Below are 70,671 nucleotides of genomic sequence, written 5' to 3'. Positions count from 1 at the left end.
TCCTAAATATTGATTAGACACCCAATGCTGAAATTGAAATGTTCACTCCCTTTTGATAAACAGTGATTTTTTCAGTTCTTACCTGCCCATATTTGTATCAGAAAACATGGGCACAGCCACCCAACGCTAGATGCACCAAAGATTTTGGTGAACAGCAAACTACCCTATGAGGCAGCTGCTCTGGTCAGACCTCCTTTCTCTCAGCTCCAGGGCCTCCTCCATCATCCATCTCCTGGAGACTGCTCACAGGCCCACAAAGCCCAGCTAGGAAGAGCTGTGAGTATTCTTGTCTGTGGTGCTCAATCTGTATGAGAGACCTGGCTTTAAACCTCTCCTCTATCTGAGGAGGGCATCCCCTGAAGATCTGTGGGCTGCTTGAAAGAAGCCGTGAACCTAAAAAACATGCCTGCTATCAGACTGATAATGGGATCTTGGGATGGGGCCTTCAGCTCTACTGGAAAAATTGTAGGGATCCACAGACCAGCAGGAAAAGCAGTTTAGAAGGACTGCTGTTGCTCTGGTGGGGTGAAAGACATCCCACAGCCCCACACCCTAAATCAGGTGGGAAAAACTGCCTTCTGGAGTTGCCCCTTTCCACATACACAGAAGATGTCTGACTGATGAATCGTGCATCTCTAGGGTGGCTAAAGGAGATGTGAATCCTCCAAATTTTTTTTGGCAACTTTAAAGTTAAAGGGAAGGACAGGAGAATAGAGAATCTTAATTTTAGGTACTGAACCGAAGTCTAATGCCAATATTCCCCTGCGGGCCTATTCCTTAGGGCTGTTTAAAAGATAGTCTTTAAGCTGTGCTTTTCTCCTCAGCTTTACCCACTGGCTAGTTTTGGTAGTCCCTGCTGAGCACATCGGATTCATGTTATGAACTCATTGTGCGCCAGTTCTTCCAGAGTATGGTGTAGGCATCCAGGCCCCAGATCCCAAAGTGAGAAGAAGAATCCCACTCGACAACACTGTATTTGAGACAACTAAATTGGTCACTGTGGTCACTTTATTCATCAAACTTTGCCCTTACTGCCTGTGAATTTTCCCTAAAATGATGATCAATGTTTCTTTTAGAACCACGTTATCTGACGTGGTATTCCGTGTCTGTCTTCTGTGTGCTTTCATGGATTATTCACAGCATCTCAGTCCTTAAACAGCCGACCTTTTTTTGGGCTGGCCACCAAAGTCTCCGGATGGTACGAGCAGCACTCCCCTTTCTCCCTGACCTTCATTAGCACTTACTGGTTCCTGGTTCACCTCTCCTGAAATGCAGTTGGCAGTTTGTAGCTAATATAGGTGGGCTCTGCCTATTTTCTTACATTTGATATGAATGATAAAACATCCTGACAGACCTCCACTGGTCACCTGGCAAGCACTAGTGTTAACCAAAAGCACTTCAGTATATCCTCAGACAAAGGTTCTCTAGTCTAATTTGTCTGAATGTCATTAATTATATGATAAAAATAAATAAAATAAAAAATAAGATGAATTTATGAGATGTAAAGCAGTCCTTTTTTTTTTTTTTTTTAACATGCATATTAATACACCCATAAATCCATGTTAAAAGAAGCCAAGAAGCATTATTTGGGTAGCATCACATTTTTTTCAATTGCCTTTTTATTAGTGCTCCGTAAGTATTCAGAAAGTGCTTTAGACATCTCCTGACCAACACCAAGTGTCATCTTCTTTAGCTTTAATGATATTGCTCTGGGCAAGGTCAACTATTTCATATCTTTCTGTCAAGAAAAGAAAACACATAAGCAATAAGATATGAAAGATTTCAGCCCTGTAAGAATCCTCCCTGTAAGGATCACTACAGCTGAATGTCTCAACAGGAAAAACAACAAAAATGCATGTCAAGAAGAACAAGGTCTTACAGCATATTATTGTATTTTTAAAAATTATTTTCAAGTCCTTTGGACTCAGAGAAATGCTTTTACAATTTCTACTGAGTCCTTTAGAGGGCTCCTCCTCAGCACTTGAAAATGTAGCATATTCTTTAGCTTTACAAGTCCCTTATTTGTGACATAGATCCAAATGTACAACTAGGTAGTTGATATCCAGAAAACAACAAAACAAAATTTTCTTCAGGAAGGAAACTATGTTTTACCAAAAAAAAAAAAAGAAAAAAAAAAAGAAAAAAAATCTCTGTACAGTGAGCCATGATTTCTGTATTTTTGGGGTTTCTGTGCGAGTTAGTTGCCCTGTTCCTTTCAAAGACAGAGATGATCTCTTCTAAATCTTGTAAAATCTACAGAAACTTTGCCAAGGTGTATCATAGTAGTCTTTAACTGGTATCTTCTGCTGGAAGATGCCAGATGTAAACACACATATCTTATAAACTGGTGGAAAACAGATGTTTTACAACAATTAGTCCTGAATCTCTTTTTTTTTTTTCCCCTACTTCTCCCACACTTCTTAGCTATAGTACTGGCTGCATAAGTCACCCTTGCCAGCCACAGTGAAGAGCTGAGAATACATTAAATGCCAAAGAGTAAAGCTGAACAGTCCTTGTCACAGTACATTATGATATGATGATAGTGCTTTTTCTGAATTGTTCCATTAGAAAAGCTATTCTAAGGGGAGAAAAGATGGTTAGCAGTCAAAATATTAGGAAGAATTCTTAGTAAATGCTGCCTTTAGAAGTCTACCAGAATAGCTATTGAGATTGCACTTATATATAATAATAATAATAAAAAATAATAGCTTTATTCTGGTATCTCTCTTTAGCTGGGTTTAACTGAAAAATTCAACCCATATTAGTAATTTATAGATCAACAGAGCAAAAAGGAAAAAAGGTATATTTTTAGAAGTATTCATGGTTTTGGCCAGTAATAAACAATTGCATTAAAAGAAACTACCAAAATGTATCCATAACTCAGGACACCCACACACACTGAGAAATATAAATGGGAGTTGGCCTGAAGAATGAGAAGCTGTGGGAATACTACCCCTACTTCAGCCACAGAGGTACAACCGCATGGTGTGGAGGCAGGGCTTTGGACCGCAAAAAAATTTTAAGCCTAAAGGATCCAGCTCAGGTGAGAAATGAGCAGAGCTGTTTTTAGGAACTCACATGGTGTCAGACCCACAAGTTATTCGGGTTATGGCAGCTGCTGTTACAGAGGCACAAATCTGTATGCTCCATGATGACAGCACTCAGTGCAGAGAACTGACATCCTACCATCAGTTGTCTTTGGAAGTATGTTATTTCAAGTGATGGGAAATCAATCAGCGTTATGGTTCATAACTTAGATTCTGAGTATTTCCCCCATTTCACAAATCATATGCCCCCAAATCTGTCAGTTTAATGCAAGAGCAGAAAGTGGGCTGTAACTCCGGGGTCCTACCTTTCAATCTTCACCTTACCCTACAGCACCCTCCCTCAGAGCCTCCGTTCAAGTCTCCACAGTTGACTTTGCAAAGCCTGCTGGTTTCTGCCTACTCTTCTCCCTGACTTGCAGAGCATCATTTATGTCATTAATTCATAATCATGTATAATACCTGCAGAAGTGCCCTCCTTTATCTACCTATATTCAATCACCAGTGGTTTACTGTTTCCCTGGCCCACTCTATTCAGCACAAGGACTGTCCCATATATTGTTTCTGAGAACAATTTTTGGCGCTGAATTTTGGTTGAATGTGTTGACTTTCCATGGGGACTCTCTGTCCGGGCCTTGCTGGCTCCTTTCTGAAATTCCTGTTAAAAACAGCAGGCTGACATTAGATTTTGGCAATTATTACGGACAAATGCTTGAAATGTTAATGTTATAATTGCATCACTGTTGCAGCGGAGAAATAGCACACCTCAAAGAAACCAGGCCAGCTGGGCTGGGGAAAGCAAGGCTGCCCTTTCTCTTCAGAAGCGGAGTCTGGGCTGTGTGCTCGCTGCCAGCCCAGTTTAGTTCAGCAGAGGCCAAGAGCCATCTCCTGTGACCCTTCCCCAACGAGGTCTCTACTGCAGATGCACAGACAGCTGATGGAGCCTGAGGGCCACTTCCACAGTGCTCTTCTGGGAAAAAGTGAGTTTGTCTGTATGCACACATGCATACATGCACATGAAATTTGTAAAGGTATTCACACCTGAGCTGGGTTGTTCCTTTCAGATTTTGAATCAAACAATTTAAAAACCACCACTTTGAGTCGTTGAGATTGGCTTAAATAGGCACTGTACATTTCATCAATACATGTACGACACGTACATATGGTACATAACTTCGTATATATATCTATAAATCTACATATACACCTACATAACTAATTGTGATGTCTGATTTCTACAGGCCTATGAAATAGGCATCACGTGTTCATCTCAGTATTATAACAAAGTTCTTCCAGATTTTAGGATGGGAGGGGCGGGGAGAAGAAAGTGAAGGAAGAGAGAAACTGCATGTGAACATTTTTGTCGGTGGAGATTGGAGGCATTTAAGGAACCTTTACAAAAACCACACTTAAGAGACCTCTTGTTCGTCTTGCGAACAGTACAACAACAGCTTGCAGGAAACGATGATTATCTCCTACTACCACTTGCTGGTATCCTATAAAATATTCTTTTAAAACATCTAGTGTGTTGAGGTGTGTCAAGTAGCTTTTTCACCACTCGACGTGCGATAAACAGGATATCTCTCGTAATCAGAAAATCTAAAGCGTAGGGAATGTAAAGATTAAAAGAGCAGTGTTTTTCTTTAAATGAATGTAATCAATGCGCTTATTAGTTTGCTGCGGCAGAAGGAGAGAGTGGGTGGGTGTTTCAGAGTTGGCACATGTCTATTTGGCAACAGTGAATAGCCTGAGTGTTTATAGAGAGAGCTCTGTGGAATCCCTAGATTCTGCAGATTTCCTTACCAATTTTGTCTCAGATAATTAAGGATTTTAAATAATAAAAGAAAAAGTTAAAGAGGAAGTACAAGCTCCAGCTGGATCAAATAAAAAATAAATAAATAAATAAAAAAGGAGGGTTTTTAAATTCTCAATATTGCCTTAAAACTAAAAATCAGCACTCAAGCACAATTTGGCTCTTAAAAGTATCTATGGAAAACTGGCACCTGCTTCCTCAACAGATCTACTCACTGGATGTATCCAGAGCTATATCTTCTTAAACTGGTGATTAAAAAAATTTCTACAGCTGTTGGACCTGCAACCCATAATGTGGAACAGGATTGAGCTGGAGTCTTTCTGGTCCATACCTGGCTGAAGTGACCCGAGTCCCCAGAAGGATAAGACTGTGACCAGCCATGGTGACCCCAGTGCCTCCAGGTTCACCCTCATCTTCAAGGAAGGCCAGAGTGTTAGGGCAGCCCTCCTCATCTGAAGCGAAAAACGTAGGCAGGTTTGCACAGACGCTGTCTGGTCACTCTTCAGCTGTGCTGAGATGTAACTGCGGCACCCATCCGGCTCAGGCAGAGCTTCAGCTTACGCGGAGCAAGTGCATTGCCCGTGGGAGCACACTGCTGGAGGCAGTGAACTGGCCATAGCTCTTACTTGGACTCTCTACAGGAAACTTAGATGCTGTCAGAAAGACCAAGAGCTAAACAGACATCCAGTGCAACTCCATTCACACTCCTTGAGTATTACTGAACTCCTGCAGCTCGTGGTCAGGCTGTAAGCCATTTCTCTGCAGTCACATACAAGCTCTGTAAGGGAGCAGGACTCAACTATTTTTTATGTCCTAGCGCAGCGCAGCACTGTAAGAACTTCAACTATCAATCATATTGCTTGTTCTAATGCATATAATATATTCATAAAATACCTATGTGCCTATATATGTGTATGTAATATATTGATCGCTTACAACTTTACCATTTAATGATAATGTTTGATTGTTCCCAATCTATTTCCTACTCTTACCATGACTAAAAGAGGTCAGTACTCTTGGGCAATGTGTTATTTTGTCAGTTATGTGAAATTAAAAGCTAAGTAAGACCAGCAGCAATTCAAAGCGATAACTCTGGGGAAAAAAATCTATATATTACAGAGACGTTGTGTCTGTTTTTTTTCCCAGTCACTGGCTTACAGATTTAGATGAAATAATATTCAGAAAAATATATCATTTTTAAATGCGTATCTATTAGGTACACATTGCCCTATTTATTTTAAAAAAATGTAATAATCAGAATGTTACACTGAGCCACTAAAGCCTGTAACAATAACATGCGTTAGGTGCAGTCGTGATTTGTGTACTGCAGCTGCGTCATACCTCCAGTAAGGAAGCTCTTCCTTTCCTTTGAAGCCAGCTCCAACCTCAAACACTGCAAACCTCTTTCCACCTCCTCACCCACTCCCCTCCACCCCCAAAAAAATTTGAGCCACTTGTATCAGACCTAACCACCAATGCCAGTTTGAAGTAATCTTTGCTTTAAGGCCATTGCACTGAGCTCTATCCTCATGTAGAAGTGTCCTACCACCCAAGGAAATGCTGATAGGTATCTAAACAGGGGACTTTCTATAGGCATGGCAAAGCTGGCGGCTCTCTCAAGGAGGTAGGTTTTTAATGCTGCACTGAAGGGGAAGTCAGAGTTCGTTATGAGTTTATGAGCCCCACCAGACCAACCTCAGAGAGTGGAGGAGCCTCTTGACTCAGGACATCTCTGTCTCACGGGAGGGAGGTGGGGAAGGGGTGAACCTCAACTCCGTTCACTCTTCCCTGGACTGGCAAATCTGAAGTAGCCACGGAGGGATGGCAACCTACAAACTGAGATGTGCTATACTATTAGATCTAACAGAGGATAAGAGTCCATAAAGGTTCACAAAGTCAATAAAATTTCCATTGACTTCTGATGAGATCCTGAGTGTATCACATGGCTGCATATTATACTTGGGCAAGACCAAAAGAAACGTAATCTGGAAGAATCAGGCTCAGGAAAGAGGTTTTTGCTCCTTCTGAGCTGTGAGATACAGTCCAAGCCCCATTCTGCATCCTTTTTCAGTACGCATATTGTCTGGCTGGAACGCTTTACATCATACCCTTCAAAGCACTTCCCCAACTCTTCAGATTTGGCAGTCACCATTTTCTCATGCTGCATTTATTACTCCTACGGTTTCCATGACCATCTATTACAAACGACGGCCACAGACAGCACTGTGTAGGTGAAGCACATTAATGTCGATACCGCCCTGCAATTGGGGTGCGCTAAGCTGCTTTGATGGGAAGATCCTCCCCCTTCCTATTTTGATTTTTTTTGCTGCTATACTTGATGACTAGCAATAAAAATGGGTAAACAGAGATCCAAGGGAAATGAAACTACATCTGCTGAACATTCAGAGCCAAAATACACAAGGTGGATAATTTGCATGCTCTATGTAAAAAGTAGTTACGCAGCTTTCTTCCTACTCTTTACATCTCCATAAAACATAATAATGGATTTCTAATTATACACCCAAATAATAGGCAAGCTGCAAGATGCTGGGAGAAAATTGGAAAGGGGGAAAGAAACTAACCAAAGGTACAGATGTAAAGAGGGTAGTGACTTTTCAATAAAGATGCTGTAATGGCTGCTAAGTAGTCATTTTGAAACAGAAATTTTTAAGTGTCCTAAAAGAGTTTTCATTTTCTGACAATTTGCTACACAGTTGAGTGATGTCAGACAACAATCTGCAATCTACTACAATGACCAAAGAGAAACTGTCTTCATGCCCATTAAAATATATAATTGATTCCTAAATTGGCTTTCTACAAAAGAAACCAATCAGATTGATGCCAAATTCAGGCAGCAGATAAAGTCTTGACAGTTGAGATTAAACATATGATAGATTTGATGCTGAAGTGAAGCATATTTATAAATGATAAGCTCCTTGAGGTAAAACCAAATTTATAGCGGATTATGAAACACCATCATCCTTGTTTTGTTGCTGGATGATAGCATTCGAATCGGCTGCGTTGCTGCCAGGAAGGGGCTCATTGCTGGTGCAAAGCACGAGAGCCCCTCTCTCCTGGCTGCCCTGCCTCCTGCTCCCCTCTGGAGGGTGTCTCTGCAGTGGGGTACGGGATGAATGAGGGTAGATGTCCCAAAGGGTTGAGGTGCTAGAAACCAGCACCCATCTCTTCCTCAGCTGGTGCCTCACTGAGTGGTGATAGTGTGTGTCATCCCCCCGCCCCAGCACCTCCCCACCTCCCCAGCCTTCAGCAGCCAGGAGGTCCTAGCACCTTTGCTGCCCTTGCTCCAAACTGCTCTTATTTTGCCTCCTGCCTATTTTTTTAAATTGTTGTTTTCTACCTTGGGATATTCTTATGAGGCAGCCTTTTTGCAAGTTTCTGGTCTGAGGCATCCTATGAATCTTCCAGAGGGCCACGTGCATGCTTTGCATGCTTGCCCCATCAGTATCAACTCCATCAGCACACCTGATGCAATCGGCTCACCCAGAGATTACCTGGCAGAGATTTCCTGGTAATCTTTCTGCTACAGCAACAAAGAAGCAAAATTTTTCTGATGAAATTTTTTAAATGTTGTTTTCCTTTCTCATTTTGCTTCAGTCAAATAAAATCATTAAGTGTCCTTTGTAACTGGAGTACAACTTTGTACAGCTTTGGAAGAATGTACTTTGGGGGGGGGGGAACACCTGCACGATTGCTTAATATTTGAAATTTAATGGAGTTTCAAGGTAATGTTGGGGAGGATTTAGAATGAGCCTCAAAGTGACTTTTCTACAGGGTAAGAAAATCTATGAGGGAGCTGACGATTATAGCCAATACATCTCATCTGTCCTCCTAGCAGAAGCATTAGCTACCAGAGAGCTGTCTTAGGTGAGATACAAGAGGAACCCTTGGCACAAAAACGTCCCTGACAATGGATGTCAGCGCTTGTGTCAAGGTCTCACTAGCGAACAAGCTTTTAATTTCTGAGGAATTTAACTGGAGCTGACTAAAAGGTTTTGCAATTGTCACTGCCTATATGTGATCCAGCATCCAAAATACAAGATACATAAGGTTATAGTTCAAAAGGTACTACCAAAAGGTACTTACCTAAATCCTGAAGGGCCGTTCTGGGACCTGAAATAAGGCCTGTACAAAACAGGCTTGAGTTTTTTGAATCAATTCTGTCCTGGTACTACTGGTGTAATCACCTTTGTCTTGGCATCATCGTGCCTCATCTTGCCTTATGAGAAAGAGCAGTTACTAAGGGGAAGTGCAACTAGGCAGGCAGGCACTGGGCACTACTCCTGGCACAGCGGAGATTTTGCTTTTGTTGTTCTCACAGGACAAATGGCACTTTCAGAAGAAAGTGTTGGTGTATTACCTTCTTAGCTTGCAATTGCTTCCAGGATGCACTCACTTGTTCGGGACCCAGGGTAATGAAACACAGCACACCATTTAATTTACATCAATTATCAGATGAGTATTGTCAGCATCTAAATATGGCATTCATTGAAATGGTGCAGAAACAGTCAGTGCACAGCCCGAATGCCTTCAAGATTTAGCACGTGGAACTACAGACTTCCTCTGTAGAGGAACAGAGCTGTTGAGGGTTGATGCTAAATAACACGAAGCCTAAACCTATTATCACATATTTGTTTCCATGTTTTGTTCTTCTCTCGCACCATACCTCTGTCCTCCTTATGCAGGCAGGTACATGGGCAGTGATTTGTATCCAGATGCTTGCAGGATGCTCAGCAGGCTAAACTGATATCTGTTGGTTGCTAGCAGTGCCTCATTAACACATTGGCTTCCAACTCCAGCCCATGAGTTCCTATCTACAGAAACTATCACAGTACTGTAAAAATTAATTTCTATGTATGCAAGAACTTTGTAAAACTAACTGTACAGATGAAACACAGATTTCGTCACCAATTCCCTTTCTCCTTAGCCAAAGCTGGCAATCTCATACTAGTCACATACGTAACTAATAAATATTAGTTAAATTTCCAGAAATCAGTATGCACCTTTACGTGAATTGAATTGTCTAAAGTCATACTGCTTTTTAGTTCTGCTAGCTCAAAAATGTTGTTAATTGCTTTAAAAGATCCAAATATCCAGGAAAAACAACAGTAGAGATAAATCAGAAGAGATTGAATTAATCCATCGTGATATCTGTAACATTCACAAAGAAAACTGCCTTTTCATGTTTTTCAATCTAGGCTGATCTCTTCTGACACTGAACCATGAAAAAAAAATACACACACAAAAAACAAACAGATTTTCCCTTGCTGATGACTGACAACGGTATGTGTATAGGACATTGTGCATCATCATCCAATACTTCCCAAAGAAGAGAAACATTAAATGAAGTGAGATAAAACGGTTACTTAGCTTAACTTTTCAACCACTGCCTATTTTTCACATTATTGGGGCATCCTCTGAACTTTGACATTCAGTAGGACACCAAATGCTAGGACAGGGCATCCACATTAATCATTTGAAACAGTTTGGGTATGATTACCGTGACTGGGAGACTGAAGTGTAGTGTCACTTTCAAGTGCTGCATTTGAAACTGTGATAAATATTCCACCCCACTAATTTAATTAACACTAATTTAATGCACATCTCCCATTTTTTGCTACAGCAAATTTCATCACCATCATTAGCTTGTGTTCACTGTTTTCAACCAGGAATCTACAGAGCAAATAATAAAACTATTCCCTGTTTTTATATTGCTTATGGCCTTTACAGAAGAGACAGGACAATGACTTAAACATAAACTTTTAGGAAAAATTCTTTAAATGAATTTTTTTTTTTAAAGAACAAATTCTCTCAATGTTCATGTGATGTTAGCTATATTGTAAAATCCCTCTGTCCACATTAAACAGATTCCAAAATGCATCAGGATTATCACTATGCAATACCAAAGTAAGATCAGATCTCCACAGTTTTCAGAGATCACACATCAACTGGCATTTCTTAGCATATCATCTGAAATACTCATTTGAAGGTATTACTTATTCTCTGAAACTAGATTGCTGAAAACTAGCATTCTCTCATTTATTTCTCACTAAAATTTGATTCTCTTGCCAGAAGAAAAAAAATTGGAAGAAAATCTGAATCTACCCTTTAGAAATCCAATACACTTATATTAATCTGTTGTTACAAAAATCAGTATTTATAGGGAAAATCCATTATTTCTTTCCAAAGCACATACCACTTTTGAAGACAGCTAGTTTCATTAGATTGCAAACTGCTCCATCTTGTGGTAAAATAGCAGCACTAATACAACACAGACACAGCTTTATACCTTTTTATTGTTGGAACCACCAGCCAGAAGGTAATGTGAGAATTACCAGAAATCAGTTCCATTGATATATTTCTTTTGTCTTGCAGCCAATTTCTGTATCTTACCTCAAAGCAAATCATCAGTATGATGGAGGGGAAAAAAAGTCCATATAAATCACAACACACATGGACCAGAAAGCACAGACGGTTTGTTTCTTCCTTACGCCTGCATTCAGAAAACATTTTAATGTTTTAAGTATAAGCATCTGTCACATTCGGGATACTTTTTCTGAATTCTTATTGGCAAGAAAAGTTGCTCTACAGTGCAAGCAGTTCAAAGGTGAAACATGATCAGCCTGGTATGGATGCAGTCAGGCAGACAGGCAGGTATTCAAAAGCACTGCTCTCACTAACCTTCGCAATGATTTGGACTTCTCAGTGTGAATCTGATGGCAAGGGACACATCGGGAAGCGCCACCAGCCCCCGCTGTTGAGTGACTGCAAGATGGGGACCAAGCTTACCACGCTGGTACAAGAAACTTATTCACGTCTGTGGAACTGCAGCCTGCCTTTAATGACTAGTTTTTAAGTGCTAGTTCCGTAAGTACAGCTTTTCTCCAAGTGGAGGGATGTGACACCATTCACCGAAAGGTCCCCGAAAACTGGTTCATACTTTCCCCCATATAGTACATCCCACAGGATATCATTTGGACGTCTTCCCAAGGAATTCTAAGCTTCAACCTCCACTCAAGGAGATCTGGTGCCACACTTAAATCAGGAAAACTGCTTGGACAAAACGTCTGGAGGCACAGGGAGACAAGTAAGAGGTTTGGCACACACGCGTTGGGTAGCCTGAAACACATGAGACTGCAAAGGGATGAGAGGAACAAGACATTAAAACAGACTCAGACTGATAAACTGATTCTACTGCTGTGCTTCATTTAAGTTCACGTGTCTACATACACGATCTGGTATGTAAGAACATCAGAAGAACCCCTATGTACCTGCATGGATATTTAGTGAATGCTTTTATTAAAGTCACAGCTTTTATTGAAACATGATATAGAGTTATCTCGCTACACACTAGCAATTTAAAATTAGCAGAAATGCTACTTAAACCATTTCCTATTTTTTTTAGTGTAAAACATGTCTCATATAGCCCCCATTTGCTCTTCAAAGAGCCAGGTAAATTGCCTCAGCTGTTTGTTATATTCAACTTGAACAAGTCACTGTTTTGATTGAGATCAACTAGCTTAGTGATATGAAAGCCATCAGTGACTCTATAGAGAAATCTTACCCAAATTTTATGGAGTATTCTTGAGAAACAACACAGAACAACGACAGTTCTAAATAACCACCAAAGGGATTCTGGGGAAGTCAGGAGTCAGAAATTCACCAGTCAAGGATGCAGACTGCTGAAACCCAGTTTCTAACCTGCTCTGTTTTATTCAGTCCAAGAAATCTATGCATTCCCTGACACCTCCTGAATTGCGCTTGGGAAAACAATGACACATACAGATCACTCACAGCTATTTATTATCAGCTGCAGCGGCCTGCTAGCACCTTTTGGTACCTCTGAGGTGTAATATTTCTGGGATAAGCTACAACCAACATGAGGCAGGGCTGTGTTCTCACACTTAGAGAAACTCAGAAAGGGCCCTGTTGCTAGAACTACTGAGCTGTATTTCTTTTTGTCTGCTTTCTCCAGACTTGAGGAACCATACGTTCTTTTCTGCTGTAGCCCAGTTCCTATGGGAAAGATAAAGGATATGCTTTTCCTGGAAGCTCTATGTATTTGACCTCTGTCCCAGGAAGGAAGATGGAAATAAACCAAAGTTTTGCACTTTTGGGGGAGTGCTGTAACCGCTGATCTATTTTGGAAGGCTACAATTATAGAGAAGAGGTGGGCAGCACTGCCATCACCTCCTGCTTCTGATTTTAAAAAAGTTATGACTGTTTTTGGCGAAGAGTCCAATGCTATCTTTGCACATTAGCCATATTCAGAACATGCCTCCTTGATCAGGCCTCTTGAGATTTAAAGGGTGGAGAAGATTAACTTCAGCCTAACCCCTTCAGCTCTTTCTGCATTTGGGGGGAAGAAGAAAAAGCTGACTCCTCCAGAGGGTGATTCAGAGCACCTAAAATTAGATATTTGCTCTGAATCACTCCTCACTTAACCCTAGGGAGGCATCCTGGAGAAAACTGTTTCCACAGACAAAGGTTAGCCTCTGTGACTGTTCCGCTGTCAACATCCCCTCAATTGTCAGCATCTTTCTCACTAGTTTCTCAACTCCAGCATAGCTTAGGTTGGAAGTTATCACTTATCTTTGGACACCTGTGAAACAAAAAGGGTGACACTCCAAAACTCTCCAGACACTTGTCTAGGAGCTGCCTATGCAGTCCAGAATTTAGACAGTTGAGTCACTAAACATACTCATTTTTCAAAAAGCTACAGTCCCACCAACTAAGAAGGAAAGATGGCACTCAAAATGCATTATTGCAACAAATTGTGAAAATTTTCAATTATTTTAAATAAATTTAAAGAAAGATGCTTTTTAAACAAAAAAAACATAGTAGTTATAATGGAAAGAAGTCTTTATTACTAAATATATTTATACAACAGTTCTAAATCATAACTGTATATCCTCTGAAGTTCTTGGAGCATTCTGCCTTTCTTTAAATACTCAGATTTATCGCTTTTTCCAGGTAAACTTCCGTCGTGCTCCCTCTTGACCAGGCTTTTTTCGTTCCTTCACACGTGGGTCAACTGTTAGCAGCCCAGCTACAAAACACAGAGAAACACTCATTTGTTTACTGTTATTAGTTGATATTATAGGAGTAGTACGTGTGCATGACAATAGAGGGTTTCAAGACAGCCAAGGGGAAAAGTCCAGGATAAAATAAGCTAAAAGGAATTTAATCAGATATTCCAACATTTCAATTTTTCGTTGGTAACTAACTTTGTTCACATTTAGAACCTCTGAGCCTTTAGAGCAGCGGTCTCAACTTTTTTAGTCGCACAACCCTACCTGTAAAAGATTTTAGAGCACACACCCCTATTATGTATATTCATTAATTTACAAGTTATATACATATGCTACTGAAATACTAGTATTTCCTTCCTGCACCACAGTAGATCTTGTGCACTCCTGGGGTGCTCGCACCTGCTTTTGAACGACTATGTGTACTCTACAACAGTGGTCTCCAAACTGTGTTTTGCAATGTCCAAAACCTGTTCGGAATCACACTGATCTCCCTAAAGATACCAAATTAGTTAAAATGCCAATTTGCAGGAGTATTCCCAGAAAGTTACACTTGTCAGTACTGAAGAACTATAATCAGAGAAACTTATTAAAAAATACCAGCACAAACACTTCCATGGATGGCCACAGAGCGGAAAAACAGTAACTGTCCTGTAAGTAATACAAACGGGTATTCCCCACTGGTCCAGAAAAAACATTGTTAAAAGCTCACAGTCTGTAATTCTGTATTTGCTACAACAGCATGGAATCTAATCACTGAGAGGTATCAAATAACAGAGTACCAAATAAGTTCTACCTTGTTTAGGTAAATTGTCAACTCTAAAGCAAGACAGAAAAGAAGCACCTTCGGTCTGACTAGTTTCATATAGTATGCTCATGCTCATTACTATCCTTTTAAAGTTAACACTCCAGTGTTTAAGTTTAAGAATACATCTTTTTAAACATGAACAAGGTGCAACTATGCAAGTAAAATAAAATATAATCTTAGTATCCTACAGCTCCCAAATGTCTGATCCAGATTTGATAGTGAATATACATGCATGTTTTGTGATTTTATGTAGATGCAATATAAGCTGGTTTACTGACCTAACAGAGGTCAGGAACAGATGGAAAAAAACACGTCATCCAAAATGTACCCAAAGGAAGCTAGGAAAGAACCTGAAAACTATTTTTTACATTCAGATCCCATTCATACAATATACAAGGTTTCACTTGGACTACCTACTCAATTTGCACTGATCGTTAATGATTCTTGTATTAATTCAGCTAATTACCAGAAACACACTAAGAAACATGGAAATAAGATTTCTATTCCTACCTTGCCTCATAAATTCCACCTCCTTTTCTGTCACAAAACTCCTCAAGGCTTTTGCAGAGGCTAAACGTATTGCACCAGCCTGCGAGGATCTTCCTCCACCAGAGACTGTGCAAACCATATCATGTTTTCCAACTCTGTCAAGAAACTGGAATGGGAACAACAACTGTTCTCTAAAAACAAAAAATAAATAAAATTATATACATGTATGTAAGGTTATACTATGTACCTTTCCTATTATAGTATATACAAAAACATGGTTAACTTTCAGACAGAGATCCAGGAAGGTATTTATATCCCTAATGTCCTACTAAAATAAACTTCATCAGCCTGGAGAGAAGAAGCTCCAGGGAAACCTTTTAAAAGGTGTCTATGAGAAAGCAGGAGAGGGATTCTCTATCAGGGAATGTAGTGATAGGACAAGGAGTAATAGCTTTAAACAAAAAGAGGGTAGATTTAGATTAGATATAAGTAAGAAATTCTTAGGTGATGAGGCACTGGCATATGTTGCTCAGAGAAGTCCCAGCCCTGGAAGTGTTTAAGGCCAGGCTGGATGGGGCTTTGAGCAACTTGTTCTGGTGGGAGGTGTCCCTGTCCGTGGTTAAGGGGGTTGGAACTGGATGGGCTTTAAGGTCCCTTCCAACCTAAACCATTTTATGAAAAGCAAACTAATAGCACGGATCATTTTCAAACTGCCAATGGTAAGTACTTGAAGATCAGTTTTGCAATTAATTTTGTCTCACTAATTATCTATGGCTGCCAAGATCTGAATATTAAAGACTGAGAAATCTCTCACTCTATTCTTGAGCTTGGAAACCACAACATGAAATAATCACATAGGGTTGACAAAGGAAGCTTTATATCCCTTTTGAGAAGTCTTCTCTACAGCAAACCGCACATCTTCAAAATCTGAAGCTGTATATGAAGTGTCTTGCTTTGTTTGCTTCTTCTCGTTACTGTATGACAGAGTAATTACATATGAATACAATTCACAAGTCTCTTAGGAAGTTTGACACCTTTGATTATTATTTTTTGTTCAAATAAAACTCCAAGTCCTTTTTAAGGCAACCAAAATTTGAATTATCCAAATAGCCTATGTTCTTGGTTTCTGCATCCCTGCAGAAAGGGGGATAAGAAACAGAGCAAGGCTTACCTATCACTTCTTATACTACTCACTCCTGGAAACTAGGAGGAGAGGCAGGACTGATTTTCATAAATTAGACAGACAGGAAAAAAAGAATAGCATCAACTGTGTGGCATACAGCACCAAAAATAATAGTATAGCATGACTTTTGGTGGCGTATTTTCAGTACATTAAGAATACAGCATTTCGTAGTGCTCTCACCTGTCCTGCAGCACTGGGAAGTAATGTAAAACATCTATTCCATTCACTGTAATTTTTCCAGTCCCATTGTCATAAACTATTACAGTAGCTCTTGAAGTTTTTCTTTCACCTTAAAGAAATTAAAAGCAATCTGTTATGTGCCTTCGATATTCTACAAAATTTCAAATACCTAAGAAGTTAAACTTATCTTCAGTCTTTCAAACAGTACCAGATGTTTGTTTTTGGAAGCTAACGTAATAAAAAAAAAAACAGGGGAAGCAAGGAAATGCAGATAGTGAACAGTCAGCTTTCAATGCATTTTAATCAATACTATTAAGAAGGTCAGGATACTTTCTAGACCTGGTGAGGTCACCGTGTGTGAAAATAAACAGATTGTTGAACACTTATGTTTACCATAAGCACAGCTTCCAAGTCTAATATTAAAGACTTTGTACAGTCATACAAAGGTACAATATTCACATGGAAAAGGTTAACACTAACTATGCTGATATAAATAACGCTTACGCATCATTTAGCATTGTTTCCTCAGAAATTACTAGATGCGATTCAGTTCTGTAAACACATTAGCTTCAAGATAAAACACGACAAATTCTATGCTAAAGCCTATGACCAATCTTCTGTGGCACAAAGGAAGCAATCGTGATAATAAAACAAATTAGGTATTTTGCTTAATTAAGGGGGGTGATGGGACACAAGAATGTTCTTGAACTTATAATGATAGCTTTTCTTAAGATGGGTTGCTTGTTTATGAAACTTTAGCAACTACTATTCTGAAGATACTGTTGAAAACCAAAGTGGATTAAATCCCAGTTTGGCTCTTTCACATCTCCTTGTTTTCATATCATCTCGAAGTTAACCCAGCAAGAACAGAGCTCACCAGCCATTTTGCTTGCTCCTCAAGCTCTCTGAGACTTTTATTCTTATTATCCTCCGCCTGCTGCTTAAGAATACACACCCCTCTTAAACATACAGCATAAAGTGTGCATATGCATACACAGACTTGCACATGCTTTGTCCAAGAAGAATCTTCAGACTTTCCTACACGTTTTTGATACATTAGTTTTCCTAGTCAATCTCTCATATGGCATCATTCTTCCACTTCCATGTGTCACTTCACTGAAAACTTAAGACACCTGTGTTTAGAAGATGCACAGACCCTCGTGGCTTCTCTCTAATAGCCCCTCTGTCTCAGTACCAGTGACTGATTCCCGTCTCTGTCACATAATGCTAGCTACAGTTCATCAACTTGTTTGAAAATTTAAGAATTTGCAAATTCTTTCCAATTTCCTCAGCTGTTTGTAAATATTCAAATGCCCTATTTGTTATTTGTGTCCTCAAAACTCTCTTTTCCTGAATTGCCTACAAAACTCATGATCAAGGTTACTTAGTGGTCTAAGCGCACCACTTTTACACTATGCAACAACACTATTACATCCACTGAATTCTCCGTATGTGTTTGGGATCCCCCCAGTTCCCCACCTTTTATCTTCAGTCAACTTTTCACAGCAAAGTCTGTGGTTTTTTTTTGTACAATGTGCAGCACAATGAGGTCTTCTCTACAGAGATAGTACTGTATCAGAACGAATAGTTGACAGACTGTGCCGAAAATTGACTTTGTTAAACCAAGCTGGATCATAACTTAGTATGTCAAAACATAATTAACAATTATACATCCGATAGAAGCATATAAGAAGAAATAGTGAAACTGTGTTGTACATACATGAACATTATACAGAAATTAGTGGGAAGAGGATAAAAATTCTGCATTACCAACCAACTTGAAATTATTACCTTCACCGGTGCTGAAGGCCACTCCTTGGTCATCATGCTTCAAAGGCTCAATAACAACTTTTTGCAATTGCGCAGAAATTTCTCTGGAAAACTTTTTTATATAATTCTCCTCGATGTTACCACATGGCGACGTCACCAATTTTTGTAAGAGTTGAATAAATCTCGAATACTGTAGACAACAAGACTTCATTAAAGGATGCAAGTGTAATTGCATTTGCTAAAACTTTCTATTTTTATGTACTTAATCTTTCCTACTTCACTTTTATTGATGATTTCTGACAAGATGACACTTTTGCACCTACATGCTGATTTAAGAACAGCATGCAGATGCATCATTTGCTGTGTGACTAAAGATACCTGGTTCTTTCTTCAGGCAACAATGAAGCTTTAATTCAAAGTATAACCACCAACCCCTTTGTAACACAGGATTATTGTATTAGAATGAAGTTCATCCCACTTTTAAAAAGAAAACATTGAGGGGGTCTTCATTCTTTTGTTGTCATTAAAAAGGCAAAATGAGAAGATTTTTACCTCATTTTCAGTAAGTCAGCATATTCATTGACTTGGAAATAATTTTATTTCACTAAACTGAGCCTCTTAAATGATTATATTTCATAATATATACAGGAAATACCTATCTATCTATCTTTGGCTGTTCAAGCTGAGTTGCTTTAATGTTTATGATTTCCTTTAAACCGAACAATCAAGCTATTTAAAAATTCAAGAGATACTTGACTTAAAGGGCAACCTCTTGAAATAAATTATCCTTTGCTACTGTGTGGTTCTCCTTCCCCCTTACACCCCCTCCGAAGTTCTTCAACATGTGATTAAAGAGTAAACACCACTGTGTTAACCCATTTGTGCTAAAAGGTGGGATGTCCTGTTATGAAGTGTTACCGGCAGGAGTACCAGATAAGCTAGGTCACAGGATGTAAAGGTATGCCAGCTTTTAAAACGGATTTTTCATATAGATATCACATCTAAGTTTTCTTAACTTACCGGTTGTTATGAAAAGTATTTTCTCGTCTGTTTCCAGAAGTTTCTGCACAAAATTATTTTTTTTATTTTTTTTTCTGTAATTTAGCAATAGTTCCTGGAACTCTGACATCATTCAAAAAGCTACTTCTATCTAACAATCTGACACACATCTGCAATCCCCTAGGAGCAAAATAGCTGAAATCTGGGTAGATCAGGATGCAGGACTTAGAGCAGCAATTTCTAACTTACATTTATGGACATGAACCTGCCAAAGACCTTTCCACTTTACTCATAGACAAGAAGTCATATGATGTTACTGTTCTGGATGACAAATGAGCAAAGGGTACATTTGCTGCTGCCATGCTATTTTGTAATGATATTGTCCACAGGAGAAAAGAGATTCAGCACTGTTTCTAGCTGGAAAAATACTTCAAATTCTCTGTGTTACATTCTCTGGTACTATCATATTCAAGCTTAGGCTTCCAGAAGAGAACTGAAGTTGGCCACACAGACTGAACCTGCTGTTACAAAAGCAAATGCTATTTAAGGGATTGCAGGAAAAAACTCTGAGTAAGAAAAGTGGATGACTATCAGGCTTGATAGTCTTATTCCCAGAGAAGCATGTGAAGTACTCCAAATCTCGATACTGATACAGCCTGTTGATACTGGCAAAACTACAAAAATCCTCTTCTCTCCTCCCATACTTCATATCAAGGAGAACATATAAAGAGCTATCCCAGATGAGACCACAGATCTGTGTAGCTTTATATCTTCTTTCTGATATTTGATTCTGTAGCCAATCACTAAGAAAAGGAATCCTTATTTCTGACCATCCTTCTCTGTGACTTTTCTATCTCTATTGTGCCCTTCTTAAGATTCAGCCAAACACTCTCTACGGATTTACCATTACACAAATCCATCGTGTTTCCCCACCTTGAACATTCACCCTTTTCCTAAAATAAAGAACAGAGGTTCTAGCCCTGTTTTTCATCTGTAATTAGAATAAATGACTATTTATTTCTATTATAAGCTGTCACTATGCTCCATTTCTATTAACACAATTAGATAAAAAGAGACAAGGCCTCACAATGCTACCAGAAGAAAAAATTAACTAATGTAAGCAACAGTAGAAAACCCTTAATTGTTCTGTATTATGCTAGATAAAAAAGGGACATAGGGTAAAGACAACATGAAAATAATGTGGTAGTGCTATAAGACATGCATTTTATGGGAATAAAGTTCTTTTGAAGAGCACCTGCCTCTCTGTAATGCCTTTACAGTATCCAAAAACGCAGAGTCCATGTTTTTAAGACACAAGCCTCCTTAAGATTAGAAGGATTAATTACTTACATCATCATCTGACAGTTTTTCTAACAACATTTCTTCCAATTCCGTCTTAGTCAGCCATCTGCTGCCAACCAGGTTCCTGTTTAAAATATCACATATATTCTCCCTTTAATTAACCATGCAATTAGAGTTACATCACAAAGGACCACACATACAGTCTTAGCTCAGAAATATATTTTCCATCACAAATGAATACAGATCACATTCCCATAGTAAATAGAAAAAGGCCTACACTGATTTTAAAAGATCTTTTGAAAGGAATGGTAACGTCACATACTGAATTTACCAAATTAAAATTATGTATTTCACTTACACATTATTCATACTATTGAAGTCTGATATTGAGCAAGATTACCCTTGCAAGAGTAATCTATCTTCTCCTTAGCTTAAAACTTAGTTTGAAAAATTTGCTGCTAGGAAGGGTTTGGTTTATTAGCAGCAAAGAAATAAATCAAAAGGCAGGATGTAAAAAAATTCTAAAGCAACAAAATTTTGCCTGTGGTCTCCAATTCTTTGGTTCAATACCAAACTCCACTTGCGGTAAGTATGGTCAAGGTACTAACACAGCAATAACAACCATACTGTATTTTATCTACTATATAATCTCTATCTGCTCAGTACAGAAACTGAACCAATGATAGAAACAGCAGAAGTTAAGAAAACAGCCTCACATAGAGATGTTAACACAAAAAAAAAAACAAACGTGAAGTAAATCGTTGGGAAATATGTATCGTATGAAGTGTCTGACAAAACAGAATGCTACCATAAATATACACATCAACTTTATCAGGTAAATTTAAGGCAAAGCGCCAACTCTCTTACCTCTGTAGGATTTTTTTTTAATTTTTTTTTTTTTTTTAAAGAAGCAATCCTAATGAACAAGCTCTGATTCAGAAAAGCATTCCTACTCAAGGTGATTTTAAGTAGTACTTCTGAAGTACGTATTTTAATGTTTTTCTGAGTCAGGGCATAAGAAATGTTTACTTAGAGACAGTGCTGGTTTTAACAGGAATCTTAAAAAGTACCTAACCCTGACAGATTCAAGTATATAGTATATATACTTACGTACAGCTACTTCCAGTGAAGCCAGTGATTTATTTATTTTAAACGTGTGAAAAGCTATAAGCTTAAGTCTTTCAAGATCAGGTTCCTACCCCTCAGTTAATATTACAGTGTGTCCACGACAGATTGTTTGCTGGAAAAAAAAACAAAAACAGTTCCCACAACCCCCTACCTACCTTGAGGAGATAAATTATTGAGGCTAATCTCAAAGGAAGTACTACATCCCTTAAACCCTTTAAATTATCAGGGTTTTTACAAACATAAAAGAGGAAAACAAAAACTTTCAACCCTGACTACCTTTAGGTCATTTTTCACATCAGTACATCCACTGGCTGAGCTCTCTAAGGTTATTTTTCAGCAGCATACGCCAAGAAACTTAAATCATTTGTTCTTGTCTGCTTAGAAACTAATACAGATCTATAATAAAATATTCTGTGGCTCATAGGATGCTATATATATATATATACACACATACATATGTATATATATATACACATACACACACACACATCATGAACAAACATGAACTTCTATTATTTAAGAAGGAAATAATCTCAACAAATTAACACTTTCTCTTCCTAACATAAATGATAAATGGCTGAAATTAAGAAATGACAAACCAACACAACATGCAACTGGAATGGCACACAAACCTGGCCAGAAAATACACAGCAAGAACATAAATCAAAACTTTTTTTTCCAGTGTCTAAATTGTAACTATATAAAAATTGGTAAGCACTGAAATCAAATCTTCCTAGCTGTATCTACTTTTTTTAGATACTTGCTTGATTTCATATTCCAATATATCAAAATCCTTGCAAAAAGAGTAAAATATATATTAAAAAAAAAAATCAAGAAAACAGCCTAAGAAGTGAAGTTTCTAAAACGTATATCCATTTCAAAGACAACCCTGACAGTATGCACTGAGAAACCAACAATTATAGCATTTCACAGCTTGTTCTGGTTAACGTACACCTTTTTAGCTTGGCCATAGCCACTGAACAGAAAAGCTTACTATGCACACCAGAAAAGTTAAAGAAGAGAAACTTAGAGAAACTGAATTCAATTACCATTAATGGTGATATTACAACAAACCGAACCAAATAAACTTTTCTAAAATAAGTACAGCTTTGATGATTCAGCTGTACAAAGCCATTAGAAGAAAAATAGTAGAATTAACTATTTTGATGCTCTTCAAGTTCAACATTGGTAAGTAAAAATACTCAAGAACAGCAATTAATGAAAGACTATCAAAAAGCTCAGCTTTAAGACCTTGGGATTTTTCCAACAGTTAAGCAACATATTTGATGTTTACAAAGGCCTTATTTTCTCATAAAAATCTTACTACCCTTTTCAAAAACCTTTACTAAAGAAATAATTAGGAAACTTCATATATGGACAAAGAATACTGGATATTCTCTACATATTTTCAAGTCACACTTTTGAATTCTTACATAGGGGAGGACATTGAAAAGAGCTGAGAGAGATTGAACAGTAAGAGATATAGCTGGGGGTTCCCTATTTCAGCAGTGAGCACTCCACACGTACAGATTACAGACAGACCTTTCAACCTGAAATTAGCATACAAATATTAAGTCAGGGAATAGGGAAAAAGTCTGAGAATGGGTTAATGCAATAAAAGGCAGGTAGGATGGGAGACTACAAAATGTGCCAAAAACAACATACTGAAGCATTTTAAGAAAAGTAATATCAATATGCAATCCAACTGGAAACATACTTTTTTTCCTTCTGAGGTGGCAAGTCCTGAGCTGCCATTTGGTCTTGATGTTTCTGAACATTTAGCAGTTTTTCATAGGTATCCTAAAATATATATGGAAGAAGAATTTAAATGCATTTTTTCCATTTAATATTTTATTTTATTATGTAAAACACGCTTATGTGGTTTTGGTTTCCAAACATCTAAAATTCAAGAGGTTAGAAAACAAACAGAGCTCTAACAAGTTAAAAAAATATTTTTTGCATGTTTAATAGCATGTTAAAGCTAAACCAATAAACATTTAGACAGTAGGCGTAATATTTTCATATGTAGTTCAAGGTAATTAATTTTGAATTGTTATTTTTCTTCACTTTGTTGCCTTCTTATACATGCTTTTACAAAAATTCTCAGATGTATACAGAAAAGCAGCTACATTTATGTAACGCATATGCCTCCAAAACATACTGCACAATCATTTCAGAGCATTCACATTTTAGCTTGTCTTCCTCAAAATAGTGAGGAGATTTAAAATTGTAAATTATTTCATTGAGCTAGATTTTTGTACATTTGGATTGTCAGCTCTATCAGTAGTCTGTACTAATCAGAACTCGCTCGTACCCAGGCATGTCCACGAAGACACACGGTTAAATTTATCATAATTAGAATTATTATTTTTTTTAAACATTACAGATATACTGGCTCTAAATTTTCAGTACTTTTTTTTCCTCAACAGTCTTCTCAAAATTCTTAGCTATGTAATTTCAAATCATGCTGTGATAGGGATTTACAACTTCAGAAAACCAAAAGCAAAAATATTCATAAAGCCACACAGAAAATATTACATGAGAGATGTTTTTAAATAAACAGTTTCTTCACAGTTTCTTCAGTTTCTTCACTTCAAAAACTTTTGGAATCTATTTTGTTCTAAAGTATTACATCTAATACTAAGAACTACAACAGTGATTTAAACTAGAAATAGGAATATCTGGAAATATAATTACAAATAATATTGAAACAAAACAATTGTATTACAGCAAAGTACTAGAATGTAAAATAATTTACCTTCATTAACAAGTGAAAGTACAAAGCTTATAACCACTTTCACATACTTTAGTACTGTAAGGACTGTAGCAAATACTAGAGAAACTACAGATTAGGAATTACTGGGGACAGGGAAGGATCAATTTTTTTTTTTTCTGCTGTATTACTTAAAACAAATAGACCATTAAAAGAAAAGCAAGACAGATACATACTGTTAAAAATTAACCACTGAAATTCCAGTTCTTAACACAAGTAATACTGTGATTTGCAACAGGCTGCCATGAAATTTCTGCAAGTTTACATTCTTTTTTTTTTTTTAAATCCCACCTCGCTTAGCTATGAGCATCTACTGTCCAAGCTGATTTATCCATTAATATAAAAAACATTGGCTCATATACTAAAAATATGTGTACTTAAAGTATATGAACTAAGAACAGATTGCTATCTGAGCTGCATTCGAAGCATTTAAATAGGGACAATTCACTAAGGCCTTTGATGCAGGTCATTGGTGACATTTTTAACAGCACTGTGGAACAAAAGTATTTTTGGAATAACTCCACAGTATAAAATCCTGCAGTACAAAACTGCCCACTTTTCCCTGAGACTGCACAAGAACTCACATATTATAGTAATATGCCTTCCAGAAATCTTTCAGTTTTGACAGGATAACCCATTTCAGGTAGGAACTAGGAAAATTTTTCAATTTAAAAAAATACTCTGTCTTTATACACATGAAGCATCACATAAAAGAGCATAACAAATCATATTTTCAAATACTCCCAAACCTCAGAAATACAACCACAGATCTCTAAGATAAGAAGGTATGGTAGCACTACTTTGGGTATCATTCATATCACATCATCTCTAATAATCTTAACAGCTCTATTCAGAGCTGACTATTAGGCTGCAAAAAGTTCTATGCAGGAAAAGCAGGCACATCTCATGCCCTCTGACCCAAACCCTGTGCCTGACACCAAGAATTTTTTTTTAATGCATTTGTAGTTAGACTGGAAGAAGAATCAGTATGGAAGCTTCTGCTCTGGACTGTAGTGGGGATGGGAGAGAAGGGAAAAAGATTTAGCTGCAGATCAGGTATCTCTGGAGAAGTCCCTGGAACAGGGGCTTCAGATTACTGAGCATTGGGAAGTCATCAAACCAGACATGAAGATGGTATTTTAGAAATTAATGTGATCTCTTTAAAATGTTCAGGTTAAATTACAGAAGCAGTGGTCATTAAAAAGAAAAACACACCAACAACACTCTAACTAAAAAACCTTTACACAGGAGATGAAGTCAAATAAGATTAGAAAATAATATTATAAAACATTTTGGCATGGAAGTCAAAATCTAAATATAATTTCCTGCATATTTCTGGCAATTAAAAGTGAACTGGAATCTGTTATGAAATAAAATTTTGGTCTTAAGTATTACAAAAAATTAATGCAAGTGTTTAACGTCTGTAGAGAGATGAAGTCAACAAACTAAAAGAACCACTCACTTGTGCAGTAAAGTACATGGATGAGTCTTTGCAAAATCAGGAATCGCATGTAATGCCCAATAATTTATCTGACAAATCTTCACTCCCCACAGGCTAAAGAAAGCGTCTGAAGACACACTTGCTTTTTCAAAGCTGGCAGGTGAAGATTTTACTAATCACTTCAGGATTCAATAGTCCAACTCATGAATGTACACATCTGTGTGTCTTGTAAACTCAGCTAGTACACAATCAAAATAGCTGATTTTACAAGATTGGCTATGTGCTAAAATGCTTCCATTTCTAATAGAGGTATCAAATTTTAGATCTGTGTAAGGATTAAGTCTTCTAAAATACAAAACAATATTCTTATTTTACCCTATATAAAAATTTTGGGAAGAAATTAGCAAATGGAACCCTAGAAAATGAGGGCTTTTTGGTCCTTTTTTTTCTTAAATGGGAATTTAGCATTGTAGCATTTTGGTTAAAATATGCTGCAGAGCTCGTATCATTTTGCCTTTTTCTTCATTTTTTTTTTCACTTCAGCATATACTTAAAAAAAAAAGTTAAAATGCTCTATTGCATATATTATCCACAATCTGATATTTCTAAAAAAGTAAAGCAGCAGTTACATAAAATTACTATTTTGCTTCACAGACTGGTATGAAGAGACCATTTTGTCTTGCTTTGTGCATTACTAAAATATGACGTTTTCTCCAAAAAACTCTTAAGTTAAATGATGATCAAGTATACAAGCAAATATTTGTGAAGCTGTTTCATGCAGTAAACGATGTATATCAGAAGAAAAATAAATTGTCCTTTCCTGACAGCTAAACTTTATTCAAACAGGCAGAATGAAGGCAACAATGGAATATAAAGTGAATATCCTTTATGAAAGTTTGTTTAATATTCAAGTCATATCAACATGTATATTGGCTGTTATAATACACGTGAATACATATGGTTTCTATTTTCACTAGGTGGGTAACGTTATTTCCTAGCATTAACTACACAAACAATGCTGTGACCATTTATGTCACTAGAAATTAATAAAAGTGAAGTTCCACATGAGTCTGTGTAGTAATTAACAGCATACAATTTTAAGCTAAATATTATGTTTATCCGATTTATGAGACTTAACATAGCAATTTTAAGGACATCCTCAAATGGGATTGATTACTTACACTACACTGTATTAACATACAACCTTTCTTTTTTCCTAGCCAAATTAATTAGCTTTGAGACTTAAAAATATGTTTTCTTAAATACACATTAGCCTAATAAGAGGTTAAAACAACATCGGGAATTTCATGCAGATTTAGTCTTTCATTTGGCTGACTGAAAAAAATGTTAAATCTCCTTTAATGGATTCAGGCTTACAGAACTCTATTTAATGAAGATATTTAGAAACATTCTAAGAATGCTCAAGTACTTAAATATCCTATACTAATGAAATTTGTGTTTGTCAAAGTGGTTTTGTTTGAAGGTGGTTGCCACTGTTAGAAACAAGATGCACACTATTCTCTTTGAGATTTCCAAGGCAATCTTGCATACTCTTTCTAACTGCTTGGAAGAGCTAAAAATAAACTTGTGCTCCTTGTAAAATTTGTAATTTCTTCATTATGATGGAATGCAACAAAACATCTTGCCCTTGGGTTGCTCCGTTTCAGCCAAAACAAATGCAAATGGCTTGTCAGATGACAGCTGTTTGATAAGGCTCCTCTACAAGACCTGCATGCTTTACTTTTTTCCGTGAAACTTGGGATGAAAGGCAGAAGGCAGGAAGAGAATTAATGTAGCATACAGTCTAAAGGCAATGCTACAACCGTGATTAAGTAGAAAAGTTAAAAGGCACAGATTTTCCACAGCCTCGCTGCGTGCAACCCATCCGTGTAACAAGTTGACAGGCCTAGCGCGTCAGCTCCATCATCCTCTCCGACAGCTAAAACGCAGCACTGCATCCCTTTTCAGAGAAAATTTGCGTCTGCACCATGAAGCGTTGTACATTATTTCTTAGCACTGCAGGGGGCTCAAGTCCATATGGAACCTTCACAAATATTACCACAGATCAAACCAGCGGCGTTTCGAGGCAGATTTGACATACCTATTTAAATGAACAGCAGGGGTCCTCGGGCTGCCTCAGGCTGTGCAGGAGAAAACCTCTGTGGAAAGCCTATGCTGCAGCTCCATTACTCAGCAAAGATACACTCTACATTTATCATTCATTTCATTTCTGCCAGGGCAAGAAGCTCATTTGCCCAAGGTCAACAACAAAAAAAAAAGGGGGGGGGGGGGGCTGTTTTTTATTCTCCCAAAGAAATAAATGTACCTGACAAGTGGGGATTTTGTCCTTTGGGTACACAGTACACAAATAAATACCAGATAATTCTAATAAAAACACTGCACTCTGTAAAACCGTGCACTGACTTTGGTAACAAAATTTATTTTTTTGAGAACAGACTAATCACAGAAATAACTTTTTAAGACTACCTAATGAGGAAACAAAATCTGAAATGACTGTCCAGTTAAATATTTCTGCATAAAGCATTAATGTTTTCCATCTTCTATAAGTACACATAAGAAACATGCATAAATTCTTCTAAGGATGTAGATAATGCTTGCGCTATTGATGGTCACAGATATGGAGCGTCTATTCATAATCCACGTGAAGACTCAGAAGCTGTATCTGATAGAACATAATGAGACCCTACCATAAAGGTAAACAGATGCAGATCTTTTACTCCTGGAACCATGCTAATCAGAAAAAGCCTTAAGTTTGCATGAATGAAACAGTCTTAGAAAAATCAATTAAGCAGTTTAAATGCAAATTTTCTTCATACTAAATGTCAGCACAAATAACATTTCCTATAGCTTTGCCCTTCAAGGGAAAAAAAAAACTATTTTTTTATTCTACAGCGATTTTTCCTAGGACTAGCTGTTTCTGTTGTTTACACATTCTCCACAACTAACTTTATGCTACTAAGTGGGTACAGCCTACAAGAAAGCAGTCAGACTATTCAGATGCAGATCATAGTCAAAACTGTAAAATAAACCAAAAAAAAATAAGCAGGAACTACTATGTACTCTGTTCTCTTAAACTTCACATAAAAACACCTCCAATAATAGATATTGTGACAAAAATCAACATTTCTTTCATGTTCAGTGGTGATATGACCTACCGTGAAAACACTGAGTAAAGTCAGGAGCTCCTGATACACATCCCTAGAATAACGTGTACTTGACTGGGAACTAACATTATTTACTGCAGGTACCATACTTACATGCATTAATGAATAGTATGATTGCTTGCCGGTATAAAAGAGGAAGTGAAATGGTCGGCCATCTTCTCCCCACTGGATTTCTAATGAAAAGAAAGATTAGACAAGAAAGCAATATACACTCACTAAAAAAAAAATCTTTGTATTTAATTGCCGTTACAAACCTCTTTCATAATACTGATTACCTTTTAAAATATCAGAGAACAATGACATTTCATGAGTATTCAACCTGTCTGGAAATCTAATGATTTAGACTACCTTGTTATAAACAAACAAACAAACACAATTCTCTAGCTGCAATTATAAGCAAATATTTAATACTTCTAAATATCTTTTAACATGAGGGAATCCCTCATGCACGTCTTAAATGAGCTTTCAAAGACTGTTTAGTTGGTATTACAGATGCAAATATCCATTTTAGAATAGAAAGAAGTACAAATTAAGGGACAATTGAAATCTACATAATGATGGCGAAAGGCTAAACATTAACTGCTCTGGAAAACAGTGCTTTAAACTCATAACAAATTACTTACTAGTATAACACATCTAAAACAAATTTAGTATTCATACAATTGTCTTCTGCAGGTAACTGCAAATATTCAGAACTTGGGAGATTTTAGGACTTGTTCATGTTGATGCCTGTGGGATATTTAAACACAAGACCTATGCTATGCTTTACATAATTAGTACAGCAACAAAACAGTCTTTGTTTAATTCATCGCATCCAGATTATTCATCAAAAAAAGAAAGCTATTTATGGAGATGAATTTCGACAAGAAAAAATTGTGTATCAAATATAAGTGTCTTAACATGACACCCATCTCTTCCAAACACAGAAAACTAACAAAAATAAACACTGAGAGCTTTCAAAAAAAATTGAACTGTAAAGAAACTGCCAGCCATTTTATCCAGTAAGTTCAGTTGAAGCAATCTATAAACTACAGACAAAGATAAGACTCCAAGAACCTGTCTGATAAGCATGCTGGTGTATTGCATTGAAACATTAACACAGAATACAGCAGAAGTGGAATGAAAAGATGTAAAACTTAAAAAAAAAAACAGAAAGAACACTGGGGGCATTTAACTGGATATAGTACTGGGGGAACGTATGAATTTCCCTTTATGTGGCTGTGAAAGTATGTTTAGTTGAAATTACTATTCAGGAAACATTCTAAAGTATAAATGTATGGTTTTGTACTTCCAAATTCTTAAAGATGTAATGCACAGACAGTCAAGAAAAGCTGCCTTAAAAAAATAACAACAGATATTTATTGAAAACTGTTAATTTTAGAAATATACATTTGCACTAATCCTAGTTCTCAGGACAGAGCTAGAATCTCAAAGAACTCTTTGGTCCTGAAAACATAAAGAGTAGTAGCTTAGATCTGCCATAAACAGCCCTTAGATTTTAGAATTGTATAATTACGTTTAACTGTCTTACCCTTTGCATTCTACTTTCTATTTCATGATACTGTGAAGTTAGAAATTAAATCATGATACCATTTAATAGCTAACATTCCAAAATTTCTAGCAATGCAGAGATCTTTCTAAAAGATGCACAAAATCTAAAAAGCATCAAGAATCTATTGATTCCAGGAACAGTAAAAGGAAAGAAGGAAGAAAAGAAGGAAAATGATAGCATTACACTGATCATCAGAAGTTTCTAAATGGGACTCAATAGTTCCGTGAATAAAGAATTTCACATCCATGCTAATAGTTCATACTAAATGACAGCCAAAAAATGAATAAACAACTTTGTAAAATTCTTTGTAAAATTTAATTTGGTGATTTCGATCAGGTTCTCATTAAACAACATATTGGCGTGTCACTGACAACTGAGGTGCCTCAGGAAGCAAGGCCAAACACTGTATGGATCAAGTGCAGATTTAAGACTTCCAGGTCAAAAGTGAGACGTGATGGGGAAGAGTTTCCATTCACATCACCCCCTATTCTCTCAACTGGGGATTTCAAGGCTGTAATTTCTCAGCTTTTAGAGCACCGACGGTACCAGGAAAACTTTTGGTTTAAAATAGCATTAATGAATATTTTATGGATATGATAGACAGCACTGACAAAAAAGCTACTGAATTCGACAAAAGGTTTTCCAGTGACTTCAACAGATTTTGCACGTCATTCTACCTGCTGTTTATTTTTAAACAATGAAAAACATTCATCTATAGTCAGCTCACAATATGCCTCAAAGGGCTACTGGTGTTCCAGAATCCAGCAGTGGTTTTTTTACCCTAAAAGCTAGAATACTAGATCAGGCTTTGTACTGCTCAAGTCTTATCAATTCCCTCCCCCACATTGTTCCTAATAAAAATAAATCTGTGAAAATAAGGCATTCTACATATATACATTTTTTTAATACTTAGAAAAAGAATTTGAAAAAGATCTATGAACACTTACTCCTCTGTTCTGGAAAAATTTCTGTGGGATGCTGCAAATAAATAAACAAATATCATCAAAAGGAAAAAGTTACTTGAAACATCGTGTTATGGTTATTCAAAAATGCAACAAGAAATCCTACCTTCATCATGGGCCTGGCTCGTTTGTCGAATAAGCCCGAAGGAAAGAGATAGGCAATAGCTCTCTGAAAACAGAGATCACATATGTAATTTTTCCATAAAAGAAGCATCAAAACATTGCTTAGGTACTTTCTCATAGAGAAAATTGAACAATTTTTGCACATGCATAAGCAAATCAGTTAACGACTGCCACATATCTGCTGTGTGGAAAAGAAAAGCAGACAGTTTCCTCAGGAATCCTCGGGTGGAGTAAAATCTCATTATGAAGGTTGCAATCTACTATATCAGAATGAGTGAACATTCCTCTGTAAAGTTTATTTTTTTTTACAGTACGCATTTAAAATGACTCATCAGAACTACTCAAGTGCAAAGACCACCTTTTTAACAAGTAAATGCAACACTCATTTTTCCTTAAAACTTCAAATGCTGCAACTTCTATGAGAAATTACATTTTATTTATCTTTCTGAAAATATCAGAGATTGTTAATAGTGCCTACTGACAAACTGAGCAAAAGAATTTTATTTATTCAAACACAAAAGAACTGGACACAAAGTTTTGCAAATTTGGAACCCCAGTTTCTATAGATTTAGGTTCCCAAAGTCTAAAAGCAATGTTTGTTGAGGCAGTAGAAGATACTTTACATAGCCTAAATAAGCATTTCATCGAACACTGCATTTGGAAACAACTGGGAATCACTGCAATCTTTGCTGAAGTTGAACTAATAGCGCAGCAAAGCAAGACTCCTAAATGCCATTTTTCTTTTTTAAAACATTAATTCTCTCACTTTCTCGATACCTAAGGGTTTGCTAAAACAATTTAGAAACAAGTATGACGTTACACACTCATGATTTACCACTGTTTGTATGGAGTACAGTGTACCAGATGCATCACTTGCATTTACTTAACCAATATTCTGCTTTTCCTGTGATATATAAAGTCTGTATTATTTGCCTCCAACAAATAAAGTAGGAATGACAAAATTCAAAGTAATTCTGGCAAAATGCAAGGCAAAGCAGCTTACAAGGTTAAACCCAATGGCATGTCTTACCATTCAACACCATTTTACTGTCCCTTTTCAGTGCAACTGAAACATAAATGTGTATCTTTACTTTATTCAGTGAATGGTTGGGGTTGGCAGAGACTTCTGGAGGCAACCTGCTCCAACACCAGCTCAAGCAGGGCCATCCAGAGCAGGCTGCCCAGGACCATCTCCAGGCGGCTTTTGAACATCTCCAAGGAGGGAAAACTTATTATAAAACATTACTAACATATGAGAGCTCTTCATTTCTATTTGTTTTCAAAAACGAAACAGACAAAGAGAGCCACCAAAACCCCCCAGATGCAGGACTCTGGCAAGTGTGGCCAACTTCAGACAGTGGGCAGAGGAACTTGAGATAGAAATCATTTGCTTGTACAATAACATGGACTAACTGAATAAAACCCTCTGGCTGTCGTCTCGCTTATATTTCCACTAGACAGTAAGGAAAAGTAGAATCACAATAAAAATCACAATTAAAAATCTGCTCTTAAGAAGAATGCCTCTTTGTTAGTTAGGCAACCTTAGGGCTATTATTTGCTGATCGTTTTTTCCATGGACATGGAGTGGTTTGTCAGTGCTTCAACAGATTTATATGTATTTATATGCATGGAGTGTAAAAGGACCTAACCTATTACTTTCATTAATCCCCTACTGGTATTCTGAACAGAAATTTTGAGAATTCTGAAGCAAACAAAAGGCTTAACTTGATTTTATGAAATGGTAATTTTGTTTCTCTTAGTGACTACAGTATTCCCATTTGTTAGTCAATGGGCATTTTATGCATACACACAGTAGGTGAACACCTATTTATGAACAAATGGGGATTAATTATGATGACAACAGAGAAATCCACTGTGAGCCAAATGATGTTAAACAAACACATTATATAATATATTAAAAGAATTTATTACAGGATATTGAGACTGACTGTGCGTGTACTTAAGAGGTAGACGTTATACAAGCATCTCCAGAATCTCAATCAAAACAGCTACTGTAACTATGACACCTTAATAAATGCCAAATTTACAATCTACCATTTATAACGAAGACTGTCTGTCATCTGAGATGTACTACATCTTGAAAGTTTATTTTACGTTGCTTGAGTGTATATTCATGTCTTTCATGCTAAATCATAAACAAACTCTGCATTAAGAAATCTTAACATCTACTTTCAGCTCTCCACACGTCAACTAGCCAAAAAGTAATTGTTCTATTTTGTAAGTTTCTTTTTTATGTTGTTGGAGTTTTTGTTTGTTTTTCCCAAAATGAAAAGAAGTAGTCTTCCTGCCCTCTCCTTTCTTATGGAAAGTATTTGGAGTATTTCAATCAAGGAGCATTTGCCTTTACAACCTGTTCGGAACTATCCTGGGATGCAACAGACTACAGGTGAAGCCTTGCTCTCCTTTATTCAGAAGACTTTCTTCATGTTAAATAGCTGTGCCCTCAGTTTTTACTGAATTTGACCAAGAGCTGCTTTCCTTAGGCTATCACTTCAGATAGGCAAGATTCATTCATCCTACTCTAACCTCCAAGATTCAGGGCTACTACTTCACAGTTTTATCTGTTAAACCACACTATTACCATTGTTTTCTGATTAAAAAAAAAAAAAACTTTCTAAAAAAGGAACAGCATAATTATTTTCAGCAGAAATGCTTAAAAATCCTGTACGTAGTTAACAGAATGGTGTGTCCAAAAATTACTATGTAAACTGCTGGTTTAACTCAGGCACTGCTACACTGCTAAAGGACCACACGGTATTTCACTTCCAGTTAGAAAGTCTGAATTCAAGCCAGTAGGCATAATGAGAACAAGCTTCCATCCCTATCAAAAATCGTATCTGGCAGTCCTTCAACCAAATTACATGCAAAACAATTCATTAAATAAGCTGCCCAGCACTGCATGGGGCATGTTGTGCAAATCCAACATACCTGCCACACCCTCGGCTTCCCTCCTCATCGTGGATGCTGCACATGCTGACTCCTTGTCCTTGCTCCACTTCCTACCTACAAGCCAAAAAGCTTTTCTCAAAGTTTAGAGACTTTCGTTCTGAGTGAGACGGGTTCAGCTGGGTCAGTAAGGGTTGCTTTTCTTTTTTTTAGAAATGCCTTGAGAAATTAAGGCTTGGATACTTTAATTCAAACAGAGCTGACCGAGTTATACTGGGGTAGGGGAGGGACACTGAGGCACTTCAATCCTTAAATTACCCTCCACGAATAGGGGAGATTTGACAGGGCAAATTCATCTTGCCCAAGTGCCTTCCTGAGCTTTTCTCAAATACAAAACATTCTAATTTTCATTGCTCAAATCACGTGTAAATAAGCTAAGAAGCATCCAGTGAAAAAATATGTTTTGTAGAAGATAAAGAAAAATTTCAAAAACAACTCCACCCCAGGTGGGCTGCCTTGCAGCAGCATCTTCCTTGGCATACAGGGCTCAAGAATCCAGTTCGTTCTTCTTTAAATATAAATTCTGACGTGGATAGAAAAGCAGAAAGATATAAATTTTAACCCCATCACTTGAGAAAAAAAATATAGCCATTAAATAATAAAAAACTGTTTTTTTTAACATTACATTATTTATGTTAATTAAACATTTTCAAAGCTAAAAAAAGGCAATATCTTGTCCAGAGATCAGACAGCAAAAAGTTTTTGAAAGAAATAGTTGTTCCTTTATTTTCACTGTAACTTTTTAAAAGACTGAACAGTATTCAAAAGAAGAAAAAAAAAAAGCAGTCATCAGTTCAAAAAGACCGATGTGGAGTTTGTCTCCACTAAAATAGTTGGAAAAAAGTATTCTAGATTCAACTAACTATTTAAATAAACAATACAAAATCCAGTGTTTCTGGTAAGGACAGTGATGGACATCGTGTTCTTACAGACAACAGAAAGTTCAGAAATGTATTTTGTTCTGAGTAACGTTCCTGACATTTCACATATGTTAATATTCACTCACTTCTAACAGGCTGGGTTGCTAAAACTGGAACGTTACTTCGAAATCAGATGCTCTGAGCCATTTTTAAAAGCGACCGAATATCACCCATTTTTCATTAGAGAAGTCTTAATTCATTGAAAGAAACCACACCCTCTAAGGAACAAAGCTTCTCACGTTTATAACATTTCCATACTGAAAATGCTGCCTTACTGGTACTTTTGCAACAATATATAAGTGAAGATATTTATTTCTAAATGTATATTTTAGATTTTTTTTCCATCTGCTTGACAACAATCTATTAGGTCATACAGCAGGCAGCAAAAGAAAATTAACACATTTCCAGCTTTCAAGTTTTGCTAACTTATGGGGAGGAGTACGGCTTCATGATGAACTCGTATCTTAGACAGCATTTAGCGACTGCATAAAAATGAATAATAAAAATACTGGCACATAAATAGGTCACGGAGATTAAGATGCTTTTCCTATATTAATCTTACTTAGATTTCTGGTCTTTAAAGTAGAATATCACAGGACTGACAGAGGAAAAATGAAGGTGGGCTGTTTACTACAACCATAAGTTAAAGTTAAATCAAAAAATAAAAGGATTACGGACTCGACTGGGAAAAAGCACTGGGTCAGGACTGCAATCTCTATTAATTAGGTATCCCAGCTGGGCAGTGGGTATGCAGCTGTTAACTTGATCAATGACTTACCTAAATGTCATCTCTACTGATTCGCTTATAAATTACCAGCAAGTGAGACTAATGTACAGGTGCTAATTTATTTAAACTGTTCTCTGCAGTTCTACATAGCTTTATAAACTGCATCTGGCACCTAATGTTAGCTGTCAGTTGTACTTAGACATGCCTGTCCTAACGACTCTGTTCATTAGAAATGAGCACAAATTATGAAATATTGTGAAAAATGATACATCAAATGGAATGGGCAAAGCAAATCAATTAGAGAAACTTCATACCACATATTCACACATAGGAGAATAAAACATCTCAGCTTCAGAGCAAGGTCTGTAATACCAATTAAAAAGCAATTGGTAGACTTCTGCAGAGTTATATATCAATTCGCTGGATTTTTTTTTTCTCCTTCAGAAATATAGTTGTAATGCACAGCTTAACTTTTCATTCCCAAATAAAAGCATCAATAAGAGGCAATTCTGCTTCCACAACATCCAGGAGAAGGATTAACAAGTCAACTTATTTTCCAGTTTAGAACTTTACAAGGTTTAGCTTTTATTAAACTATACCTAAAACTCTAGTGAAGGACGGAATCCTGTGATGTCTACTTCAGAAATACACTGCGCTACTGATTAACGGTAGAAGACATAGAGCACTCACATGCTCGATATAAGCACTCATCAGAAGGAATTACTACTGTTTGAAATGTAAAGCTTGATAATTCTCCTGCCAGTGCTTAAGCAGCTTTCGTATTTTTATAACGGAAATTTAATTATGCATAGCAGACACTATTATAGATTCTGAGTATTTTCCAATACCTGATGGAATATGAAGAAATTAAACACGTACCACAGATCCTTGGTATCACTAAACAAAACATTACACTTTTAGCTCCACTTCTCCAGCTTTTAAGAAATGGAGTCAGCAAAGAGGTCACATACTTGTCACCGGCACTGCATGTGTTAAAGCTAATTTTCAGAATGAATCTTTTACTAATTATGGAGCTCAGTTAATTTTGTGCAAATTATCATAGGGCTGTGGATTCATAAAGAAAAAACGACCACCTCTACACGGTCACCTTCCACTTGCAGTCTTCCTGTCTGTAAGCCTTCCGTGTAGGCTCTATCAAGAGAAGGAATCCAGACTGCAGGTGAATGCACTGTTCTACCTTTAACCTTTCAGGCAAGCTATGTAAACCATCAGGAGCAGCATCATGCTGTAGCAAAATGAGAGGTGTTTTTTTTGTTGACAGATCTGTGCATGCATGCCTTTTTGAGTTACTTTCTTGTAACGTAAGTGTCACTAAATGTAGGGGAAAAAAAACAGTATCTGAAAAATGCAGGGAAAAGAAATTCTATAGTCTGTTAAAAACTGCAGAAAAGAAAGCCAGAGTAAAGCAGGCTTATTGCTGACCCAGATGGTTCAATGAATACTTTCACTGGTGACTGGAAGGGTCTGCAATGCCACTTGTCTGTAGAAGACCAAAGTGATATGTGTCATTCTGAAAGAAAGCAGCCACAGTATCAGTGCATGGCTTTGTACTCATGAAGTTTGATTTCCTATGGACTTCTGACTCAAAGTCAACTTTCCCTCATGGATTTCGTGATGCCTGTCGAGACCCAAGTCTCATTTCAGCCCTTTTCTCTGCAGGCCATTAACTGTGTCTCTTCTCTACTTTGCCATCTATTTTCAGAGAAATTTAAAAAATTCATTTTGAAGCCTCTCTGTCAAATGTGGTTGAAATCATCCTGCATCACCACCTACAGGTGTAGTTCTTCTTTGGCATAAGCATGCTGTCACAACCTCCCATGTGGACACAGCTATGCTGACACAAGTTTGCCACAGAGAGGTGACAAAACTATGCTATCAAAACAACCCCCTGAAAAAACTAAACCACGTACACCTCTTTTGGCACATACAACATCAACCCTAGGGGACCCGCTGCTATGCTGTGCTGCCATGGCTAGAGTAATAGTGTCACTGCTGCGCAGAAAAAGCTCCGGCTATGAGACTTCATGCAGCTTCACCTAAGACTGAATGTCACCAAATGACATTTCTCCTCACTACCTCTCATGTGTGATAGAAGAAATGACAGAAGTGAAGCACAAGTTGGACGTTAAAAAAACAAAATTTTTTTTTAAAGTGAAAGACAGCACATCTATACGTGAGCCTAAGTGACACACAGAAAGAGGAGGCCACCCACCTGTCAGTTGTCAAAGGGAATGGCAATAAAATAATATGTTTTGAGGTACTGATATGAGCTTAAATGCAGGTCTACATTAAAATCCCTAAGCTAAGCCACAGTGTTAGTTGTAAAACATCCTATAAAATTTAATTTGCATTACCAGCAACCACAGTATCACACAAGAAAACCCAACCTAAATATACACAGCAGGTCAAATTGTGGGTAAACGTTTCAAAGTGCTACATAAACCTTCACAGTGCCTCTTATAACCTCAGATCAAGGGGATTATCCATTAGTACTTTTAAAAAGAACCTACTGTGCTTTAGCAAGATATGGTATATAGCTCTATACTGTGATGTCTGACCTCACTTGGTAGCAGGAGTAGAATCTCTATTCACACTCACAGTTGCAGTGTTTGCAATGTATAGTAGTAGTCTTTCTTATTCTGACAGTTTGATTAAAATTCACAGAGAGCTGAGGGGCTCATGCTGAAGTAAAGTGCTTTCAATATCTGAAACTCTACAGTAAATTACTTCTCCAACAGAGCAACTGTACTTACATCAATATCCTCTTGGGTAAAAGTTTCGGGATCTTCTCCCATCATGTTGGCTAAATGTCTCTTTCCTAGGTTGAACTCTTCAATCTGTTTTTTAATAAATGCCTCTGTGTACTTTTCAGGTCCTGAGGCTGCTACATTTTTCTTCCACGCCGCTGTAGTGGTATAGATTAGCCTCAATGTCTAACAAAAACAAACAAAACAACAAAAATGTGAGATTTATTTTGTATTTTTGGTACAGTGAGCCCTAAATAAAATGAATAGTAAAACAAGCCATGCATACCTATAACAGGCTTCAACATATTACTGTAGTAAGTTAGAAAACGCAGTTATACTCACAAAACCACTTTCTTCCAATTGTTTAATGCCCGTAAACAGATAAACACATTCTAGAAGGTGAACATTTCTGCACATTACGATTAATCTTGGCAATTGCTTTTCTTCTTATTGAACATATTTGCAATGCACCTGCCTTTTAAGTTTCCTTTTTTTTTATTATTTAGCAAGATTTTTCTGATAATACATATATATATGTAGTAACATGTTAGGAACATCCAGCAAAAGCAAAACGTAGAACTGATCAACAGATGCAGTCTTAGAAAAAACAACAGCAAAAAAAAAAAAAACAGCACATAAGGAGGTTTTGCATTCACCTAAAGGCACCCTGTAGTGAAGTATGAAAAGGATCTGCAGGGCAGCTCTCTTGTGGCTTTTGGAAGCACGTGGGTGCCCGACATCCCACGGCACAGTGGACAACCACTGCTGAAGGCTCTGGAAAGGCTATGAAGCCCCCCTTCCTTCTCAGTGCCAGAACATTTCTTCAGCTATTTCACTGTCTCAGGTAGAATGATTAGGAAAGGAAGCAGAGTAATTCTCATCAGCATCTACTGCTGAGCAGGGTTCCAGCTCAGAAGTCATAACTCAGGGGACACTTACCTTTTGCTGTTTGTGGGAGGCAAGTTTTTTTTCTTTACCAAGACAATCAGTAACTGGGATGACTGATTTCAATCAAGACCTCTAACAGGGGAACAGGAACTTCACTATCAGGGCTGCAATGTCCCAATTTCAGCTTAGTGCCAACAGTATGCACTATTTTGTCTCTCCAACAGTAGAGTTAACAAAGTTCTCCGCAGTTTAATTATTCCACAAACTGAACAGAGAACTGATTATCTGCGTGGCCTTCTGGGGTGAGAGGGTGGTAAGTAATCACCAGGAAAAAGGATATGGGGTAGAGAAAAGCAAAAGACAGAAGAAGAATCCCTTCTGAATCAGAAAAATGCCAACTTTTGTTCACCGGAGAGTACCCTACAACATTTATCTTGAACCTCTTCAGCGTGTCACTGTTCAGAAGCACAGTTTCAGATGGCAGAGCATCTCACAGTTCGCCAGACCTTGCATTCTCTCCCCGACTCCCATTACCTACTTACGGCTAGCTCTGGCCCTCAGACTCTTCCTCAAGCCAGCTCAGCTGCCCGGCCTTGGCAGAACACTAATTTCTGTGTCCTCCCCAAGAACAGGGAGCTCTCTGCTGAGCCAGCAAAAGCGATTCAGAGAAGGCTCTGAGAAGTGCCAAAGCTGACAGGAGAACGCAGCTGAAAGAGGGAGAAGGAAGAAGAGAAGTCCCCTCTTCATTTCTTCCAGTGAATTATTAAATTATCTCTGCTTCTCCTGGAGCTGTAGCTTCAGTCTATCTTTGGCCAAATATTAAAATCCACACAGTTACAGTAATTAGAAATAGCTAGTAGCCTTATTATGAGGGACAGAATAAACCCTAGCATCTGAGACAACTAAACACCCTGCGAGTCACAGAAATAGTCCGCAGATCACACTCACCATTTTGACTTGACCTCTCTTAGTTAAGCTAATATGAATAGCTCAAAATACTTACGGTCTTCATATAACAAATATAAATACAGCAGCAATCTTCAGGCCTGGTTACAACCACAAAGACACAAACATACAGATGTGCATTTGCCACAAAAGGTTTAAAAACAGCCCCCAGAAAGAACTCGGTGCAGAAGATCCTGCTGTTGCTTTATGTTCTCCATGGCTTATAAGCATCACATGCAATGCTAGTCCTGGTTTGCTCCTTTTTTATTTTTAATTCATGTTTTCTGTAAGATTATATTTATGCATAAAAAATTAAAACAAAAACAAACAAAAAACACCAAAATTTTAAATTTACACCATTTCTATTTACAATGCTCTTACGACTTCCTTAGAAAGCAGAAAGGTATCTGCATATTCCCTATTCTTCTCCCAGTCACTCCTCAGGAAAGAATTCAATTCATCTTCTGTCTTGCTTGTCTTAATAGTAACTAATTATATGTAATTCTTGTCAATGAACATATGATTCCTTATTACTTGGCCCAAAATTGCTTTCTGTCTGCTATGCTTTAAACAGGATACTTTAAAAAGATTGCTTTCATCTTATTCCTGTCAATTTCTATTGTAATTTTCTCATTTTTGTCCTTCTTCCCTCAAGCTATTCATATTCTTCCCTGGTTTCAATTCGTCACTAATCAAAAGTCCCTGGACACACAAACTGTTCATAATTAGAAAACAGCCTCTTATGCAAATTAATATCTATTGTATTGGGTACCTCTTCTGGGATAAGAGTCCTATTTCATGGGTGGTAGAGGCGAGAACTGCAAAGCACAGCCAAATGCTTCCGGCATTTCAGTCAAACAAGAAAGCCCGCTCCTCGACTTTCTAGAGGAAACCACGCAGGTCTGCATTTACTTATCACACATTTCATGAAGCGTTACTGAAGACAACAGCCTCACCATTTTAGAAGTAATGATGGCCATTAACAGCACCCCTGAAATAACAGGCTGTTCCACCAGGAGAGGGAGAAGGTAAAGCCTTCTCTTCTGGACCCAGCTCCTGAGTGTTAACCCCTCTCAATAAATCCCTCCCCAAACAACCTAGCATTAAAACAGTCTGGCAAATCCTTGTTTTCCAGGGAGGCAGTCAATTTATATAAGATCAGTTTCTGTAAAAGTTGCCTCAGAAAAAAACAACTGTTTTCAGAGAATTTCAAGTTCACTGGCCTACTTATTACAAGATGAGAAGGAACAAGGGGACCTGTTTGCTTACTGTTGTCCCATGAATTTTGCTTCGCTGGTGTACAGGTAGAAAACCAATGCGTATCACTAATAGAAGAATCAAGCTTCCTATGCTTTTGAAAGGGAAGGAAAGGGGAAGCAGAGACAAAAGGCTCAAATTCAAGAGAAGTCTGTCTGTTTTACAACGTGGCATAGCTACAGAGGTGAAAGGAGATACCCCGTTTATGTGGCATGCTTGCAGCTACACCATTTTCAAGCTGCTTCCATGCTCTAAGCCAGCAGATTTCAACCATCTCCTTTTCCAAAGCCACACAGTGCATGGAGGTCACTTGTTTTGGTTTTGTGTTCTCTGGCAGCAGAGAAAAGTGGTATCATCTTCCTGACATTGATACATATACAGTGGTTCACATACAGTACCGGTCCCAATCAAATGCAAATAGCATATAAGGTACCCCAAACATTTTTGCTGAGAAGAGAGCTATACAATCACAACAGAAGCAATAGACAATAACAAAGCCAGATCACTTTTTCTTTATAAATTGTACTAAGTATCCATGTTTTGCTTATTAGAAGGATAGACTAAACCTATTGTTCAGTAAAAGCTAAGGGAAATGGAATTACAGTGCCCTTGTCATTTCCACTCTTAACATGACAAGCTTGAAAATTAAAAAAAAAAAAAAAACAGAACCACAAATACTTTTGTCTATCATAGTTGGGGAAACAGTTTAATGAATACATTACAGCAAGGAATTTTTAAGAGAGACACCATAAAGCAGTTCCCTAATGGAAAAGACAGTCAAGCGTTTAACATAAGAAATGGCTCTAGCAGGTCAGAAGAAGGGTGTATCAGTTTTCTGTTCTCAACAGCAGCCAGTAGCTGAGCCACAAGGGAAAGACACAAAAGAGTAATACTTTTTCCAGGACACTTCTAACAACCAGCAGTTCACAGACGTGTTGATATCTTGGTTTTGACAGTCCTCAGTGGAACTTTCTTCTGAGTTTCGTAAGCTGCTTTTTGTACTCGCACAAATGTTCAGCGCTCACAACACCCTCATCAGACTGTTCTGCGGGTTAGCGACACTGGATGAGAAGAAGAGCCTCTCAAGTTTCCTGGGCCATGCCTCCCCTTAGTTCTTTTCACACCCTTTAGTTCAGACATTTATGGATGTGATGGTTTGTTTACAGCTCCGGGCTCCGGTACTGATCCCATCTTTGGGCCAGAGAGCAGACCGGCGATCTCTGGAGGCCCCAAGCAGCCCTACCCTATAAGTTACCTCTCTTTTGAGGTCATTTTCTCATTTATGATACAGAGTTTTTGGTTCAAACTCAAGCAGGTGCCTGCTCAGGAAAGCTATGTCCCTGTCAATTATACCTTTGACATAGGCTAACCCAAACTCTTCCAACAGAGAACTACGATCAAGTGCTTGAACATTTCCAGCTTTTTCCTCCTTCCTCGGGCAACTTCACTTCGTGCATTTCTGACTGCTCTCCATCCCTAATACACAAAGCCTATCTACAAACAGACAACACAAACGCTCAAACTGCCCCCCCCAGCACTACCCTCCCTTTACTTCTGTCTGTTCAGCCACCGGGCAGACCCCCAGCCCTCCCCACGCCGCGCTGTGCCGTGACCTGACCGCTACCAGCCCGCCCCTTGCGCCCTCTGCTTAATTACGCGCGTGTGCCCAGCGCCCCTGCACGCACAGCAGCCGAGCTTTTTAATTACGCGGCAACCTACTGAACACCAGCACCTCTCAAATCACGCGGGCAATCCCCGCACACCCCCGGGAAGGGCCCGGCCCGGCTCTCACCTGCGAGCGCGCCCCGCCCGCCGCCACCACCAGCGCGGCGCCCCGCCGGCCGCCCGCCCGCAGCAGGCGCCTAATGGCCGCCGCCATCACCGCGGCTCCCGGCTCGGCACCGCACGGCCCGAGGAAGGCCCCGGCGCCCCCGATTGGCGGGCAGGGCCGGAGCCGCGCCTGCGCGGTGCGCCGCGATGAGGGCGGGCAGTGATGGCGGTGCCCTACGCTGGGCAAGGGCAGAGCGGGAGGGACGTGGAGGTGTCAGGGGGGCGGCTGAGGGCCCTTGGTTTGTTCAGCCCCGAGCAGAGCAGGCTGAGGGGAGGCCTCATGGCGGCCTGCAGCTCCCTCACGAGGGGAGCGGAGGGGCAGGCGCTGAGCTCTGCTCTCTGGGGACAGCGACAGGACCCGAGGGAACGGCATGGAGCTGGGACAGGGGAGGGTCAGGCTGGGGGTTGGGGAAAGGTTCTGCACCCAGAGGGTGGTCGGGCACTGGGACAGGCTCCCCAGGGCAGGGGTCATAGCACTGAGCCTGATGGAGTTCAAGGAGCCTTTGGACACCGCTCTCAGACACATGGTCTGGTTTTTGGGTGGTCCTGTGTGGAGCCAGGAGCTGGACTTGATGGTCCTTGGGGGTCCCTTCCAACTGAAAATATGCTATGATTTGGTGATTAACAAACTAAACCTGATACATGGTACAACTACGACAGACATCATTGAAACAGATGTAACAATCAACCTCTGCTCTTCAAATAAATATCATAAAGTGTTTTTTGTTCATTTGTTTTCTAGTTTTATGCCTCCAGACCTGTTTCACCTGGAAGTTGCAGTGAGTCTGGTGCGACCCCACTGCTCTTGGGAGCCGTTAAAAAATGTGTTATTTCACCCTCACCTTGAGTTTTTGTTTAAGTAAAAAATGCCCTTTTTTAGAGGTATCACAGTGGTCTTGCTGAGTGGGGGTTTGGGATGGATACTGTCACCTTCCAAGGTGGCGTTAATCTGGATGCTGAACCTTGAGGGTTTGAGAGGGTGTTCATTATTTCCACAAGTTTTATGGTATAAAACTTGTGGAAATAATGAAAATATTATGTGGAAATACCCCTAGAGGTGATTGGATTTTGTCAGTAGTGTTTTGTGCCACAGGAAAAGTGGAAAATAATTATTTTTTTAATTCAAAAAAAAAAAAAATATATATATATATACTCTAGACTTTTGGGGGCCTTCTCTTTAAAAGCACTTGTTATATGAGAGGACAATGGAAGGAAATCTCCGCTTTTCCAGGTTTGTTTTTCTTTTCACCTTTTCACTGGTGGCCTTTGCTTCCTCCGATTCAATTGTAAGTATGATTTCCTTCCTGGGATTTAAAAGGGGGTGTAAGAAAACTGGCAATGGGCAAGGGCAATCACCCATGCAGGGAGGTCAAGGAGAAGCCGGCTGGATAGGTATTTATTCCGAAGGTTACCAACAGTGAAAATGAAACCATCAGTGTTTTTATCGACACGGATACGTGTAAGTGACTGCAATGAATCCTGCACTGTAGGGAAGTGGTGAAACGTCTCTGTTTCGCACACACCTGACCAAGCCCTGAGAACAAACAGCATCCGGCTTTCATGCACATGGTGTGTAGGGATTGTGCCTGTTTAGCAGCTGTTTCTCCAAAAGAGAATAAAAGTGGGTCAGGTTAGGGTCACGGTCCTACTCGTGTTCCTGGAGGAGCCAGCAGTGCTGAAGGGTAGAGAAAGCCAAAGGTGCTGCAGCCTCTTGGAGGTCAACAGCAAGTCTCATCCGCCACCTATTGCCCCCTTGCTTGGCTTTGCTCAGCATGGAGGAGTTCCTCAGTCCTCACCGTGCCAAACAAGTGTCACCTCTCACCGCTGCCAGCTGTCTAGAAGCAAAGTGCCGCTGGAGTGAGCTGCTTTCATTCTCCACATACAATTAATTGTCAATTAAATCTGAGGAGCAGGGCTGCCTATACAATATTGGCTGCTTGCACTCGGAAGCTGGTTGATGTCAATCCAACTCCCTCCACTCCTTAAGCCTATTTACTCCTGTGCCCGCTGTGAAATAAAGCCAAATGCTACTGCAGTCCAGAGCATGTTTTCAAGGATACGGGAGTCTGTATACCATCCATGGTTTTAGTCTGAGGTTGTAAAATCGTTTTCACAAATGAAGAACAGTTCATTACATAAATGAAGTGCTCGGTATATGTGGAGTCCAATATTTAATGACAAGGACCATGTTTTGTCTCTCATGGATTTTCCAAGTGGTCAGTTCTTACAAATTAATTGCTAACCCCTCAAGATAGAAGATTTTTTTTTCACAATTTGTTTTGAAACCCCTTGATTCAGGTATTTTTCCAACCACCCTGCTACTGCCAAGGACTTGCTTGTCCCTGGAAGACATTTCTCCAGAGATGCCTGGGTTATCACCAGTTTCTAGACTGATCATACACCTAAATGCAAGAGAGCGTAGTTATTTCTTGGGATGCTTTGAAGGAAATGGGCTCTTGTGGTGGGCACGGTTCACATATTCCAGCGGGATTCCTTCTGCTGGAAGGGTTCCCGCTTCTGCTCAGATGACATGAGTCTGCATTTACCAGCCCAAAATCACGTTTTAGCACAAGCCAAATTAAGATAAAAATCAGTGGAAGTTATTTGCATGCTTGACTCCTGCATCCCCATCCCTCTGTCAAAAGTTTATTAAGACAGACTTTAGGAAAAATGCAAGAAAACCATGTTTAATCTACTTACCCAAGACTAATTCCAAAGGGCTTCTTTTTCTATCTCTGTATTTAGTTGGCAGATTGTATATGCTATACCCAATCCGTGCAAACTGTCCTGATGCTTTGCTAAGCCCTTGTAGATCTTCAGTCTTATGTGTGGCAGGAATGTCCTTTTGAGCCCAGCTGGGCAATGCTCGACTCTGGGAACTTGTTCAAATGTGACCCTTATTACCCATATACTGACATAAACTTGTTAATTGTGCTCTACACGATCACACAACTGGGAACTGCTGTGTGCAGCGCATTACCTGCTTTTGTTTTGAGACTAGATAATGAGGGTTAGGATATAATTGGGGATAACAGGAGCTTTGGAGTCTGTCTTTCAGGGACAGCCTGAGACTCAGAAAACTGGCATTTCTGTGCAAGGCTTGAGATTTCTGAAACGAAAAGTCACTGAATACAAAATAAGGAAACCAGGCTGAGCGTAGCATGTATGTGGGTCAGGGGACAGCCTGGGGGGCACATCTGTAGTGTATGCAAATTCTGCAGTGCAGACCTGAGGCTGTGCTTCAGTCCAAATATGCTGATTGCTTACATTACCAGCCCACATTCAGACAGTCTTGCAGTAAGATATGGGGTGTCCTTTTGTAATCAGAGATGGGGTTTGAAGCTAGCCTACGTACAGGTTACCGGCATGGATAATGTGAATACTACCTGCTGGAGGAACGGGTATCCATGTGATAGTGACATACATGGTAAAAATCAGGGTAAAAAAGCATTCTAAGTTTCATCTCCCTGCCCCACAGATGCAGACAGAAGGTAGCAAGGATGGCAGTACTGGGTCAGACCTAAGGTCATTGAGCTTCACTCTAGCAGTGGTCAATGGTAGATGGAAGAGTAGAAAGACGAGGAAAATATACTGGGATACTTCCCTGATACAGTCTCCAGACCTGCAATGAGCCAAAGGCAAAGTCTTAGGCTTAGACACACAAGAAACGTATGCAGGAGAAGAGGGCAGGCATTCACGGAGGACGTAGCAGGATCTGCTGTCACACAATGGAAAGAGCTAATGTGCAGCAGAGACAGTGGGACTCGATGAATCAGAAGACCAAAGAAATTGTTGTAGGCGAATTAAGACTTCTCAGGATAGTACAGTCTAAATCCACTTCTGAAGAGATGTCTGAATTTTTTAGTGTTTTCACTTCTGCTATACAGAAATAAAAGAGTAGATTTGCTCTTAATTTCTGAACCAAAGTTTTTCTTAGAAACTATTTCCTCTTCTCTTTCACCTGTGCTTTTCTTCATTAGTCTGTGAGTATTTTGGCTGAAGTTCTGGGACACCTGTACCAGAATGGGCACCAAACACCAGTGCTCGTCCAGGGACCAAGCAGTTGGGTGGCAGAGACAGAGCATCCACGTGCCGAGAGTATTCCTCAGATCTTAGCCAGGGGCAGCTTCTGATTTCTCTTTAGAGCCAGAGAAGTTCAGGAAAACCCAAGTCCAGTCAACTGGAATTCAACAACAGCTTGAGGTTTTGGCTAGGGAAAGCACTGGAGAAGGGTGACTTGACAAAAAACTTCGTATTTCTGAAGCTGATTGGTATGTGTTTGAAAAAAAAAAAAAAACAAAACAACAAAACGCACGTTAAAAATGCAAATAATTCAGCGGTATTTTAACTCTGTTCCAGTTAAGTAATTTCTCAATATTTTATGGCATGTGTGTGCTTTTTGACATTGAAATTGTTTTGCATTGATTTTTTTCATCACTATTGAAAGGCTTGAGGCTGATATATCCAGAAGTCATGCTTTCTTAAATGCAAACACATTAATTTTACTTTTAAAAAATGAATAATAAGAACAGCTATTTCATTGTACCTAGATTTCTCCAAACGTGGACTGAGCACACTCCATTTTGTAGACTGCATATGCTAGCTACCTAAGGGTTGTCAATTATGTTATACTATAAAAGGCACAGCACTTAGGGGGCTGTCAATCAAGTCTGTTGTGAGAGAGGCTTCAAGAATCATTATTCCAACGGTATTTATTGAATATAAAAATAAAACAAATTTACGTGAAAACACTGAGTACAGATGGATCATATTTCATGTTGTTGTGAGAGGGGTTTGGAGTGAGCACGAAAACAGGAGAGGTGACACCACCAGAGATCTGTGCTTGTGAAGCAGTGCCCTCTGGTTCTCCTTCAGACAGCTTTCCTTCTTCCTGGAGGAAGGTGGTACCCAAATCCCACTGACTTCAGTGCACTTTGGATCACAGCCCCACATCTGTTTCATCTTCACAGTACGAGCGCTGGTGTCCTTTTTATTTTCCCTCCACACACCACACACAGACACACACAGCTGATGTGTATCTTTGAGCACTGCAAAGCTTTCTGGGGAGTGTTCTTTCCCGTAGCGTTATGTTCCAGCTATACCATAATTTATGTGCTCGAGTAACCCCCATTGAATTTACAAACAGTTCTCAGAAGGAAAGAGAACTTGTATGGATGTAATTTGGAGGCATCTGAAGACAGTTTTATTCCAAATGGATGCCAGAGTCAGCCCAAAGAGATCCAAATGCAGTGTCTGGGCCTATTTTTAGTTGGCAAGTGCTTTTAGACTATGTAACGTGTCTTTGTCATTTGTCTACCATACGCTTTGCCTCCATATGTTTATCACTGTTGCTATTGCTGATTCAGTATTTCAATAATAGAATCACTCAGAGCTATGCTTTCGACTTGGTTTTGCATCAGACTTTTTATCCCTGTATAATTAGACTAATGTCACTACTGATCCTAGAAGCAGCTCGGAGTCAGAGCTGACATTAGATCCATAAGCTGCATCTGTACAGCTAAATAAAGGAGGGCTTAGCACTGGCCTAGCGACCAAGTGACCTTGATTGAGTCACATCGGTGCTGATTTTAGAGCCTCCTTCCCTGAGCAGTGATGCTGGCTGGAACAGCCCCAAATGGAACCAGAAATACAAATAATCTCCCTCGCCCATATACAGAGCAGCTGTAATTTTATCTCTTCATCACACAGAAGGAAATTTATTGCTCTTCCCATTACTGAACCTTCTCAGATTTATAAACTTTCCATTATTGATTTTTCTAAGTACTGGAGACGTACATATATTCAGAATAAATGGAAGAAAGCAGTGATTTCTCAAATTGTATACGCTTCCCAAGATTCACTTACAGATAGGGAGCAGACACTGTTAAGTCCTGCCTACCTCACAAGATAACCAGAAAATACCTCTTAAATTATGCCCTCCTGGGATGATGCGAGGAATTTGTCTGTGTGCAGTTTAGGGATGCTATTCGAGGTTGGGAACTCCATATATATATATATATCTTTGCCAGGCTGCAAGCTCCATCTTGATTTTAAGGCTGGGATTCTCCTTACTGTGGTCTCACATCTTTCCTGATGGATTGAAATCCATGCAGGGTGCAGGCACGGAGCAGCAGACAGTTGATGCCCAAGTGCTATCTACCCCATGGAGCGCTGTAGCCCTAGGCACCAAGTTACTCCCGTGGAGGAGGTCGGGTTGTTGAGGACATGGTCACCTTGTCCACAAACTAATCTGGCAGGAGACTGCATTCACCTGCTGAAAGCTGAACAGGAACTGAGAAGTCACAAAACAACACGAGTGTTCTCTGGGCCACCTTCAGCAGCTCAAGGTTGGAGGGAGAAGATGCCACCTGCACATGACAAGGCAGGGAAAATCTGCTCTTCTGATGTATTCATGCACTCTGCCAGGAGCTTCCAGTAGAACCAGGCTTTAGAACAAGGGGTCATGGTTGTTGCTTTTCCAGAAGGTGCCTTTTCCAGAAGTCCTTTATCTTTTACAGAAGGAAATGGTGTCACCTGAAATTGTGCAGAAGATGGGTGTTGTATTGGTCTTCCCTGGGTTCCTCCAGAAGAAGAAAGCATAAGCCTCACCTTTTCAGTGAGTATCAGAAAAGAAAGCTGTTCATTCTTTATCTTTGGAGTATTTTTGGCGCTTGGGAACTGGCAAATACAGCATGTAACATTTTCCATGCTTCTTGGAGATGCTCAAAAGAGGCTAAAGTGGTTATTCAGGGAGAATTAAATCTCTTCTTCTTCTCAAAATGAGAATGATGACCAAAGTACTGGCCAAGTCAGAGCTGAAAATGAAGCTTTACAAGTATTTTAACAAGCTTTGGACAAATCTGTGAAGTAATGAAGCCCAAGAAAGTATCACTTAAAGATTTCAGGTTTTAAAACAGCAGCAGCAGCAGAAGCTTCTGAGTCATCAGGGCTTCCACTGAAAGTCTAAAGAAATACATATGAAACATCTTTCACAGAGATAACAAGAAAGGAGAATGACAAATTGAATCTGGATTAGGGAAGAAGAAAAAATGCACCAAGTACTGATATTACTTTCTGACTGCTATATTCAAATAATAATGAAAATAATCTGGCCAGTTTCCTGCTGCAGATCTCTTTCCAGAAAATATAAATTAATGTGTCTGTATTGAATCTATTTAAAAACTTCGGGATCATTTGCTTTCTTTCATGATAAAATAACTAAATGTGATAATAAATAATGTTTTTATACCTGCTATAATGTTTTAGGTACTTTATTTTAGAATATGAATGCTATAGAGTGTCCAGCAAAAGCAAGTATCTAATATAATACAGATGTCTCCCCAGATGTTCTGATAAAAGAACTGCTGGCTCTTTCTAGCTTCTCTGTTCTTACACCAATGAGGCACTACCTACAGTCTACGCTGTGGGTGCCAGCACCTGAGGAGCCAGCCAGAAGGACACCTGGAAAAGATGCTTCCCGTATTTATTTCTGCAACACAAGAAGAGCTTAGTCCACAATAATCTTCTGTTGGTCACTTTGGAGGTGAAATTCATGCAGGGTGCAGGCACGGAGGTGGAAGTCACTCGCAGGTGGAAGGGCAGGCTCTGTTTTGACATCTCTTACTCTGCCCTCTTTAACTAAAGTTGCTCGGCACCTTCAGCTTAAGAGGGCAAATGATGCAGTCTGGAGCTAACACATGAAATAACACTCATAACTGAGATCATTATAAGTATCAGGAGAAACTGCCTGAATCATCACCTCCTCACATGTGAGAAGCCAATACTGTACGTCAGCCTAAATCTGAACATCTGCAGCAAGCAACTGTACTTCTCGGATTATGGTAGCTCTCTTTCAAAAGAGGAGGCAAAACAGGGGAGAGAAAGTTTTCAGGGTTTCGGGGAAAAGAGAAAGGATTCTGCAACTTCTGTGAGCGTAGTCACAGACCGACCAATCTACGTGCATGTTGATGGCACAAGTCTTGTGTCATTTATAACGTGCTGTCACAACCCAGCTGAACATGGTTGGCTGGCAGCAAATTATCCTGAACCTTGCAGAGGTAAGTAGGCTCTGGCTTATTCGAAAGGATGCCAGACATTTTGTCTCTTTGGCCAAGTCTTCCCAGTCATTTATAAAGCTACATGCAAAGGTCAAACTGTACTTAGGTATAAAATATGGTTAAAACAAATCACATTAAACCATTTCAGTTTACTTAAATAAAAGCAAAGCAACATGAAAATGCTTGTTAAATATCTCCTGGGAGAGGACTCCACTGTCCCTTACTAAGCGGGCTATGATCGCTGGTTTTCCACTCTTCTGATTAGACTAAAAATAACAAAATCGAGCAGGAGTTTCATCAAGAGTTTCTGTTGGGGGTCTACAGGTTCTGAGCAAATGTGTAAAGAAATATAAGCTTCTTATGCAAGGAATCTTCAGAAAAAAATCTAGAGTGGAGTTTTCAAGAAAAATATGATGCTATTCAAAATTAAAAATAATAATAATAATAATTTTAAGCACTGAAAATAAAAGGGAAGGGAAGTCAACTATGTGAAACTCCTTTCTGGGATCAATGGGATAGACATTTTTCTTTGCTTTTGTTTTCTATTTCTGTGGGACTCTGCTATCAGCACACATTCCTCTACATTCCTATAAATCTAGCACTGAATCAGAACTTGAAGGCAAGCCTAACTTGATCACAAAAGATCACATCATTTGGCATTTCACCCTTGCACATACTTCAGGGACAGCTCCATAACTTACTGATCCTGCCCACAGACTGGCTTGACCTTATCAATCTGATTTGCCTCAGTCCATGGCAGTTATGACACTGATCAGATCCTGTCTAAATGGCTTTTATACGTTCATTTTCCTAAGATTTATATTCTGCTACAACAGGAGAACTAACAATGACTACTTTCCCTGGAGTGTTCAGCAGTCCTGGGACCAGAAGCCATTAAGAGCAGGACTTCAGTTTCACCAGAGGCAAATGCACCACTTGTGTTAACGACTAAACAATAGAATGATAAGAAAGGTTACTTTTGATTTTACAAGTGCTTTCCTGACAAACTAGTAGTGTTGTCACTCTTCGCAGGAAAATTCTAACACTTGCTATAAAAAAACATTTCCATAAGTGGAAAAGGGTGAGCTGAAGAAGGAGCCTGAGAGGCTTTCTGTCCCAGATGTAATGCTGATTCCAAGAAATCGCTGCACTAGCAGACCTCAGGCAGTTTTGTGGCTCCGTGCAGATGCCACTTAGGAGAGAGCTCAAGGAGAATAGTCTGAAGTAGGATTTATCCTTTATCTTCTGTGATTACATTAATCAAATGCAGTAAATGACTGAAGCTCAAAAATGAAAAGAAAAAAAAAAAACAACAAAACTACCTACAAACAAAGATCCACCTTTCTTCTGTCCTCCTCAAACCATTACAGCATTATTTATGTACTCCATGCCAAGGTGCTGATTTGCACTGGCAAAGGCCTTTTGATGCCTTTGTCATAAACTGTCTGATTCTGAAAATGCTCAAGCAAATGAGTAACTTTACTCCTGTGAATAGTATTTACAGTTCTTTCATGGTTAAGCATTTGGCTATTTCTTCTATATTAGTAGTACTTTCTCTTGATATCTGGATAGAGGGCTGAGAGACACAGCAGGCAGAAATGTTCCTTACATGTCTGTACCTATCCTTTTCTCACCACTTTTTTTGATAGGGCTATTCTTGTCTTGATACGAACATTTTCCTTCCTATCTCATCAAGGCTATTTCTTCATCTTTACCTGATAATGATATCTCTTGCTCAAGCTGATGGAGTGTTTTAAGAAATACAGATGTGTACTATACTTAGAAATAAGAAAACTCTCTGGTGAGGTGCTTTGTCACAATGCCATTTCATCCAATGGGCCATACAACGGAGAGCATGAAATGACATGGTGAATTATTTGGTAAACTATTTCTACACTCAGGATACTATTTCTATACTCTGGTCACTTTTTGAACACCTTTTGGTAGCCTGCAAGCAGTTGGCCTTACAAAGGAGGACCAGGCCTGGGAAAACAAAATTTGTTTTCTTTCTCTTTGTTTGAATTTTCTGCAAATGATATGTAGTTTCATTGTTATTTTTAACTGTTTATGTGGGTTTGTTGAAATGGGTTTTTACATTCTGACAGCATATGATAGTCAAGCACCTTCTAATTATTTAGGGAATGTTTGCAAACATGCATTTTTCTTCAGATTTTTTGTCAGATTAATATAATCATTTGATGCACAAAATTGGAATTGTTTGAAATTCTTAAGAGAAAGCAAATTTTCATCTCATGTTCACAGTGTAAATCAGATGTGAAATATTTGGCTCCTCTGTTCCAGGAGTAGAACAGATCTGGCAAAATGGATCGACATATCTGAGTGAGTCTTCTGCTCACTCATTAGAGGACCCTCACTGATTCTCCAACCTTCTTTGCAATCATCTGTAGAAGTACATGTTCAAGTATTAGCTCTAGATGATGGCAATGTATGTGTTTTAGCTGTTGCAATGTTTAGAACAGCTTGTGACTATCACTGAGTAATTACATTGCAGTTACTGGCAGTGAATATGGTATTAAGAAACATGTAAAATTTAGAAACCTTCAGAAGTTAAGTTTAAGGTCAAGAAAGCAAAATAATGGAAATGTACAGTCAAGGATTAGAGCAAAATTAAACATAAATAGCAGGGCATTTTTTGCGTCTGAAGAATCTGAATTGTGAACAGAAGCTGAAGAACAGTTTTCTCCTCTGGGAAAAACAGATATCAACAAAGAAGACAGAGAATAATTGGCTGAATATATGGCAAAAATGAGGGGATTCTGTTCTCTTGAAATTCTTTTTAGAACTGAACCAAGGGCAAGATTCTGCTCCATGTTTATTTAAAGACCTCCTCACCTGGTGAACAAAGCTTTTACCGTCAATGGCACAGTATTAAATGGCATAGACCCCCAAAACCGGGTCCTAAGCATTTCCAGGACCAATTCATTACATTTTTTTCAGGCCAGAGACGTTGACTGGGTGGTAGATGATAGCAGCTCTGCTGAGGGACCGTTCCCAGGAGCCCTGGAGATTCCACCCATGACTGATGCCTGCCTGGCCAGCAAAGAGTCTTCAGATGCCTTGTCAGTGTGTCAAGCACAGTAATGCTTAGATGTTAAATCCTAGCTACCTTTGTGTGTGATGGACATTAAACAACTGATTTACACTTCAAAGATATGTACATGCTTTTTGAAGACCCTTTGAACCCTACTCTAGACATCTGAACAAGCTGGCCCAAGGAGGAGCTGTAAAGAGCTGTATCCACACCTCTGCTGAAAAAAAAAATTAAGAGATTCCCAAAACAAAATATCAGAAAACCAATGTGTTAAGGATTGGTGCTTTTTAGAGATGTAATGTTTAATTAATTTCTTCTTCTTTTTCTTCTCCTTGAAAAAGAGGTATTAATTTATCTCATATCAGAAACTCTTATTTCAAAACCTTATTAAGGGTTTTTCTTAGTGTTCTCTCCATTCCAGTCAGAGCTGTGGCCTTACATTTAACAATTAAGTTATTATTGCTATACCAAATTGCCACCAGGAAAGAGCTTTTCTTACAGTCCTTTACATTCTTTGTTGCCATGCCTTTCTCCATTACCTGAGCTACATTTTCAAACTGCATAAACCACAAGACAGAACAGGACTAACAGTCAGGAGTGTTTAAGAATTACCAGCTGTACATTTGAAAATATTTTCAAAATCTCTAACATTATTAGAAGGGAAAAACACATATTATACCTATTGTCTAAATGTTTGGCACACCATAGCCAATGGAAATCTCACTGATGGGCTCAGTAGAATTGTTTCAACTATAGTTTACATGCCTTTGGAAGACACTACTTTGTTTTTCAAGGTGTACTCTGGATTCATTACATTTACCAGTATCATCAGATCTCTTTTATCCCTTGGCAAAAGACTTCTAAAAAGATTCTGGATTTTGTAGTCAATATACTTAGTCTCCCTTATCCTCAGTTTATGATTTAAAGCAGCAGCACGAGAGTCATATGCTCAAAATGAGTCAAAAAGTACTGTAATGCAGTTGACATTTGAAAATTGATCCATTTAATTTGAATTGTTTCTTTTCAAACCATTTACTATCTGTCTTTCCTTTGGTTGGTCAAAACATTTTAAAATACAAGCACATTTTTCATTGAAATAAAGCAGTGGAGACCTAGAAGGCACACTTAGAAAAGAAAGCTTAAAGCCGAATCACATAGACTGAGGGTGATGGGTTCAAATGTGTGATGAGAAGTTCAGTGCTCATGGTCTTATTTGAAATACTATTTTCTATAATTTTCCAGGGGGAAAAAAAGCTGTCCACTAGCTTTTAACTTCCTACTTTAAAATGTGCTGTTTACTTGAACGTGTATAGTGCTAGTTTATGCTAACACAAGTATGATCATATCCATAAATCAAAGACAAGAATAAAAAGTGTAATTAATATTCTATCTTTTATACCTATTCTGTGCTTGTTTCGTAATTTGTAGCAGATGGAAGCCAAATGTTTTTAAAGAATCAGAACCAGTTTTATAAGAAGATGGTTCATCTTCTCTAAATAACTTCCCCTTAAACTGCCAGTTATACTTATAATTTTAATCTATAAAAACATGATTGTTGGAATATATTATATTATTTTGGGTAGCTCAAAGTGAGGCCACATTCTTGAACCTTCTTCCATATTCTATGTCTTCATTTTAATACTAATGTCTTATTGTTTTATTTGTCTCGAAAAATCTAGAATCCTTTGTGACATAGCAATATTCTCACTCTCTGTTAACAAGCTGTTATGGTATTATTTATGGTAGATTTTCTTGATTTAGATCAAAATCTGGTTTTTAAATTTATTTTATTGCTATGACATATATAGTACATTATGAGCAATTCCAACACAAAACAATAAGGATGTCTGTCTTTTAGTTAATACTTAAAGAATTTGTAAGCCAATGTTTGAAGAAATGAAGATATAGAAATAAAAGAAGCAGATCTGAATAAAGTAGAACACAAAGAGAGATTAACAAAGTAGGCTTTCTCTTAAGTGAATATTCCAAATAGGAATAGGAAAGAGTGAAGATAAATGGATGATGGTGAGACAGAAGCCCACCATATATATGGATACATACTTTATATAGATATTTATATACTTTATATTGATATATACTTTATAGAGATATTTATATACTTTATATGGATATATAAAGGATTATAGTATATTGGTAGAAGAAAAAAAAGAAGAGTATATATCTAGTGTGTGTCCAAAACATCTGAGTAAATGCAACCAAGAGGAAAAGCACTTGTTCATACATGCACAGAAACAATTTCTTGAGTATATCTCTAGATTGATTAATCAGAGCTTCAAAACTTCTAATGTCAAAATTACAAAATACAGATATTTTATTCAAATAAGCAATCCAATATTGCAGGTAGCAAGGTTATGTTAAAATGTCAAACAATGATCTATTCTGAACTTTCCTCAAGTAAATACCTGGAAAAAATTCTGAAGGCAATCCCAGAGAATAAGTTTATTCGGAAAGTGAATTTCTAGCCAAGTAGGCTATCACTTAAAAGCTGCAGAGAAACCGTTATTTCTTGGAAAGCATCTAATGTCTTATTATTGCTCGGAGCAATCCTGGTATATCAGTGTCACTGTAACCCTTTTAAAAATAAACAAGAAGAAAGTTAGCCAAGTGGGATGAATGTATCTGTAGATAGAAGACTTTTAAGAAGAAGACTTTTGTTTAGAAGACTTTTTTTTTTTTTTTAATGTCAGTCCTGAAAGAAGAGTTCACAAATTACCTGTTGTTAAGATTACAGGAATTTCAATGAGAATTTTTTCTTAAAATTGAGAATACAGTTTTTGAATGGTTACCACAAGGAAGGAATATGGTGTTTTGAAGCAAAAAAGTGCTTTCCCTTACTTTGGTAAGAGAAGAGTGCCTAGGGTTTATGTAATTCCATGTCAGAAGTACAAAAATTGTATGGAGCAAGGAAGTAGATACTACTACTGTTAAGTTGTTCAGAAAAGCACATCATATGTACTTTGCACTTCACATTTTATGATGCCAAAAGTTAAATGTATAATATAAAATTTCCAGAAGTTGAACTTTATGGTAATTATGATAATTATGGATATGTCTCTCCAGGGAGTGAGCTCTAATAGATAAGGAGTAACTTGATGTTAAAATAAAAATTTCCCTATGCATTGATTAATTACATACAAGGAATCCAGGAGGTTTATTCCATAGCAGTAAGGCAAGATTGTACTTTCTGTGGGCCACAGTATGTGTTTATTATCAAACATATCTGTGCTTACTGGAAGTTGAGACTGCAGTGAGACATATCATCTCATCTGAAGCATTAAAACTATTGAAATGAATACCTGAGTGGGGAGATGTATAAGCCATTTAATTTTCATATTGTTTGCAAACCCATGCTCCACGGTGTTTTCACTTGCATTTCTGGAAGCCACCAGAAGAAATACCTCACTTTCATCAACAAGTACTTCAGAATAACACCAGCATGCTTGGGCTGTTCTCCAGGGGCATGTCAAAGAGTGCCCTGACCTTCTTAGGATCAAAGCAGCTGTCTGTCTCACACCCACCTTCTCAGTATCTCCAGACCTTTGGGGAACAACATCTCACATCTGGTGCTGAATTTCTGCAGAGGCTGAGTATGTCTTCAGTTGGCAGGCCCTTAAGCTATGCTGGTGATGGTAGACCAAGAATCCCACGAACCTTTTCTGGCACTGAGGGCAGCTGTCTCAAAGTGGCTTGCAACTGTATTTGTAAAGATCTTACCCTTCAGCAAAAGGCAACCAGATTCAAAACATCCGTAGGAAGTGGTATCAGTGCTGCACTAATTCTTGAACTATGCTTGGCAAAGTTCTACTTAGCACAGACCAAAACTGTCAGGAACTATTGTGAGTGTGATTTTACAGTATAGCTGATGGACTTCCCTTGCTCAGGAACTTTCCCTGACAATCCTTAATTTATTAGTGTGTAACCGCAGAGTACCAAAAGAACCAAAGTCACCAAGTGCTGGTCCAGTGGTCTGCATGGCAAAGCGCTTCCTTCTCTAGTTGCCCCAGGCACTCTTCTTTCCTTTCCTCTCCATCCTGATCCAGACCTTCTTCCCCTTCTGCCTCTCTCTCCCCTGCCCTCTGTTGAAGTAGATGTGGGGCCAGGAGCGTGACCTTCTAGGCTCTGGCTTCAGGCATATGGAGGAAGACACCTCCTCTATAAGATTCCCTCTCATGATGACACCGGGTCCCTTTACACAGATATTGCCTCTGGGGGGAGATGTTCTCCTCACACCATGCTTGAAGGCTGGGTGGCCTGGGCTTAGTGTCCCTTTGAGGTGCTGAGGTGGCCAGCACCAGGTGAGGGGATATTTGCCTTGATCTGTGGGGAACTGGGTGGCAACATGCACTTTCCAAGCTCGTTCCGGTGAGTTCTGAGTTATTTTTTAGGATATGGCTACCAGAGACTCAGTCGTTTGTTGGTATATTTAAATAACATGCTGTAGTTCTAGAATGGGATGAATTCAGCTGTTTCTCATCAGGAAGTGATGGTGTTCTGATCAGTCATGAGCCAGCTTAGGTAGCAGATTGGAGTGTTTTCCTTGTGATCTCTGAACTGAGGGTGTTGCTAGCTGCTGGATGTGTTAGGTGATATTTAGAGTTAAAAATAGACTTTTCAGAGCCTCATTGTCAGGCCTGGTAGAACAACTGGTTTAACTGAATCATCAGAGTTATCCTAGTTATATTAAGCTGGAGGAACACGATGATGGTGTAGTGATAAAGCCTGTTGCTCCTAGGGAGTTTACCTGTCAACCTGTTTGTTTTCTTTGTAAGTACATTTTATTAATGGCATATATTTTTACTACGTAGATGATGCAGTGTTAAAAGCCGCTTTCCGTGCAGTTTATTCTGAGATTGTATGCCATAGCATTGCTTATACTGATATGAATATTACTTGAGTTTACACTGACAGAGAAATAGCTATCTCAACAGGATAGTAAAACAGCTGATTACTTCCTGAAGCACCTCTTTAAATCAGAAATCTTCCCAATAAAATGCCTTTTAAAAAACCTTTTAATATAAGAGCACACAACAGTTAATCACCTTCAAAAACTGTAGGTACAGTGGTAAAAGGAGGAAAACATCCTTCTTCTTTCCACTGGTACTTCATCTTTGTTTAAGTTCAAAGCAGCTTTGGCTTAGTATTTTTAAATGCCTTCATTTAATCATGAATTCAATGTGATTTTTTTTGCAAAATTGAGAATAACGCAGGGATGTCAAAAGCCTCCTCTCGGTCTAGACTGCAATATTTTGCCTATGGCGGCAAAATATTTGATGTCATTCCTGAATAATGTTGAACAATGTTTTATCCATCAGACTTATCCAAATACAAGCAAAGGGCAACTCCATATTTCAGTGACCTCCTGACTGGTGCTTTTGGTGGATGATCAGCTTCATATGATATAAAAGTGTAAGGCATCACCCCCCCCCCCAAAACAAACAAACAAACAAACAAACAAACAAACAAGCAAACAAAAAACCTGAAAATACTGTAAGCTCTGGGGCTTTTTTTTCCTCTTTTTTTCTTTTTTTTTCTTTTTTTTCTTTTTTTTCTTTTTTTTTTTCCCCAGCCTGTATTCATATTTGCTTCTGCACTTGATCTTGTCCACGTTAGAAAAGTTTAAAAAGTTTAAATCAGTTACTTTGATATGATCTATGTAAACCTGAAAAAATCTCTGAGGCTGAAACTTTGAATCCAATTTAAATTTGTTCAGATTAACTTCTCTTAATTAGCCACCTAAGTCAAAAAATGCAAGGGTAAAATCACTTCCTGTGCACTGCAGATGGATGTGCCTTCAGTGAAGAGTTAAAATGAGTTATCAATGCATTAATTATTCCATTTCTATTAGCTCTGTTTGAGTGAAAGCAACTACAATTTGAAACACTTGAATTTCTTTTGTCTGTACTTTGCTGGTCTGTAAGACGTGTACATGGACATCCTGTGGATTTCTTTACCGGAGTAAGCTTCAAAACAAAACAAAATAAAGCAAAAGATCCCCCGTTAATTGTTTCTAAGAAAAGGCTGACTTCTTTACATAAGCAGAAGGCACTGAAGGACTACATATCCTTGAGGCTTTCCCATGGAGTAAACATATGTCCACGCTACAGGGAGAACTGTTAGACTGCACCCGTTACCGGGCCAGCCATTTAGTGCTAAAAGTTTCATCACACTGAAGTTTGGATCTCACCTACCTGAGCAACATTATGGCTAAAGTCAGCTTTCGGGTTGCATTTGGGATGTGCGCTCCTGCAGACCACCTGGTAGAGCAAGACTGCTGGTGCTGCTCAGATCTGCTGAGTGGCAATAGGATGCCCCGCACCTCCTGGGCTCACCTGGGTGCAACCTTGTCTGCAAGAGCTTTCGAGGCCAGATGTCTGCACAGGGTGGCAGTCTGTATATTTTTCCAAGCCTCCTTCTATGGCATACCCCTTTCTACCTACCCTCTGGCATACGTATAAAACTTAGCAATTACATTAAGCCATATAATTCCTCCCACGAAGTGAGAAAAAAAAAAAGAAAAAAAGAAAGAAAAAGAAAGAAGGTAACAGTTTGCAGCACAAGTCAGCAAGCCTGGCAGTTCATTACTGAAGGAAATCGAAAACACTAGCCAGCATTTTCAAGTGGGAATCTATGGGAAGCTGAATGCACATTTGCTCACTTAAATGGATGGCCTGAGTTTTGGAGGTGCTGGATTGATGCAGGCTCTGAATGTTTTTCATCCTCAAAGATCAGGCCAATTGCTTTGCTGTCTCAATGTGGAATGTAGTCACCCAAGTCTGACAGTTTTGGCTCTAAGGTTTAGCTTGACTGAAAACAAACTGGCTTCAAAACTGTAGGGGAGGTTAGCAGCAGCTGCTCAAACCTATGTATCCAAGAAAGTAAATTTTAAAATGTCAGATGGATTTCTTCTCATGAAGTCAACCAGCAATAGGCAGGAACAGAGGCATACCTGGGAGGGTAAAAACAGACCTCATTCTTCTGCTTCTTGGTAGGACGACGTTTCTGAGCAACCCTGCCCTGGGTCAGGGGCTCAGGTGGGCTGACATACAGGAAGCTGAGTCTTGTCATGTTCATAACATCTATGATTTAAATATTGCTCTCTTCAGTTCTCACCGGAGGAGCTGTGAGCTGGCATGATGATAACCTCCACATCATCCCTCTTCAAAACAAATTAATATTTCTACAGGAAACAAGAGCTGCCCAGACTACGACAGACTGGTGGAGAACTGCTGTGAGACGTTTGCAATGCCTTGCTTGTGCATCTGCAGTGAGGTTCAGCGGAAAAAGATAAAGGTAGTTAACAAGCTTTCCTATTGAATTTGGTAATGCTGAAAGTCAAAAGCTGAGAACAGAATTAGTGAGTCTTTTGCATTTAAGTATTTGAAATTCTAGCATAAAATTATCTTTCAGTAATGGAAAAAATAGAAATTAATATTAGAATGATTCTGCATTCAAGAAGTGCAAATCTGTCTTCAAGTTCATTTAGCAAAGTGACATTTAAATTACTATGAAGAATTGTGTGTGCTATATGTTATTTGTAATTTCATAACATGTTGGGATGAGATTGTCCTGGGATCAGCATGTGATTAAAATGATTATATACCTTATATACATGGTATGTTTCTTATTCAGTCACGATCAAAATACAATTTACTTTTATTAATATAATAATTTAGATGTTCTAAATGAAATCTCAGTTAAATATTTTTTAATTTCTATTCATAGCCTCCTAATCTCAACAATATTAACAAATCCATTCCCCTCACCTAGAAAAGATTCTCCTTTTCCAACCATCGTGATGGCTGACATCTGCTGGGATGACCCCTTGCCCCTAGCAGCAAAGCACAGCTATGTAAAGACGGACGACAGACAGATGCTCCTCTCTGATTGTAAAGAACTTTAAAAATATGGATGGGTGCAGAAGAGGGCACCAAATACTAACCAGCAAAGCAGATGCTGTTTTCCTCTCCTTAACACCCATGCTGAGTATTTTTCTTTTCCTCCCTCTCAACCCCTGTGTATGCGTATGTGTCTTAATACTAAAAATAGGTCTTATTATTTAAGTTTGAGTCTTGGAACACTTAAATCCAGCATCATTCAGGCCTGTTGATCTTTCTTTTCTGCTCTGAAAATAAGGGTGTGAGCAGTTACAGCAGACAACGAATGAATATGTTAACATAACCCATGCTGGCATGGAGTGCCTCTTGCCTGACTGGCGTATTTAGTGTTGGGCAGCAGAGGTCAAATTTAGTAAATGCAGAAGCCCACATTTCAGTTCCTGCTATGCCTGCTGAGCGCATCCTGGGCATTATTCAGAGAGGACTTTTAATATAATGTTAAAGCCATATGGTTAAAAAAAAAAAAAAAAAGGCAGAAAAATCCAAAATTAAGATTTTGTGTGTGATATGTTAATGGGACTGCACTGCACAGTGAGTGCCCATTGCATTTTTTTTTGATTTTGTAGTTATGGTATCTTATCTGCTATGCATGCAGTCTGGCCACTTTTTCCAAGTCAGAACTGAAGGGGTAGTCAAGGTTTTGTCACAGCAACCCAGGGACTATCTAAGAATTACACACTGAGGATAAGATGCAGGGGCAGGGCAGAAGACAGAAGTAATGACTGCTGTACCCTCCCATGGGCTTCCTGTTGTCACTGGGCTACAGAATCAGACTCCATCGTTGTTCTTTTCTTTTGGCCTTGTATATGTTGCATATTTTTTGTATAGCGTGGCTGAATATCTATAGCCTGGTCAATTCATAACTCCCATGGAAAAAAGGAGTCAAAAATTAGGACTTTGGACTCAAACAAGTGTAGTTTTCTTCTGGATTAGGAGAGCACTGAAATATGTGGGAATTAACTGCCTAGCTTGTGATGTATGAAAGCAAAGCTCCTGAGCTTGTGCAGAATGCTTTGTTTTGGTGTCTAGGAAACTTCATGTCTGAAAGCAAAGGCAATGGTAGATATTGGACATACAAAAGGGAATTGTGCTGTGCTTGTTCAGAGACCCAAGAAACAAGCAAAGAAACAAATGCTGGTGAGAAAGAACTGAAAAAAATACAAATCAGGAAAAAAAAAGAAAGAAAAGTTAGTATGGAAACAGACAACTTTACTGACATTGGAATATTCTGGACACACAGTATGTGGGATGATTATTTTTATGTTATTGTCTGTCCGTCTCTCTGTCTAATGATATATGCCCAAAGAGACATATAAAAATGTATTCACACTTTTCCATAATGGGATTGAAATCTGTACGATACCCTTTCATCAGATCTGCATGTTGTTATGGCTATGTACACACATAACTATGGACAGGGTTGGGAGGCGGCAAGGGGGCTAGTAGCTCGAAGTCAGGATCTCTCAAAATCTAGACAAGGTACATAACATAGACCTCCGGTAGACTAATAGTGGTTCTCAGAGACCCATGACACTAAAAACTTCAACAAGTAGTACCTGTCTATAGGGTTTATGATTCCAGGGACTCATCTATGGGGTCACTGAAGGATTTTTTAAGGTCTATTCCAAGTTTGAGAAGCGAAAAAAGGCTCAGATAAAAGTTGTGCAAGCATGACAGTCAAATCATGAAAAGTTGAGTGCCACTCAAGCCTATTCTGACTGCTATTGAAAACATTATTCTTTTAGTTTGCAGCTTGATCATACTTTTTACCTCTCTCTACTGGTTTCCACCCTGGTTCCTGTACCACAACTGATGTAAACTGCTTGTTTCCGTTTTTCTGATGTTCACTGCTTATTCCTACTTGTCCCATCACCACTGCCATTAATTGACTCACATCTAACTGCCCCATGAAGCCAACTGTTCCTGCCCACCTACCACACTTCCAGACAAGCAGTTTCAGCCTTTTGCTCATGCTTCCCCTTGGGAGGAACTCCCATCAGATGACTGTAAATTTACCTCATTTCCTGCTTTGAAAGTGCCAGGTTCACCAAAGCTCCTGACCATGACGTTAAACAATGTTGGCTCACCCTTCCTTTGCATTCCCTTATCAACATCCATTTTCCCACTGATGTCTCTAGCTTCTTTATGCAAGAGCATCGTTTGTTGGCATGGCACCTCACCTTGCAGCACAATGTAGGCTCCAGGTGAGAGGATAAGACAACGCACCTGGGCAGGATGGTCTGAGGCAATGACCACCCTCTCCTCTGTAGAAGACTGCTGGACAATTCCTGTTCTGGATCCCCATGCTGCTGGTGGAGGAGGAGAAGGCCAGTTCAGGTGGCCCTTCTGTACGAGGATTTCCCAGGACCAGATGGACGTGAAGGCTGAATAGGGTCAGGTCACACTTTCTCACTGCTATAATGGCCTTTGGTTTGTGAGAAAAGTTAAATTTGCCCTCCACAGTGTTTATTGGGAACCTGCTGCCTGGTGGTCTGCCCCATCTGCTTCATCCAGGCTGTGACTTGATCTTGTTGTTCTCAAACCGTTGACCCCTACTCTGAGAAACACCAGAGAAGAATAGACTTTAACTAAATCTTTCACTAGTACCCTCTCCACTTATTTTTCTCCCTCCTCCCCATTGTTTTGAAGCCAAGTCACTTTTTGTTTGCTAGAGGAAGGTTAAACAAAGAAATCCACCAATGTTCAAGAAACAGCATCGGTCATCGCAAGGCCATTCTCTTTCCCATTCTGGTTCTGTGATTCTTGCAATTTTGTGGATGTTCCCGCATCAAAGATACTAGAATGTTTGTGATTTTTTAACACTACAAAACACTGAGTAATTCTCAACTAGGTAATCATGAGATTTTCCCTGTAGACTGTCTGAGACACTGTGGAAAAGATTATCATGGAAACTGTGGCATTTGAAGCTGCACTGATGCCTTTACAGGAAAGAAATGGGAGGGGGAAGAAAGCCAAAAACAACCCAACAGCTAGCACTCGGATTATTATTTGGTAGCTTGGCACAGTTTGTGGAGAGAAGTAACAATGTCTTCTGCAAGCCTGTACCTAGTTCATCACCCACAGATTTTGTTCTCACTGTTCACAGACAGTGAACTGTCTTCCTCAAAGCCCTTGCCAACAACTCTCCCATCCAACAATGCATGAATTTCATCTGTGGCTGATTCTCAAGGATATTACATTAAAACTAATTTGAAATGATACCTGGCTGTGGCAATGCTAAGCCCAGGGCCTTCCTATGAATTACGGTTTTGGCTGTCTCATAATCATATACAGTGAAAAGATGTATTTCTTCTCTGTCTGTTCAGTATTCAGATTACATAGCTAGCCAAACACAGTTACCCAAACATCTTTGCTTTCACGTGGAAAAAGTGTATTTAAGTATGAGAAACTCAGTCATTTTATCCAAAGAGACAAGTTGTCTTCTCTGTTCTCTTCCTTAACCAGTATAAGTTTCATCTGAAGCCATAATAGAGGCAGACAAGGGGAAATAACCTCTAGGCTCTTAATTCAAGATGCAGACAAGGGGAAATAACCTTGAGGCTCTTAATTCGAAGGCCACAGTGATCAGTGAGATAGTGAGAAATCAGTGAGAGGCGATGTCCCATTGCCTTCAGTGGATCTCCGATCATACCCCAGCAGCTGACCTCTGACTTAGTAAAGATGGTTACTAGCCTTTTGTTCAGTTTAATGATGCTTAATGAACTTGTCTAAGGCATGTTTGAGCAATCTGAGCATGGCATGAGCAGGAAATACGCTGAGTACTAACATGACTTAAACAGATAAAAGTTATCTGGCATTTTTTAAAGATTAGCTCACACCATCCAAACTTTTTATCCAGATGCAGCTAGCTGTTACGGTTGTGTTAGCCATCTGGTACTATAGTCTTTGGCTGAAAACAGAAGCAATATGTATCACCGCTGGTTTGTGTTTCCAGGAAAAAAAGAACGCTGTTTTTATGATCATCCATTCATTTGGTATCAAGCACATTTCACACATGAGTTAACTGGAGACCTGCAGCTGATGTATTCTGTGGTAAGAAGAGCTTTGTAGGGCTAATGGTAGAAGCAGAGATGTGGGAAGAAAGGTTGCTTTTTCAGCATAACAATATAATATCATTGTTGTGGGTTTTTTTGTTTGTTTTGTTTTGTGTTTTGTTTTTTTAACTTTCCCTTCACAAAAGATTCTTTATTCAGTGACACATTGTCTCGTATAACAAAAGGTTTTGTAGTAGTTTCTGGTTTTGCAGCTCAAAGCAGAGAATATCTTCAGCCATACTGTTTACTAAGCACAAAAACATTTGTAATTACTTTTCAGTAACCTGCCCAACAAGCTACCAGTAACTTATTATTGTATATTTACACACTTGAAAACAGCATTTTATTTTATTCAAGTACCAGATGCATGAAAAAAAAATGTTAAAAATGCCAGTAATAGAGAGCAGAAAGGAAACCAAGAAGTCAGAGGGCACAGTGGCTGCTCCTGATTCCTCTCCAAGGAGGCAAAAAGTTGTTACGAGAAGAAAAGGAGTGCTGCTGCCATAACATACAGTAAGGAACTCCAAGGTCTCCTGTATCCTCTTGCCTCCCAGAGACAGGAGTGGAGTTGGAGCAGGTGTCAGTGTCTCCTGGAATAAAATCCAGAACCCCAAACGATGGTAGAATAGAATGAATCCTGGGATGATCGTTTGTGTCTTTGTTTGACTGATGCATAGAGTTAGGAAGTGACACAGCCCAAAGAGGTCACTCAGCTATTGACTGCCTGGCAATGCTTGCATCAGCTTTCTGGAAGGTACATTACAGACCCCTGATGTGTAGCCATTAAACATAACCCCACTCTCTATTTCAACCAAATCTGAACTTCCAGCAGGTTGATGTCAGGGTCCCCTCTCTTCTCCCAGTTATGTCCACACTGACTTGTGGTGCTCTCGAGAGAGAGCTTAGGTCCCCAAAAGCTGGCTTAAGTGGAGATTTTCTCTGTGCTGTGCCTTCTGTATCAGCATAAGAAATTTCATACCCTCATGGGCCCCAGTCTGCACTTACTGCCTGACAAGTTTGCCCCTGGTGCTCAGGAGATGCCTAGGAGGGCCACACGGCCTTTTCCTGAGCTGTCACTCAGCTAAGGATGATCCTGCATCCCACGGTGCTCAAACACCCATCTTTATCTTCTGCATGTCATCCAGCTATTGTGCACCTTAGGTACCTGTCACCTCAGTATCTAAATCCCAAAGGAACAACTTAAGCAACTGTGAGGAAACTGGAACTGGGGGCAGACTTCAGTGGGAGCTGGTAATCCAACCCGCCGAGGTGCCTGAAACACTTCCACGTGGGTATATATATCTCTATGTACACAGTATCTAAGTACTTGAATAGCTTAAAGGATCTGGGCTTAAGTGGTGATGCGACTGTTGAATATGGCTCCTACGTCACTTACACTTTATTGAAAAAAAAAATATAATAAGGTGTTAAATACAGAGAAGCTGCAGATATGCTACAAATATATATAGCTGCACAGGCTTCTCTGAGCAGCAGTGCGTTATAGCAGCTAGTGTAACTGCTCACATGTCTGCAAGAGCGAACAGATCAAGCATCCCGGTAATCCACACGCCGAAGGCCCCACACTGGAAAAATATTCTGTGCGTTAGGAGCTCACATAATGACAACGGAATTTGCTCTTAGGATTAGAAGAGCCCACCAAATTGCAGGTGGATGAGCAGGAGGCTGGGTCCACCCTGTCTGTTAAGAGCTATTAGGACATTCTGCTTTGTAATGGGACAAACGTTATATGCCCTGACTTCAAAGTGGTCTTGTGAGGGGTCCAGCATGGCCAAGCTGTGTAGAAAAGCAGGGCTGTGCCTGCCCTCCTTGGAAATCCCGAGCTTTGCTTTTTGCTGTCTGCTGATGGCTTGCTCATGGCCCATCTGAGTGCCCACAGATGGGATCTTCAGCACACCGTGCCAGCATCCTTGGAAGGGATCTGGTGGGATCTGCTGGGCGCAGCCGTGCCTGCACGCCAGGGGCTGGCGCAGTGGGTGAGGCTGGTCCCGAGGACAGGCTTTGGCAGGTGGAGAGACCTCCCCTGGAGAAAGACTGTGTGTTTCACTGGGAGTGGAGCTGGCACACAGGCATTCGGCATGCTCCCCTCATTGCCCTCCATAGGTTGTGAGTACCAAGGGAGAGATTGTCTGGCAGTGACATACCTGAAATTGTGAAAATCTGATCTCCTTTTTTATTCTTCTATGTCTGTATTTGAGCTGTGTTCATCCACCGTTTGCGCCTGGAGAAGACCCGTGCTAGTGGCACCAGGATTAAAAGGACTCCCCAGCCTGTTGTCTGGCTGGCAGAGCTGGGAGCCCCCCTTGCCTTGATTTCTGTGCTGGAAACCCAGGGCAGCAGCAGCAGAATCTTGTGCCGAGCGCTGGCAGCGCCTGGCAGCATTGCTAGCTCTGGATTCAGCACCACTGATAATTATAAAAAAAAAAAAAGGAGGAGAAGGGGGAAAAAAAAGAGTGAGAGAATGCAATGAGCAACATCCAAAGCAAATAAGGGAAGCGGTAGCATACGCGGAGACAGCAGGCGAGCTCCATGCCTGGCTCTGCTCGGTGCCTCAGCCCTCCTCCTCCCACGGCCACGGGCTGAGATGGTGGCACAGTGGGGTGACGGCCGCATTTTGGGGCTGACACACACCCTCTGTCCTCCCCATCACAGCCGCATCTGGCCCTGCGGTGGCTCATCCTACCCCTCCAAATGCTCAAGTCATTATCAGTGTGACAAATCCAATATATACAGAAAGATCTCCAGGCAAAATCTGTATTTCCAGAAAACGAGATTCCTATACCATCTGCAGCTAATTGTTTCATACCGTATTCGTCTCTGTCCCGCTGAGCCCACTCAGGGCCTGCTGAGCCCATCACTTAAGCTGGTTTTACACCGGCGGGGCTCCGCTGTCTGCAGCAGCCGGGCACCACAAACACTACCCTCTGTCAGAGCAGGACCGGGGACAAAGGAGCATCCACCACATCACCCTTCTGACACCCCAACATCCGCAGGGATGCGTTTTGGTGGTGAGCAGCCATGCATCCCCTGGGTGGTGATAAGGGGAAGGAGGTGCTCGCTGCCCCTGAAACCAGACCCGAAGCATGGGGCAGGGAGATGCCTACGGCAAAGGGCTGAGGAAATGACCCCGCTCGCTCCCCAGAGGTGATTGGCAGCCTTTCTCCTCATTCAAAATTAGAGAAAACAACAGAGCTCAGCGGCAATCCCGATTCTAGAGCCTCGTTGAAACTCTAGACACACATATCTGACAGATACAACAGAGATTAATGAGCCATGACCAGAAGTTTGATTTTTCTGTCAAGTGCTCCCATCCGTTTTTAATAAACAGAGGAACAACATAAACTCCAGCGCCTGCTGAAACCGGGCAGGTTGCTTTCAGTGCCACATGTGTCTGAGCTCAGTTTTGACTCCAAACCACGATAAATGCTGGAGGGGTTGAGGGTTTGCTCTCCCTCCCCCCAAAAATCTGGCC

At 39.2% G+C, this 70,671-nt stretch overlaps 1 protein-coding gene across 1 annotated transcript; it reads right to left on the bottom strand.

Moving 5' to 3' along the window:
- Window positions 1–13,719: 13,719 nt before the first annotated feature.
- On the bottom strand, window positions 13,720–44,246 carry MRPS9 (mitochondrial ribosomal protein S9). The gene is made up of 11 exons (XM_083818950.1): window positions 44,064–44,246; window positions 39,188–39,367; window positions 31,783–31,845; window positions 31,662–31,692; window positions 29,256–29,335; window positions 23,481–23,563; window positions 20,684–20,759; window positions 18,356–18,524; window positions 16,565–16,673; window positions 15,223–15,392; window positions 13,720–13,924 (listed from the first exon to the last, which is right to left on the bottom strand). The coding sequence occupies exons 1-11, from the start codon at window positions 44,148–44,150 to the stop codon at window positions 13,833–13,835; spliced, it is 1,140 nt and encodes a 379-aa protein (XP_083675076.1). The 5' UTR covers window positions 44,151–44,246; the 3' UTR covers window positions 13,720–13,832.
- Window positions 44,247–70,671: the final 26,425 nt, after the last annotated feature.

This window comes from Anser anser, assembly GCF_964211835.1.
Source record: "Anser anser genome assembly, chromosome: 1".
Lineage (NCBI taxonomy): Eukaryota > Metazoa > Chordata > Aves > Anseriformes > Anatidae > Anser > Anser anser.
This window is presented reverse-complemented; position numbering and strand designations above follow the sequence as displayed.

Coding starts and splice junctions, on each gene's coding strand:
- MRPS9 (XM_083818950.1), bottom strand. CDS start 44,150: ATGGCGGCGGCCATTAGGCGCCTGCTGCGGGCGGGCGGCCGGCGGGGC. Junction 31,693..31,782: donor GAGCCAGGCCCATGATGAAG/GTAGGATTTCTT, acceptor ATTTATTTGCAG/CATCCCACAGAAATTTTTCC. Junction 18,525..20,683: donor AAAAACTGTCAGATGATGAT/GTAAGTAATTAA, acceptor TGTTGTCTACAG/TATTCGAGATTTATTCAACT.